We start from the raw sequence: 50,553 nt of genomic DNA, 5'->3' as shown, positions 1-50,553 counted from the left end.
CCACATCCACAGAAGCCAGTGGTGGGCCACTCAGACAAAGTGCTTAGACTTGTAACCACTGAAAATCAAGGTGTGTACTCTTCTGTCCCAGAAGCTGTCCTGCATGCATACATCCCTGTGCAGTTAATGTTTCCTCCTTACTGCCTGCCGAGTTCACAGAATACCTTAAGAGACAGGAGGAAACCTACTATTAAAACTAAGTTACTTAGTGCCTTTTAAAACATACTGTTTCTATTAGTAAGCATCAAAACCAAAATAACTGAGCCATTAATCCTTAATAAAACTTTTTTTTTGTAAATACATATCTCTGTTCCCTGGCTGCTCACAGCTACTAATACCAAAACTTTCCTAACCTTTCCTTTTCTAGTGCAGATGCTCTTGACACTTCTGGGCTGAATCCAGAACTCCTTTAAGCTGGATCAACAAGATCCATGAATATTCAGGCACTAAGGAATTTGGGCAGATATCCAAGAAGTGGCAGGACCCAGCTGATGAATCTAAGGGTCTCCCAGATTTTTAGTGCCGAAAACACAACTATCCAGATAGCTTTATGCTCTAATGTGAGCACATTAAAGCCTACGAAAGAAAGAAATTCTGTTCTGTTGATAAAAAACATGTTTTAGCCTTTTCCTCCTCATGCAGTCAGTTCCAATGCTGCTCCTCACAGAGCTGCACATGCTATCACTCAGCAGCTTTGGATGAGAACTTGCTTTTGCTCTGCCCTTCCCCTCCTCATGAGTAGTAAGGTATGGGGACAGAGCTGACACAGGGTTATTTTCTGAAGGGCTCAGGTCACAGATGGCATTTGTTCTCACTGTCACAGCTCCAAGACCAGGTATGAGAGCTGCAGATCCAGGGACTGGCGTGGGAGGGAAGCAGAAGAGGAGGGACATGAGGAAGTCGAGCTGCAGCCAAGCCACTTTGCTTCTGTTCCAAGCTCCCAGGGAAGCTTCATCCTCAGCCCTTTGGCACACACTTCTCTGACCCAAGAGCTTCTCCAGCAGCAACTGCCAAACCTGCAGTTACCCTCTTGGATAAGAAAATTCCTCAACCCTTTTTTCTGCCAGTTCCTGGAAGAGTCTGCACCAGAGACAGACACTTGGAAGAATCATCTGAAGAAAATTGCTCCCCCAAGGAAAGACACAGAGCGTTGGAAACTCAAGCACTGAGCCTTTAGCCACCACTAACAAACACGGACCTGGCCGAAAGCAGTCAGGGCTACAGCCCCTGCCTTCAAAGCAGCTTAGCCCCATGGAGGAGCAGGAAGACAATTATGTGCTTTCCCTCGGAGCCAACACCAGCAAGTGCAGCCTTGAGACTAACCAAACACAGATCCCAACATACTGGTCAGAAGCAATCAGGGGTGGCCCAAAGGTGGTGATTGTACCAGTGCTTTTTGGGTTGATTTTTCTACTGGGAATGGTGGGAAACACATTGGTTTTGGTTGTCCTGGGGCATCCCCATCCTAGTGGACGCCCATCACGCACCACTACCAACATCTTCATCCTGAACTTGAGCATTGCTGACTTCTCCTTTCTGCTCTTCTGCATCCCCTTCCAGGCCACCATCTACTCCCTGCCAGAGTGGATCTTCGGTGCCTTCTTTTGCAAGTGGGTTCACTACTTGGCCATGGCAACAGTGCTGGTCAGCATCTTTACTCTGGTGGCTATGTCTGTGGATAGATACATTTCTGTGGTCCATGCCAAGCGTTCACTCGGCATCCGCAGCAACCGCAACGCTGCTCTCAGCGTGGGCATCATTTGGCTGCTGTCTCTACTCATTGCCATCCCTGTGGCTCAGCACCAGGCCCTCATGAGTGGTTATCAGCACGCACCCAACAGCTCCTTCTGCTGGGAGCACTGGGCAGATGGTTCAACAGCCAAGCAGATGTACAAGATTACCACCCTGCTGGTGGGATACCTCCTGCCCCTGGTTCTCATCACCTGCTGCTATGCCAAGGTGGGTGAGAGGGACGCTTGTAATGTTTAAATGGAGGGAAAGATCACTCCCAGACTCTTGGTGGCTTGGATGTGTACACTCCAACTACCCAGCCAACAAATAATAGATCCAATCCTTTTGATATTCTCTCTTGGTATAGAATACTTCTCTAGGTAGGGAGAGGGAAGGAAAATAGAGAATAACAGCAGCTCACGAAAAGGATTACAACTGCCAAGTTGACACCCAAATCCCCTATAGGCTCTTGCTGTTTTTCAGTTTGTCCTTTCTTGATAATAAATGTTTGTTGCTCGCAAGAAAAACCCATGGAAGGAGAAAACATGCAGAGTGTACAGAAACAGTAAAGACATCACCTCAATTTCTTTCCTTTTTTTTTTTTAACCACAAAGCTCAGACACTGTGTCTTGCAAAGACTTGCAGGAAAAGATCTTAGGATCAGAGTTTTATTCAGCAATTAATCTCTTCCTTTCTTATGGATAGCTAGCACTTAAATTTTTGGTTTCCCCTTACTCATCTTTAGCATATTTAAGACTGATAGTATGTTTACGAGTTGCGCTAACATGCGGAATAAGTTTTTCTGTGAATTTTGAATTAATACCCTACCGTGCAGGGACTGTCAGGGACTGGGCTTCCTTGTCAGTTGTCAGTTGCAGGTCTACCCTCTTGGAAAAAAAAAAATTGTTTTCCTCGAATATAAGTTCCCTTTTAATCAAAAAATACTTTACTTTCAATACTAATCTGTTCTGCTATCATCAGTGATAAAGACAGGACAATGCACTTAGATTTAACCTAAAAATCTCTAAACCTCAGGCCTTGCTTGTCACAAGAGAAAAAACCTCTTAATTCCTGTCACTGTAGCTCCAGCTGTTTGTCCCACTCACTGCCCTAGGTGAGACAGCAGCGACTGAAAGGTGAGCTGCATTTAATAGAGGCATTTTTTTTCATTCATTAATTGCTTTAGAAAATTTAGTCTCTTCACTCCAAAGGCCTAAGTATAAATATTGCCAAGTTACTGCCATACTACAATCAGGTTTCAAAAGCTTGATCTAGATGTTGTTAACTGAGAATTTCTCTACAGTGCTCTAACATTTCTTACAACTCTTCCTCTAAAAGGAGACCCCAGTCTGACTGCCCCATTTGTTAGAGCTGCATTCAGGAGTGGCACAACAGTCACACCAGGGTACAGTACTGGCAGTCTGCTCTCTGCCTGTGTATATAATAAACCTAGAGAATAAATGCAGATAATCTAAGGCACAATCTAAAATTCAAAATCCGTGGAATGACTCCTATGGATTTCAGCACAGTGCCAGCAGAGCTCTTAATATATGCTGAACTACATCTTCTGGAAGCATAGCAGTTTTAATGCTTTTTCCAAACCTTGTTTCTTGAAGGAGGAAAAACTGTGGAGGGCTTAGAATTAAAAGTCTCAAAGCATCAAATTCAACTTTGGTTGAAGTCAAGCTAAAACAATTATTTTAATTTTTGCTGCTTGTATGAGAAGTTCAGATACTAATATAAACAATTCAGTTTCCCATTCAATATATTGTTCCTTCCCCCTCCCAAGGTTTTATGCCATCTGCATACAAAAGTAGAGAACATTTCCAAGAAGTCAGAGAGATCAAAGAAGGTAAAAATCTGTGGTTTAATGTGTACACTGACTGTAACATAACAGATATGTCAGGTTTCTAAAATAACTAATAGCCTTTTCAAGCTCCATCTGCATACTGAAGTGTCATTCACATACCAGTCTTTCAGCTCAGGTTCAGAGTTCATGTTGACAATTTGTTATATCATTACAGACACAGTACATAATGATGCTATTATTGAAATGCTATATTGATCTCTATATGGAGGCCTGCTGGACTGCCTTTCAGTTTATTGTGCTGTTATAGAATCCCACAAATACTATTTGTCTACATTGGCAGTCAGAAAGATACTTGGACTACAAAAATATCTAGGTGTTTTGAGTACACCTCAGCAAGCTGAAAAGAAAATACATAAAGAACCCTGAAGCTGAAGTACTCCAGTTTTGCTGCAGTTTGTGTTTAAGATCTTTCTTATGGTTTGCATTGAAGTAGGTGGGGGATTCAGGTCCTGGTTTGATCCCTTTGCAAGCTGTATGAAATAAGCAGAATTGCAAGTGTTTACTGAGAAAAATGTTAGGGATAGAAATTTTTTTTCTGTAACAATCTTAGAGTGAATAAGTCTCAAGTACCAAAACTCACTGAATTCAGTGATGCAATGTCAGATTTACCTGACCTGAAAGAGAAAAATGCTATTTCGGTCAGAAATATTATAATTGTTGAGTGTGCAGTGATGAGTGAAACTGCAGGCTATCTGGCTAGTCAAAGACAGGAAGTAATGCAGTACTGTCATTAGCTGCTGGCAGGACAGTCAGGTCACAGTCCGTGCCAGTAGCACAGCAACCATACAACCCAAAGGAGCAGTGTGTGCACCTCCAAGCAGATGTGATAGCCAGTGGAGATGACTAGGGAATGCTTTGGTTTGCTCTCAGCCAGTGCACTGGCCTGTTTCAGCAGCAACCTGCCACATTAGAGCAGCCCTACAAGACATTGCCATGATGCTATGACAAAAATGAGGGTCATAACAAACGTGGCCATTTGATTGAAAAGGGTGCAAGACAGAAATCAAAGCTTTGACATGACTCCAGCAAACAAAGACAGACACTGGTACCACAGCTGCAACAAGCTACAGATGTTTTGAAACGTGGAACCACTTCTGGGCATGACAAGTTGCATCCAGTGATTTATTCACTAGCATTACAGGACAGCCCTGTAAACCTAGGTCACTCACAAGATGAGTAATCCAAGATACTAGATTTTCAGCATGCCGCAATTATACCTCATAATAACCTGAACCGGTACCTCTATTGACTGCTCTTTTGACAAAGAGACTTACTGTAATGGGGACAAAAGGTAATCCCTAAATACAACATAGCCATCTGTTCCTTATCTCAGAAACAAACTAATCTTAGTAGGTTAATGTTCTGTACGCAGCTAAGGTATCATAGAAAGAGGTACAGTTGTCGTCAATGTAGATGACTTCACGATCTACCTATTCAGGAAAAAGCAGAAGTACTTTCTGAGGTTAACTGTGCACTTTAGCAGCTATAATAGCATCTCAAACAAAACTTACGGGATTTTAATACAGAAATAATATTTCAGGTGTATCCTCTGCGATATTGTGCTACAATTTCAATAGTCTGGTCTGTGCTGCTTTTAGCTGGTTTAGAGCTGTTAGAGATTTTGCCAGTCCTTTATGCCTATGAATCCTAACCAGACTTAATTACAGATTATAATTAGTTTCAACTGGTTCATTGCATTCACTAACATACAGTCAATTTTGTTGCTAACATACTTATGAATATCAACCCATAGCTGGTCTTGCACCTGCACTGCCTGTAAGGATAGTACTCGACTGGTATTTGCAATATTATCTCACAATACAAGACAACTATAGCAGTTATACCACACACAACATTTCCTTGATGGGAGCTACTTCTGCTTTCCCCTTCGAGTGTTTTTGATAATGTTTTGTGTGTTCAATTGCTGAGTCCACAGAGTGAGCATAAAGCCTCACAAATACCACTTTGTTCATCTTCTTCTTCCTGAACCTTATTGAGATTAATGTTATTAGTCCAGCTAGTCTAATTCCAAGCAGGTTCTGATAAACATTCTTTTAATCACTTTTTCTAAGGCAATAAATTATGCAAGAATTAGCTGCTATGTATTGCCTGCTGCAGGAACACCACCAGACCTAAATGAAACAGACTACATTGAAGAACACCATGTCTTATTTTGCCTGCTGACTTCCCCATGAACACTGATGCTGCCACAGATATACTGTCGATTAAAATATGAGAACCAAGAGCATCGTTTCTGGGCAGATAGTGCAGACTAGCAGAAAGCACAGTCAGAGTCTTGCATGCTTAACAACTACCAGCAGAAAAGGCAACCAAGATCTGTTGATAATTTTTCTTATGTAAAATACAGCAACTAAAGTGCTAAGAAGCACTGTCATTTTGCATAAAGTAATTTCGTGACTTTACAAGTCTGAAAAGTTGCTTTAGGTCTCAAAGTCACCAACAAATCCTGAAACAGTTTGGTTGGCTTAAATTCCCCTCCTGTCTTTCCTTACCTCTGAATGAATGGCACACTACCCATTTCTTTGCTATATTTTAAGAAAATGTTAACAACAGTTGAAAATAACTACTGTCATTACTGCAGCAATGTCTGTAAAGCAGTAAGTTACAGAATTTCATTTACAACACTCATTTTTTTCAGATGTATCCATTTGCATTGTTTTCATATTTGACCTGTAGAGCTAGATGAAAAAACAGTTCTACACTTTCTTCAACTTTGGGTTTCCTGATTAGATATGGCTGAGAGAACCAATCTTAAAAAAAATACCTTTGACATCACCTGTTCAAAAAAGTTAATGGTACAGCACTTCTTTCGCCCTCCCTCCCCTTAAGTATTTCCCTGGCCATAATTCTGGCATGCCTGGTAGCAATTCCTGTTCCATTTAGCACAGTTAGGCCTAATTAAATAGGCAGTCCTTTCAGATGAAAGAAAAAAAAAATCAAATACATTCCTCTCTACACACACACACCATCTTCCACAATTTGTCTCCTTCCAGGACTTTCTGTGTAGAAATTGGTCATCTACACTTTCTGCAGGCCAAACAGCATCTTTAGTCTACCTATTTCAATTATTTCTTGCTTCAACCTCTTCTCTTAGCAGTTTATAAGGAGTCTTTCTTGAGTAGGTTGCAGACATACTCAATTCCTGCATACAATTTCACAGTATACTTGAAACACATTGAGTATCAGTCATTTAAAGCAGATCTTCTAAAGAACACTTCACATTAGAGCCTAATAGGAAATTCATATGTGCATATCATTTCTGTTAAATTAGCTTCCTTCATATGTACTTAATTGGACAATTAATGACAAGTAGTTTTGCTTGGTTTTAATTCATAAACTTCATGAGAGACTAAGTGAACAGCTTTTTCTTATTTTGCTCAAAGATGTTTGACAAATGAATCTTGCTCCTGAAAGGTTAATTTAGCATATACAGGACATCTAGCTTGTTCTGAAATACATGTGTGACTTCAGTGGCTTAACCCCAATTGCTTTGATCTATCAAAATAAAAACAACAGCAAAGTCTTCCAATGAGGTGACAAAATTACCCGATTCACATCTGATAATTCATAGTGTGTATCTTGAGCACACTGATACGGAAAATGAAGCATCATACTGGTACAAAAGAGTACAGTTGGGAGCTATGACCACTCAGTTCCTACTTCTTTCCTATAATTTCAAGAAAGCAGGACACCTGAGCTATTATCCTCCTCTCTCCCCCAGGGGAAGAGGTTTGGTCTGTTGGGATTTTTTCGTGTGTGTGGTTGGCTTGTGGGTTTGGGGTTGTTTTGGTTTTGACAGATAAGTAGGAAATTTTGCAAACAGCTATTTGTTCAGATCTCACTACATTCATCTGGGCTACATATGTGAGTAAAGGTCTCAAAAGAATCAAGTTGCAGACTTGGAGACCTTGTTGAACAAGATTTTCCAGTGAATTGATTTTGCCATTCAGAATTCCAGAAACTTTGATATCTCTTCAGCTTTGTGCTGTACACACTCCTCAAGATAGAACACTTTGAAGACAAAACATAGTTAAGAAACAAAGCAAATGCCATCGAGCTTAGGGAAGGGACTTCTCACAAACAGCATTACACATGCTGGCTGAAAACATGTTGCTATTATTCTCCATTATAGGCTGCTTCTAAAAAAGCCAGTAATACAGAATAAGACATTTTAAAATGTCATGATTTATTTCTGGATCTTTCACTGACCTTGTTGGAGCCTTAGTATACCACCATTCCCTCCACCCCCAAATCCTGTAAAGACTGATAAAATGCAGAAGATACATCATCCTAATTCACATAGTTTGAGCCACAGAAGTGAGAAATGCATGCAGTGAGGAAGTATTACAGAGACAAATCCAAATTCAAACCACCTGAAAGGTCATACGGTAGCCAGTATTTTATCCGCTGTTAGTACATCCTGTGAATCTCCAAACAACATGTGAATCTGGATAAGGCCAACATTTACAGGACAAGTGAGAGAGGCTGCTAGATGCAGACCTAGGGCGATTTCTAAAGAAATGATGATAGCATGGCCAAGTGAACAGTCCCAGCGTTGTGCAAGTATATGCCTGACTCTCCTAGGTGCATTGCTGTAGAAAAGAATGCAAAATAATATTGGATGTAACTAAATCTGAGCATGTGAAGTGTATTACTGGAACCCACATACTTGATACTGCAGCTCAACCTCTCCCTCTAAACATTATATTTTAACAGTAACCTGTATCAATGCCTTTAAAAAAACCCAGCCAAACAAACAACAAAAACTTCATTCTGCGCATGGTATTTGCAAAGTCACCTTTCCCTTCTCTTCTGTTACTTGTGATCTTTCTGCTCTCTAGCATTGTCCCATTTGCCACAATATTGTACTGAAAGTTTATGTTATTTGAAGATATGTAAGGGCTAGAAGGACAGACAGGAGGGCCTTGTTTTCTAAGGCCAACCTCCTTGTGGGCAATGTTTAGGTATATGATTGTAAAGTTAATTACAAACACATTTTATTTGCATAGGCCAAGTTTACGAATAACCAGAGAGCTCTGACAGCCACCCCCTCCAAGTCAGTGTTCAAACACTTGCTGCAAAGAACAAGTTTGTCTTTGTCTTTAACAGAATCCTACACACGACATACAATCTTCCAGGCATATACACCAAAAAAAATATTTTATATATGGGTTGTAATTTTAAGCTTTTAAGTTACAGCACAGTTATGTTCAAACTACAGCAGTTAATTTATGCACACTTGAAACTTTGCAAAAATTTCCCTTGCACAAAGTTTGTTGCATCCTGACTTCATATTCCATTATCAAAAGAGTTTGACCTTTAATCCAGAGTCCTACTTTGCAAGGTTTTTATATATGCTTGCCATCTGCATGTCAGTGTTTGACATGCTCAGTTTAATATGCTTCTATGTTTATATGCAATATTTGTGCATTAGATCAAGGAAGCTTAAGACTTTGCAAGTTCAGGCTGAAATTCCGCATGATGAACTAAGACAGTGCTTGCAGAAGAGGTACACAACTGTCTGTTTCCACATTTAATGCCACACTAGCTGCACAAGTTTGCCAGCCTTAAAATTCAGATGGCGTGATGCTGCAGGATTCCCCTTTGCAGTTTTGGGTAATCGTTTCTTGGGGCCAGCCAAGAAGACCACATGCTAAGAAATCCTAGGCACCCCCCTGTCACAAATAAAGTATATTTCGGTCCTATTACTTCCTTTCTGCGTTATGTAGAGTACAGTAAGTCTCTAATATGGCTCCAGGGAAAGTTAACAATTCCCTGTCTGACAGTGTCAAAAAGAGTTTCGTAAGAGCCCAGCCCTAGGAACTCTGAATGTACATCTGCAGGAAACAAGATGATTTAATGACGGAAATTAATGCAAACCAAGGTCTATTCTGATCATCAAGTGGCCCTGTGGTGTTTTACTGGCCTCTGGAGCACACCAGGTTCCTCGGTGTTTACTCAGTTTTGTCCTGTACATTTTTTTTAAAGAACAAATAACAAGACTTGCAAACTGAACAATCTGAAATGTTTTTACAAGTTTAACAGTGTTTCTGGGGATATGAATTTCACAGCTATTTTGCAAGCTGCCTTGAAAGGGCAGTAGGAGATACGGAACCTTGAGGCCGAAAGGTCCAATTAACAGACCAGTTGAGCCATTTAAAGCTAATAAATTAGTACTACGCTTTTCTATTGTTTAGCTACAAAAGAAAAGTGAACCAGGCTTACCTGGTGGGAGAGCAGTGTCTCTTGTTTTGTTCTCTATTCCTTTCCTAATTATGCCTAAAATTTGATTTGCCTTATTTTATTACTTTTTTTTTAATTTCTCTTCTAGCCACTGCTCAAGAACCAAGCTATTCACAAAACTATCATACGACCAAGATCTTGCTCCAGAATTGTAATGATCAATTCAAAGCACATCTTCTCTATGAAGCCAATTGTTTTCTTCCTCAGCTCACATATTCACCACCTTACATTAACCTACATGCTCTGTTCGTTGCTCCCAGAGCTAAGTAAACACAAATACATACAGAGTTGATGTGGAACACTCCGTGGAGCACTGCATTTTGTATGTGATACAAACCATACAGAACTCCTTCAAGGTAGACGGGTATTCCTGAACAACTTGGCCAAAAGAGGCAGGCAAAAGTTGCACTGTAACTGCTTTCCTATATGCTAAACTATTTATATGGCTTACTGTTCATACAAATGGAAGGTTTTCATATAAACTTAATGAATGTGATGTTCAAGGCCTTGGCACTTGAACAACAGTAAGTGCAGCAAAGGACCATGGGAGATGCTGGAATCCCTTCAGCAAAAAAATATTAATTAGAAGTGAAATCCCGCAAGTTGTTTTGCTAACAAGAGCCTAGGGCAGTAGGAATTATTACCAATTAGTGGATAATAGGAATATCATAATGCTCATAGTCATTTATGAATACAAAGTATTAAGGGCATCAACAGAGGAGATTTGTGACTTAATGACAGAATGAGACATGCAGATGAGCCCTTAGAACACTGCAAGTAAACTGCTGCAAAACTAAGAGTCTACCTCTTCGCACACAATGCAAGTTGCCAAAATGAACTGATAACAACTGAAAACCTCTTTGCTTCAATTCCTTGTCTTCATGATAGCCGACTGCCATCTCTGATTGCAAGAAAGAAAGCACAGAACAATGGCAAAGAACACTTTCAGTGTTGTTTTCAGACCACTGAACAGTAGTATTACACTCAAGTGTAATAAAAAAAGTCAAAGGGCAGTGAGAATTTCTTCAGAAGTAATTAATAGATATGTTTGCTCTGAAGCAGAGGAAGCTGTTACCCAACATTTAAGTTTGTTAAGAATAGATAAGGCCTTTTTTGAACCAGCTGTTTGAAGTGTGCGTTTATCACTAAGCTATAAACATGTTCCTGGAAATCATATTGGGCTTTGGGACCTTTCTGTTAGAACTTTATGGGTAGAAAGGAAAAGGATTTTGTTTGCAAATACATCAGGGGGAGTTGAATTTGTGAACAATGGAGAGAATCTGGCATGAGGAGAGAAGGAACTGACAGTTTTCACTTTGCACTTTGGCCTAAAAGGGAACTTGGAGCAAAGGGATGCTCTTAGCTGGTTTCTGTCTTTAGAAAACAGATGATCCCAGAATATAAAGCCACAAAAACTGTTTTCCTCAGAAGCTGGTAAGTACCTCCAGCAGTACAGTGGTAGATTGTGCTAAGCTACATGTCCATCCTGGGCAACAGAGTGTACCTGCAGTATCTAAAAGCAAAATCTTAGGGCACCATGGGTCACTACTTTTTTGTCAAGACTCAGTACAGTAAAAGTAAAATATATAGCCAACTCTGAAACTCTGTAATTTACCCAAATTAAGTCTGGGGCAATGAAAACATGTACCAAATGTCTCTCAAACTTTAGGGGAAAGGAGATGCAAGTCAGAGACGAGCATAACAGGAAAAAGAATTTCAGTAAATCACATTATCAGATAGGCTTTGTATTAGAAGTTAAGAGAAAAGTCCTGGCCCGTACACAAATGCTAAGGAAATATGGTACAGTGTGAAGAAGCAGCACTAGCTAGAATGAGTCTGCCTTTGGAGTCACAGCAGAACATTAGTAATTGAAATTAGTTTTGAGGAGTAAGGGGAAGGAAGACCCAAAGTCCAAAACAAGCTTGCTATATCCCACATCCTCCCACAGAACAGTAATAAAGGAAGGGTCAGTTGTTATTTGCTGATAAGACAGTGTGGAAGAACAGGCATAGGCTTCTTTCTACTTCTTCCTTCAGAATCATGGAAGAAAAAAAAAGAGGAAAAAAAAAAACCACTTCTACCACATTCAGAAAAGAGCAGTTGTCTCACTAATGAAGCCCACGTTTTCTGTGGGCCAGTGAAAATATATGGTTTACTAAAAACCTCATTTAATGTTCCTGCCCATTTCTGTGTGGCTGAGGTACACTAGATGGTCTGATCAGCTCTGAAAAAAAGATGTGCAGCTAGCCGTCTCAAACTATAACTAGGTCAAGAAAGTCACAAGCTCTCTACTTTTGGACTGCTTTGTCCACTCTATATTTTAATCTCAGGAATATTTATTCACCTAATGTATCAAGTAGTTCTGCCAAAAATAGGTAAGTCCATGGAATACTTCAAGCATTTGACTCACTACAGGACAATCTTAATGTTGCCTGACAAATTCAGTCAACTTCATTAGAAACTTAAGGACAACAGCTCCAAATACAATTAAATACTAAAGACTTCATCATCCTCCAGAATGAGGCATCTCCCCTGAAAAGGGTATTTAAACACATTTCCCATTGCCTTTTGAAGGACAGAGGAAGGCTAAAAGCAAGAAATAGCTTGTCCAGGGCTGAAAAAAAAACCAAACACAAAAACCAAAGGGAAAACAGACAAAGAAAAGCAGGAAAGCATAAATGAGAGTCAGATCACCTATTAAGATGATAAAACAGTAAACGAGTAAACTCTAGACAATCTGTGCATGGCAGAAAAAATAAGGGGGGAAAATAAGTGAGAAGTGTATCTTTCACAAACAAAAATACTAGACTCTCCTAGTCTCTATTTTCCCCCATGCTATTGATTCACTGTATACTTAAGCACACTTACTTTGCCTGTACAACAAATAATGCACAAAGTTATTTTGTGGAGCTGCTTGAAAGACTTTTAGGAGTATTAACAGAGATTTAGGTAATCCAGTAGTGGCCATTGTACATGTCTTATGGACCCACTGAACCTTTGGAGATGAACAAGGCGGCTAGCATTAAGTGGGCACAGCTAGACCAACAGCAATCCATTAACTATGCAAATTATCATAGCCCACTGGACAAACACTACACCAGCTATTTGGATCATTCCTCTGCAGCTGGTCACAATCTATATTAACATTAATTTTAGCTGCAAAGTTACCAGATTAAAAGCCAAACAATGTTTTGTTTCAGTTTCCTCTATTTTAAGTAAATATTCCTTAACTTGAAAAAAGACACAAGTTCCATTTGCAAAACATGTTTCTTGAGTCATGAATTGTATGTTATTGCTCTAGCATTGTCTGTTTTCCATCTGCAAAATCCCAACTAGCTGGACCTCAAACAACATTGTGCTAATACACAGCAACTGCAAACCCATTTTTTAATACCCAGCCCTATGTTAAATGTGCTGTTTGTTATTTCACAATAAAAAGAAAAAAAGGATCTAGGTATACATCCCTTATTCAGAATAATATTTCAGTTCTTGTAGCTCCCTAATTCAAGCAGAAGGATGTTATGAAAAGCCGCCTTGGTAACAAGCCTAAGTTACTTAACATTCATAGAGGGTAAAAACATAGCACCATTATTGCTGGTGAAAGCTAAGGATGGGACTCGTTTATTAATAATTTCTTTAGCACCCATCGTACCGCATACACAAGCTAGACCCCACAAGCCCACTACATCTGTGTCTTCCACTTCTATCAGCTTCTCATCATACCAGTATATTTTTAAGGACAGCACCTTGTTCCCAGTGTGGCCAGTTCAAGGACATTTGGGAGCTGAGGTAGTTCACTCACATGGGAACATGCTTTGTTACCTCATATGTCAGACCGCATTCTAGTAGGTGAAACAAGGAAACACCTGAAGTATACCAGCTACAGGATGAACCTACAGGTAATTGCCTTTCAGAATTAACAAAAACTTACTTTAGAGACCTATTTGACAGAAATCCCTTCTTTTTTTTCCACTTATATTGTAGGCAAATGTTTTCTCTTATCTACACAGAAACCTTGATCTGATGCAGTAACATCTTCTAGAGAGGTTAACAGATTTAACAGGCTTGTTAATGTAGCTAAGAAAAGTGAAGGTGGTAATTTTGGCTCACATTGAAACACATTTTTCCACTTCAGTAATCACGTTTTTATTGCAGGAGATCATTGCTGCAGGCCCTATGCAAACAGAGCAAAGATGATGTCTGTCCAACATAGAGAAAACACCCAATTATCACGCAGTTGATTTTTCTGCAGGGTTAAACAAGCACAAGAAAAAGCAGTTGCCACGTAAAGCACCTTCTAGTCTTCCCCCACATTACTACTGTCCCAGAAAGCAGAATATACTTTAAACATTTTAGTGTGATTTGCTGAGATAAGATCACATTAAAAGTACATTATAAACGATAATTAGAATTCTAGTGTGCCCTCATGTTCTGCAGGTTTAATACTATTACTTAAGAAGGTCAGCATAAAATGAAGGTCCTGACACAATTCCAGTTGTCTAGATAAAGTAATCCCTAGCCAGATATTTAATAAAGAACTACATCTGAACACATAAGTGTTACAGCTTCTTAGAGCTGCAAGTGGCCTTTGAAGTATTTTGACATTTAAAAAATAAAAATCAAAACAAAAGGTTTTCTACGATTATTTAGAACTTTGAAAACTTCAAGAGCATTCTAGTGCAGTTACTAGAGTGAAACAGAAGATCCTGGAAGACAAATACATTTCCTGCAGTTTCACCCCATATCTCCAACCCCTTCGAACAAGCCAGCTTACCAACATAAGACTTGTTTATAAATATTTTAGTAGTGTCTCCCACTGTTCTCATGTGTGGGACCACAATCAGTTGTTACAACCCCAGGTGTTATGCACCAAGATCTAATCACCTTGTATTCCCTCTGCTATGAAGTAACATCACTCTGCTCTTCTGTGGAGCGTGCTGTCATTTGTCCATTGTGTCTTCATCGCCAGAATATGACCTTGGTAGTTAGTCTGCAATACAGAAGCCTTCTGTTAGCCAGTATACATTCATGAACACAATAGCTAACTCATTAATACAGGAAGACAGAAAAAGCTATCATGAAAGTAGATTCTAGACGAGTGAAACTTAATATTAAATACATGGATAGCCACTGACAATGGAAAGACTGCAAATGCTCCGAGAAGTATTTTGATTATACCATGACTGTCTTTTAGGGCACCAGAGAATCCATCTAAGACAATTTCTTAGGAAACCTTGCTTCATTAGTTCTGGTACTCGTAATTTCCTGATCTTCCTCACATTACATTTCCAACAAGGCCAAGCACATACCATAAAGGGGCAGACTTACTAAAACATGCTGCAGTTTCCATCTCACCCAAAGCACACAGCCACAGAGTACCAGGAGAAGAGCAAATGACCCACGAAATGCCCTCTCAGTTTAATGGGAATCCAAAAAAATCTCCTTCTGAGCCCAGCTCTACCCAGCCACCTAAGTCATCACTGAAATACTGCCTGGGAGACCGGCTTAATCTGGCAAGTCATGCCAACTGCGCAGTGCTGCAGAAAGGTCAGAGAACATACACAGGTTTTGCAGCAGCTGTTCTACTTGCTGTATTTTAGGGTGGTCTGAGAAAAAGATTTCCCTTCTCCTAAAAGATCATCCCAGTTTCAGCGTTTGATACATGTAAGCCCGAGTCTGTATAACTTCTATGTATACATTTTAGCATAACAGGTATAGACAGTGCTTTAAAACAAGATTTGAAATCCTGTAGGTCTTCTCTAGCAGACAAAACTACTAGATATAGCCATTATAACGACTCATTAAATGGGTTTTTGTTCACTAGAAGATTATCCCTCTTCTATGAAAGTAATTACACTCTATTCACTCGAAATCATGCCACAGAATTATTGACAGAGGCATGGACCTAGACTAGTAGAGGCTGTAAACCTTAAGCTGAAACGAAACCAAAGTTTTAATTTTTCTCCATTGCTTTTCTGCTACTTGTACAAAAATTCTCCTTAGGGGAAGGACATAATCTGCATATTAGAAAATTGTTATATTTATTTAAATGTCAAACTACTAATGAGAAATACTAAAGTTGAAAGCACACATTTTGCTGAGAATCAGGTGGGGGGAGAGGAAGGAAGTCCCCTGCTGTGCACCTGCTACAGTACTCCAAAAAGAAGGGATTAAACACATAAAAAAAAAACCCTCAATTTCCATTACCATTAGTATTTTTGAAAACATCCAAAGCCAGGGGGAATTAGCCCTGCAAAAACACTAGAAAAGGCTCTCAGGTCAGTAACCTCCGAGCCTTGCTAGGTATTCGCTGAGGGTGGTAGAAGTAGAAAGTGAGAGAAAAGCAACACCCTCAGCCTTCTGAAATCTGAAAAGTGCACAGGCCTCAGAGTCTTACAGAAAGGAAGCTGAAGTGACTTATAGTTTAATTTTATTTGCTATAGCTTAGAGTAAATAAAAGTCATTCTTCATCCTCTTCAAAGGCTTCCAGGAAAATAATAATAAAAAAAAAAATTAAGAAGAGTGCTTTTGTTTTAACACACATCCTTAACTATACCAGGTTAAGAAGTTTTTGTTCAAGAAGAGAAAGACCTTTTCAACAAAGACCAAGTTACTTCTTCGTACGCATCCTGCGGGTCCCCTGAATATTAACTTCACAGCAACAGTTATAGGGCAAGTGACTTTGCCCATGTCGGTGAAGATCTCAGCTTTCAGGGACAGCAGACAGCCTGGACTCACAGCCCCAGAACGCAGGCACCTCAGTCTTTGCCTTCAGTCCTCTCCCTACCCAGGTTCCTCACAGACTGAGCCCCTCTCCTCAGGCTACAATTTCCCCTCAACGAAAGGAACAAACCACAAAGAAACAGCCTGCTAAAATTCACACCAAAACAGCTCACACCACCTACCTTTGGTCAAGGCTGCCTCTCCGTGCAACCTTCCCACTCCTGGCAGCACCCACCCACCCCCTCACGCTGGCTCCTTATGCTGCTCCCCATGTTCTCCGCCCTCCCAAGGCACCACCTCAGCCCTCGTTCCTCTTCCCCAGCCGCAGCTGTGGAGCTACCACAGCTGCAGTCAGCAGCTCACCTCATGTTAACCTTCATTTTGGATGTTGACTTTGAAAAACAGTTTTCAGGAAAATTTTACCTCAGGTCAAGCTTTGGGGCTTACGAATGACAGCTTGCGACAGCAGCTGGCCAGCCTAACTGCAGAGCAAGCGTTGCAGGAGCACATCTCTACCCCAGCCAGCAGACAGGCTGCGATCCCATCAGCACAGTGAGCCTCCCTCAGGTAATCTGTGCGGGGTCCTGCACTTGGGTCACAACAAGCCCATGCAACACTGCAGGTGTGGGGAGGAGTGCCTAGAAAGCTGCCCAGTGGAAAAAGGTATTGGGGCGCTGGTTGACAGACGGCTGAACATGAACAAGCAGTGTGCCCAGGTGGCCGAGAATGCCAACGGCATCCTGGCTTGGATCAGGAATAGCGTGGCCAGCAGGAGTACGGAGGTGATCGTGCCCCTGTACTCAGCACTGGTGAGGCCGCACCTCAAGTGCAGTGTTCAGTTTTGGGCCTCTCACTACAAGAAGGACATTGAGGTGCTGGAGTGCGTCCAGAGAAAGGCAGCGAGGTTGGTGAGGGGGCTAGAACACAAGCCTTCTGAGGAGCGGCTGAGGGAACTGGGGTTGTTTTATCTGGAGAAAAGCAGGCTCAGGAGAGACCTTATTGCTCTCTACAACTGCCTGAAAGGAGGCTGTAGCCAGGTGGGTGTTGATCTCTTCTCCCAAGTAACAGTCAATAGGACAAGGGGAAATGGCCTCAAGTTGTGCCAGGGGAGGTTTAGATTGGAGATTAGCAAAAATTTCTTCACTGAAAGAGTTGTAAGGCATTGGAACTGGCTGACCAGGGAAGTGGCTGAGGCACCATCCCTGGAGGTATTTAAAAGACTTACAGATGCAGAGCTTAGGGACATGGTTTAGTGGTGGAATTGACAGTTAGGTTAATGGTTGGACTCGATAATCTTGAAGGTGTCCTCCAACCTAAACGAATCATCTAGCTAGCAATATTTCTAACCAAAGAACACTGCATATTTTACAAAAAAAAAAAAAAAAAATTCTCTATGCATTGTTTTTCTTGGTTTCTCCCATAAGAGGGAAGCTACTAGAAAAATCTTTTTCCTCAGGTCAGTCTTTGTTACTCCTCTCAGTGGCATGTTTCCTTGCAGCCAGACCATTTTCGCTTGCAGTTATTTTCAATAGCCTTCATGTTCCTCAGCCTCCAAATGTTAGGGATATTTCCACTCTTCCGTGTAACGCAGCATTACTGTTGCAGCCTCCATATTGTTTGAGGGTTTATGGGCACTACTTCCATTGCCTGTAGAGCTATTTGCTTGAGCCAAAACCAGGCAATCCTTGTTTTCCAGGGAAGGGGGTTATTTTTTAGCATCCTTTTCGGTACCATCATAACCTGCCCACCTGGCAGTTGTCAGTGTTGCCTATGTCACACTGTCGTCACTGCTTATAGAGGAAGGCAAACCCACTCATACCACAGACTCACTTATCACTGCAACCATTTAATATATGATCTTGTCTTTTCCAAACTGTGCAGACGGTGCTGCTCGTGGTCGCCGTGTTCCTGCTCTCCTGGCTGCCACACCACATCATCACAATGTGGGCAGAGTTTGGGCAGTTTCCCCTGAATAACACCTCCTTCACCTTCTGCATCATCTCTCACTGCTTAGCCTATGGGAACTCCTGCATCAATCCCATCATTTACGCTTTCCTCTCAGAAAACTTCTGCAAGGCCTGCCGGCAAGTCTTTACCTGTAAGTGCTTGCTGCGGCCAGTTCCCACTGAGAAACTGGCCAGAATACGCATGGAGAACTTCTCTACCACGCACTCGACCACTAATGTGTAAATTGGGCTCACAAATACATTTCAGGAGGAAGAGGAGGAGAAAGGGTGCTGTCTGGGGGGAATGGGTATACAAGCACCATTTCAGGGAGTGGTGCAGCCCGCGAAAGTGGGGACTTTGCCAGATTACCAGAGTGATAGGAGGCATTTTTCCATCTGGCTGTAAGGACACTTGCCACAGCTCATCCTAGTGTACCTTGCTAGGCACCGGGCTACATGCAGCAGAAGTATCTGAATGTCCTTATAGTGCCCATAAGACAGGACTCGTATGCAGTTGTAGTTACGCCCATAGAATCTAGAATAAGAGCTACGCAGAAGGTAGAATATGGACAGACAGGGGAAGAGTAGTTAATTCTGTGTGTAGACAGTCATTAGGATGTGAACAATGAGTGATGTCGCATTTAGAGAGAACTGAAAAGCAGTTTGGGAAAAGCCAAACTAAAAAGTCTTAGAATACATCTTTGTTTCTTAAACAAGTTTAACCATACACATCATGTTTTTATCTCGCTAGCTGTAATAAGGTCTCTAAATCTCCTTGAAAGCTTTGTTATAGTATTTACCTCTTGGCTAGTAAAAACTTTCACATAACATGTGTCAGTGATGTGGATGTCTGTATTTGGTGGCTCTGTATCAGCTTATAGATCCCAGGGCTTGTATGTCTGTGTGCTCCTGAATGTAATTACTGCTGTTAATCACCGGCTCTGTAACTGTCTCTTTGTGAGCAACAGTAGGAAAGTTGTATTTCTCAAATACATGCTTCAAAGAAGTGTGGTTTTGTTTGAAAGTAATGTTTACAAAAGGCTTTATTGGTAAAGGTAGTGTTCTCCTGAGTATATCTACCCAAAGCTGTTTATTGGCCACTTCAGTACATAAATGACAAAAGGTTTGGTTTGTTTTTTTTTTTATAAACTGTTTTGATTAACAGTGCCGTAGCAACAATCAGTTTAGAGCATGTGTACTGAGTTCAAGGTTACTGTTTGTAAATATATAAAGTGCGTATTACTTCAAAATTAAGAAGCATATGGCTGAAAGAACTCGATTATTTCACTGTGTTGCCTAATTTGATAATATCGTGTGCTGCAATCCAGACTGACCTGTCACAGGATTCACTGTAACACGATTCCAGATTCGTAGACTGTGTTACTGACTATTTAAAAGTGAGTTACAGAAGTTAAACTACAAATTAGACATCTAAAAACCATGACAATCATATCCAAATATAACCTTGCAGAACATCTTTAACATCTTTTCTTGTGGTCATCACACCACATACAATTAATTTCTGTAACATGTGTTACCATTCATCCATTTTTAAGGTGTATATTTTATACCTTGGTGTCAAGTCTGCCCGCATTGCCTTTTATATTCTGGACAATTTATCAGAAGTCAACCTTCATCCCATTTTCCTTCCACATATTTTAACTCAAGGAAAAAAATACTCTCATCACCAACGCCACTGAGCTACCGCTACAAATTCAGCGGATGCATTAACTATGAACAACCACTGCCACAGTTCGACCATAGATCTTGTGTCAGAAGTTATTGTTCATATGACACCATTTAACGATGGTTAACTTTGATTGTATTATTTAGCTGGAAACTGTAGGTAATACAGCAAAGTATTACAGTACACACCATCAGTGATGAAATTTTAGCCCTAATTGATTTAGTCCCATATAACAGTTATACAAGAAGACAAATACTCGAACTCGGACATCTGAGATCCCAAGCAATAATTTTCCTCAGAAACTTAAAAGGGCAACTCTGTACGCTGAACTGGGAAGTACGGTCACCATCACTAGCTGCCTCAGGAAAAAAAGATGCTCTATGAAGCAGCGAAGCGCTACAGCTTTGAAAAAGATCATATTCAAATTATGACACTTGAAATGGAGTCAGCCTGAAATTGCTTAGGCAAAGCAAGGAAGCAAATACTAAAATTTCTTACCTGGAGTTTCCTGAATACAATTTACCTCATTTAAATTAATCTGTGCTTACAGTCAAAGGAAGCTATTTCTCAGCAGTTCAGAGGACCTGATCCAACATAAGATGCATATTAACAAATGGAAATGGGATCTTCTGTAAATTGTAACACTAGATTATAATAATCAGATTTCTAATACCAGATTTCTGTTTAAGGATTTACCCTACTCCTAGACACAGACAGTAAACCTCTGCTTGTGGATGCATAAATTGCCTGATTTCCAGTTAAATGAACTACAGATGAGAGGCAAGTAGTCCACATAACAAATGGGACCAAAATATAAAGGTTTCCAGTCCCCGAGTGGATAGCTCTTCTGCTGTATTTATGTAAAGCTGAAAGCTTTCTATTATACTAAATAATTTTACCCCAGCTTGTAACTTCCCCCAAGACCCCCTTAACTGTGCAATGTGACCAGAGTACATGTGTACAATTTCTAGGATACGATTATATAGCCTTATCCTTAAGCGATCACCTGCGCAAGCTTTCTGTTTGTTTAGTTTTCACTCACAGTATACTAAGAGTGGCTCCAGTGCCTTATTCCCTCTGAAACCAATGATTTAGATACTATGCTGTGATCTTTCTGTTTAAAAACTTACTGTTTCTACATACTGAGTTTTCGCACGGGCTAAAGTGGACAGCATAGGAAAACCATCACTAAAACAAAAGGCTGTGATAAACCACTGCAACAGAAATCGGAGCTAAAATGCTGTTTGTGTGTTATTATTTACCCTGGATACAAACTAACAGCTAGGTATCAGATAACCTCAGCCTCACGTCAATCCTTTTGGTCTAAAGCAGAAAAGAACAATGGCACAATATTAAAAGGAAATCTTGTACTCACTCTGCTACCTGTGAGTCAACAAACTTCTTTCCTTTAATGAGAGACATTTTGTGGTGGGTTGGGTGTTTTTTTTCTGTTTTTACAGTCAGTTCAGAGACTGGACCTGTCACTACAGCATGCAGAAAAAATGAGAAGATGACACTTAAAAGGTTAGGGTTTTGGGTTTTTTTTTAAGATAACATGAAGCAGCAAGATCCCTTTTCTCAGTGAAAGGGAACTATAACATGACAAATTAAGGCCTTGAAAAAGTCTCAGGCTTTATTGTGCCTTCTCATTCCGACCAAACTTTAGTGGTACCTGGTCTAGATTCTCTGAACGAACTGCTACATCACAAAAAAATCAAATATAATTTGTCCTTTAGTCTTTCTCCATGTATCTATAATTGGTCAAAGCTGTATCAAAGTTAGGTTTTTTTCTCCTGTCACAGTAGCAATTTTTAAGTAATGAATGTTTAGCTGCTGGTGGTGGGAAGCAATGAAATACAACAGAACTGCACATCATACAGGCATACTTCCATTATGATTTGAATTTAAGTTAAAAGTCTCAACAAAGTTAAACAAAAATCAACTCATAAGATCACTTGCCAGCCTCCTCCAAAGGCATTTTGTTACCTGCTTACTAGTTTCCTTTCAGGAACCTGTGAGCTTGTGATGCCTACGGAAATGACTATTGCAGTTTCCAGAACAACGCACACAGTCAACCGCATCACCTGGCTCTGAAACACAATTCTCTGGTCTTTCAGTCTAGCTTACAGAAGGCCACTCGCTCTGCTGTAACAACTTCAAGCTTAGTCCCTACCATGCCATTTATTACCGCTCGGCAACCCGATTCAACCTCCTTTAGATGGATGGTTATTAATGGAGGAGTCCATGCCTGGCAGACCTGTCCTTTTCCGGGCCGCCGTCTCTATTTTACGCACCAGGTCCACATCCCACCGGTGGGTAACAAAACTAACCACGGCTCCGGGCGCCTTGCTTCCGACCCGTCCGACTCGCCCCACGCGGTGCAGGTAGTCCGGCAGGGTGTCTGGGAAGTCATAGTTGACCACCAGCTGCACACCGCTGGTGTCCAGCCCCCGCGAGGCAAGGTCAGTGCAGACCAGGACAGACACGTCGCCCTTCTGGAAGGAGGCAAAGATGCCAGCTCTCGCAACTGCCGACATCTGTCCCTGCAACCTCAGGTGCTTGATTTTGTGGTCATCTAGGATATAGCCCAGCCAGTTGACAGTGCTGGCACTGTTGCAGAAGATGAGGATGGCCCCTTGCGACGCCGGGCGCTCCTTGAGTAGCTGCAGCAGCTCGGGTAGCTTGTCCCGGCCTTTGAGGCGGACAAACTTCTGCTGGACGTGGGGTGGCAGGCGGTGCAGGCTGCGGGTGGTGAGCGTGACAAACCGGCCAACGTTGGTGAACTTCCCCAGCATCTCGCTCAGCCCCGCGGGGAAAGTGGCTCCGACCACCACCACCTGGGTCCTCGCCTCCGCGGGGCCGACCAGCCCAGGCGCGCCAGCGGCCAAGGGCGCGTGTGCCAGCACCTCCTCCAGCGGCCCCGCGAAGGACTCGTCCATCAGGGCGTCCGCCTCGTCCAGCACCAGCCAGCGCAGCCGCTCCAGCACCAGGAAGCGCCGCCGCAGCGCCTCCCGCAGCGCCCCGGGCGTGCCCAGCAGCAAGGCGGCTCCCGGCGGCGGCGCCCGCAGCTGCCTCCGCAGCCCGCCCGCCGCGCCGCCGCCGGTCAGCCCGCGCACCTGCAGCCCCGCCGGCCGGCACAGCGCCGCCGCCACCGCGCCCACCTGCGCCGCCAGCTCCCGCGACGGCAGCACCACCAACCCGCGGGGCGACGCCGGCCCCGCTGCCGCCTCCGCCGGCCCCTCGGGGCGGGAGAGCAGCCGGTCCAGCAGCGGCAGCAGGTAGGCCAGCGTCTTGCCGCTGCCGGTCTCGGCGGCGCAGAGGGCGCTGCGGCCGCGCCGCAGGGCGGGGATGGCGAGGCGCTGCACCGCCGTGGGCCGGCCGACGGCGAGGCCCTCCAGGCCGACCAGCAGCGCCGGCTGCAGCCCCATGTCGGCGAAGCGCGGGCCCTGCCCCGCGTCAGGCGGCGGCGCCTGCAGGGCTGGAGCCGCCTCCTGCGAGGGCTCCAGCTGGAAGTAGTCCCCGCAGGCCTTCCTGTGCTTCCAGCCCGCCGACACCAGCTGCGGCCGCTCCCACCGCCCCACCGTCTGCCAGCGGGGCTGGCTCAGCTCCGGCCGCCGGCTCCGCAGCAGCAGCTTCCCATGCGGCGGCGCCGCCGCCGCCTCCTCCCCTTGCCCGCGCCGCCGCCGCTCCGCGCCCCGCTGCAGGCGCAGCCGCAGGGCCCAGGGGACGCGCACCACGGTCTCGGGGGGCTGCGCGCCCACCGCCGCCCAGGCGGCCGCCACCCCTCCGCGGCTCAGCGCCATGGCGGCTTCTCACGTGGCGGCGGCGCTGCCCGATGACGCGGCGAAGGGGCGGTTCTCCCCGCCCCGCCCCCGCAGTGCCACGCGAGGAGGGTGAGTGCTGCGGGGGCCGGTGGCAGCGGCCCCTTCACGTTCGCCTCTTGAGGTGGCGGCTGAGCTGCCCGCCGTGCCGTGCCCCGTGGGAGCGAACGCGGTCCTGGCCCGGCGCCCCCCGCTCCCTGAGCTCCCTCACGGGGGAAGGCGCGCGGGCGGCGGGGAGCTCCCCCCGGCCCTGAGCTCCCTCACGGCTCCACGCCGCCGGCGCCGGGGGAGTCAGCGGTGCGGCAGCCGGCCTGCCAGCTGCAAGGAGCCCCGTCAGGTTTGACAGGGGCACACGCTCCCCACCGCCCCCCCACCCTTCCCGCCGAAGTAAGGTTCTGGGCGTTGACGGGTAGGAAAGGGTATTCTGCAGCTGTCCCCCTCGATTTTCTCTTTCAGGTGGTGTCGCGACAGGAATGACGGTGAACACGCCGCTGTGCTTTGGAGGAAAGACGATCCTGGCTCCAATGGTGCGAGTGGGAACGTTGCCCATGCGTCTTCTTGCGCTGGACTATGGTGCTGATATCGTGTACTGTGAGGTACGACGGCTGAGCAGATGAGGCGGTCTTATCTGATAATTTTATTACTAATAAAAGTACAAATAGACTTTGTTTATTGTAGGATTTTTTTCGTTTTACATGTATTTTTCATTAGAAAAATGGGGAAAGGAAAATCTTTATGGCTTAAGACATTTCCCTTTGAGCAGTCCTCAAGTTATGGCAAACCCATATTTTAAGACTGGTCAATAATTTGAATTCATTTAGCCAAACCACTCACTATAACTATTTCCTCACCTTCTACTGTGTTTTGGTTTTTGTTGGGTTTTGGGAGTATTTTTTTTTTGTTTTTTTGAGTAGAGTCATAATATTGAGGGAAGTCTTAGACTGACCTGCCCTCTCACCTGGCTAGCTCTGCTGTGCTAACCCAGAGCATCTATATGTATGTGTATATATATATATATATATACACATACATACACACACTCACAGCACTGCTGTCCTCCTTGCTTAACCACTTTTCTGAAAGCTGCCTGAAGCAGAGGCTCCAGTTTGCTGCCGATATTATTGGTGGGACTGCTCTGTAACTTAAGGTAGTTAGTCTGTCCAGTAACTGTCCTTGCTGTTACATTACATCAGTACTCCCACTTTCCCCTTCAGTGCTATTATCAACTCGTCTCAAATGTAGGCACTGGTACAAGTTACATGACTCAGCCAAGATTTAATAAAAAAAATCAGTAGGAAGTTTAACATAATGTAGACATCGCTTAAATACTGGCTTTCCTGGAGAATGTTTGATCTGTACCAGTAGAACAGACTGAAACAAACTGTCAGATTGGTTGTTGATGATGTTCTCCAGGAATCCTCACAGCACTCCTCTTGTGAGCAAGCTCACTGCCCTTTTTGAGGGTAGATAAAGATTTGTTTTCAGAGAGACAATATGTGGTTTTTACCTTGGCCTCATCTTTTGTCTCTAGTTGTGTCAGTTACATGTGAAACAATAATTATTGCTGCATCATGCAGAAAAAAATCTTAGAATTCAGTAGAATAGTTACTGCTGTCTGTTAGAAAATTGGGAGTAACGAGGTGGTTTTGTTCTTTGACAAACAATAATTAACAGTTTCCCAGTTTATGAATCATGACCTCTCTGGTTTACATGAGATTAAGTGAGAATATGTAATTTTTTCGTTCTCTGAGGGGCTGACTGTACATGGTATTTAGAGAAGAGTCGCAAGCATGGAGTTACAGATTCAAAAAATCTTAAACACTGAAAGAGTGTCAGACTTCAGATAGCCTTTGTACTTTACAGGTGTGTCTTATACTTCTTAGTAGTAGCAAAGAACCTTGTTACTGAGCAGCTACTGGATTTCGCTACATAGAGATTTGACAGGACCATTGTACAAGAAGTTAGTAACATAGAAATTGGTGGGTTTAAAAAAAAAACCAACAAAAAACAAAACCACATCCAAAACACAGAACAAACCACACACATAAAGGTATTGCTTTGCTTAAAGCTGAAGTCACAAGGTGTGAAAAGTTATTTAATCCAGCACTGTAAACTGTGCAGCTAAAGCAGTTTTTCCTTTGCACACACTTTTTGTCACAATTCTAGAGAAACAGTTACCTCAAAACAAGAGGCCCTCAAAGTTGCTTAACAAGTTTTGTTACATAAACAACCAAAACTTGTAGTGTGAAATTTATTCCCGTAGTCAAAAACCTGTTGTATTTTTGAGGTGACATGAGGAAAACTAAGGTCTCCTACATTGTGTTCCCCCCAGGCCCAACACTGCTGTTGAGAGACAAGAGAGTTAAGATGCCTTTGACACAGACTAGAGTTTGCAGTTAAGTATCTGTCTTAATAGGTTTTGTCAGAGAAACGATTGTTTTCTTAAGAACTGTCAAGATAGTATAAAATAGAACAGTTGTTTTAGGCGATTATACTGCAGTTGTTCAGCAACAGCACAAATAACTGCATTTTTGTAATTTTATTTCTGTATAGTAAAGCTTCATTTTCTGATTTATCCGTTTTCCAATCCTTCCCCCCCCAAGCAATTCCCTCAACATTTTAGAACTCAAAGCTGTTACAGAACTTAAAGTGAACAGTACCTAATGAGTAACATTAGTTAAAAGCTTAGATTAAAAGCACTACTCATAAAACCTATGATAAATACAAGAAGACTGAGATTAGCCTAATCCCTTACCTCTAAATCAGTAGATTTTTAATTTATTTACTAAAAGAGTTTATAATAGACTAAACTTCTTCAGGTAACTAACACTATAGCGTGGTGGGTTTTTGTCTTAATTTATATAGCAGTTCAATTAACACCTGCTTATTTATTTCAGCAGCTAACAAGTTATATTGACTCAAGCTGTAGCCCTTTGTCAATTAAAGGCAGTCAGTTTGTCCGGAAGCTCAGCTATAATCAAGTTGATGGGATACATGTGAGAAAATGGCTTATATGGTGTCCTTAATAGATTGAATTGTGTTGGTCTGTAGTGAAGTTCTATGTCTAGTATGTAGATTAAAGTTTTGGATTTCTTCTTAAAGGTAAGCTACAAATTCTAGACAAACGATGACTGTATATTAGGTTCTCCAGTAAAGGTCAACACCAAGCTTTGTTTTGTCTTTTAACGAATGTAGAAAACTGTTAAAGCTCAGGATTAAGGTAAAGAAGCTTTAAAGCCTAATACTGCTGGTTTATTCTATATGCTTGGCTAGTACAAATCTACATTGATTCTTGAGGTGGTCTGTTGTTATAGCATCAAGTTATCTTCCCCTTCCGCTCTAGGGAGTTCATTCTGCTTTGTTTCCGGCTTGCTAGATAGGTATTTGAACAAAATGGTTTTTCTAGAACTATGTAAACATATTCTTATGTTCATATGTTCTATTCATGTTTTGTAATGTAAGTTGAGCATGTTGTATTGTTAAACTAGTTCGTATTTTTTTCTATATTTGGTATCTTTTGTTGTTTAATAAACAGGGCAACTGTTTAGAGCTGGGTGGCTTAACCAGTTCAACTCACTGAGATATTTTTATTTCTTCTTCTCAGGAGCTGATTGACATAAAGATGCTGCAGTGTAAGAGGGTTATAAATGGCAAGTATAGTGTTTCTTTTGTTAATATTTGTAAGCATTCTTTTTTCTGGGTAAGAGAAAAAATAATTATTTCTCTTAAGTAATTTAATAGTGATTACAAGATATTGGTACATGTACTTTCTCTAAACCGTGTGTAGGGACTTGTGAAATGCTACCTTACAACTGCCTGCTGCTCTACAGTTTCAGACTTTCAGTTTCCCTTCTTAAGAAATTTCAATAGTTCAGTTAGTGTCCCTCAGGAAAAACATAAATATTTTTGGAGGATAAGGGGGCTACTGTATTAGTAACTGACACTTTGTTACTTTTTAGGGCCTGGACACAAGTTCTTTCTCCATCAATGACTTAGTTTATTACAAAGATTTGAGGAGTTTTCTGTTAAACTTTGATAGAGACCAAGTCGCTGGGTGTGCAGGTATAGGCCTTCTAAAGTGAAAGATTTTATGATTTTAGCTCCTGGAATTATGTCTTTCTCTGCTAATGTTTCAGCATTATGCTTCCTAGCGGCAGGTGAAAGAAACTAGTAGCTGGAATAGACACTGCAGTAAAGTTCCAGTGCCTTGCTTAAAATTTTAAAGCTTTTAGTTTTATGTGCGTTAAAAAGACAAGTAATAAAACCGTAATTAACAGATAAACTCCTCAATTCTGTATCTACATACTGGCTTCAGCCTCTCTACTGCCTTCATATGTTATTATAATAAAGAATAAATAGTAAAAAACTCTCACTTTGTCTTGGGTTTTTTGGTGTTGGGTTTTTTTTCAGAAATTTTAAGTGTGTATGTCCTAATATAAAATATAATTTCCTAAGCAAAACTACTAATATTAGTTACAAAGCCTTTTAATTTTTGAAGAAAAGTTTGATAGTGTCCAAGAAAACAAATTCATTTGGACTGCAGTAGAGACAGTTTCCAATCAGGAGTTTTTATAAATGTTAACTGTTTGTGACGTTATAATACAGATGCCTTTTAGTCTACTGCAATAAGGAAGCAAGACATACAAGATCTCACCATTTCTATCATTTTTTTATTTACTTGAGGTCCATGGGCTAGATTTGGCCTAACATAATTTTCAGAGACAAGTTCTTAAGAAGATATCTTTGAGACCTCCCCAGCTGAGTGGCATGAGAAGCAGTAATTTGTAGTGTCCCTGTTGGGGAACAGAAGTCCCCTACAAATCTACTTTCCACTCCTGTCCCTTCCCAAAATGGTAGCGTTATGTTCATTGTGACTGATTCATCATTAGACTTGTTCTGATGCTGATGCTTGCCCAAGAAACAGGCAGGGTGGGGGTGATTAGGGAGTGCTATGGGAGGGAAACAGCAATGTGCAAGAAATGTACTGCAAGGATATACAGGAGGTAGGGTGCTACTAGTTCTGCTGTTCATGAAAGACTTACCTGGTAGCATTTAATTTGTATACAAGTTATATAGTCTCATGATTTCCTTTATGATTACATTTGTATATCATTTTTGTCTGTTTTATCTGTTCCATTTGATATAGAAGTACTTGAAACGGTGGACTTCGTTGCACCTAATGAAAGAGTTGTTTTCAGAACTTGTGAAAGGGAGAGGCACAATGTTGTCTTCCAAATGGTAAGAAACCAGCTGCAGGTACTCTTCTGATAACAAAACGGCCACACAAGGTAGCGTAAGTAACGTTAATCTAAGTCTAAAGCAGCTCTCCGTATTGCAGACTTACCAATTTCTTGACGCTTTGGATGGATGTAAAATTTCACACCCAAATGTGTTACAGAATTTCTAATCTGTTGATACACATGCAGTCAAGATGCTACATTATAAGCTCTCCATACGGCTGTCTTCAGAAGAGGAGATTAAGATTAATTCCATGCTCTGTGACAGCAGCTTGTTTTTGTAGTAGATATCTTTGATATATTTCCAAACGTATAGGTACCAAAAATTAAATTATGCTGATGTTTGATCACGTGTCGAAGTTTTGTACTGTTCAGTAAGCAGTCTCTCTGGAAGGACTGAAAGAAATGGCATTGTTTAGTGTAGGTAAGAGGATTAGTGTGTGCATTAACATTGTACAAATGGATTAAAGGCTTCTGGAGAGAAAAACATAGTGATTTCTTCTTTGAGACTACTCTGTGTAGGACAAGATATGGTGGGGGTTGGAGGGAGGGAGAAATGTGGACTGTATTAGATATTGGAAAAGACATTTTTCAGTGGTAATGATAGCCCTGGAATAGGTTGTTATTAGTGGAGTTTAAGAGCATAATAAATAAATATCCAATGGTGGTGGGCTAAGAACATTTGATACCACTGTAGGTGAAGAGGGTGGACAGACCTCTCCAGACCCCTTTTTGCATCACCTTTTGTCATTCAATGACTGAGTACATGCTTTAGCTAAATGTTTTAGCTATTTGTTGTGCCGTGAATAGGTCGCTCTCAGTTCGTACTAAATGTTTAGAGCAAATGTAGTTATACACATATGCAAGTGAGTACATTTTTTTAAAATTAATTTTATGATATTTTATAATTACAAATACTTTTGTTTTACTAACAGGGTTCAGCAGATGCTGAAAGAGCCCTGGCAGTAGCTAAGCTTGTGTAAGTAGTCTTCTCTCACACACTTCCCACTTTGGGTTTGTTCAGGGTTTTTTGTTCAGAGGAATTATCATGGAAGACAACTTTTTATGATTGAGGGGATCAAGGTAGGCCTTGATAGGACCAAGAAAAGTTCTGTAGGAGCTGCACAGTAAAGTATAGCATCTCAAAAGGCCTGTGGTATAATGGTGCAACTACAAATTCTGTTTAAAATAACTCTTGCTCAAAACAGCAGCTGCCTTAGTTCTATACTAGGATTCATGGCTTTTTGCTAGTGCAGTAAGTGTGTCCTTGATCTCTCCAATATGAAATTTTCCAAGGTATTCCACAGCTGCAAGTAAGAACAATATGCCTGAAAATATCTCCTACTGTTTGTGGTTTGAAGCCCCCAACAAAGTATTAGGCACTGTCTCAAACCTTTTCAAAAAGTGTTTTTAAGTCTCCATTTTAAATAGATGGAAATTTCAATAGCACTTGCTTCAGTTACAATGGTGAATTTAGTGGTGGATATACTTATATATACTTACTCTTTTATAAACATATTTAGAGTGAGTATTTTCAGCTTTTGTACAGCACTAGTCATTGAAACCTGTGGCCAGACTGATCTTCAGATGGCCATTAAAATAAGTACGCAACTTACGTAAGTGAGAAACTAAAAATTCAGAATTTCAAATAAAAACTTAACCTTAAATTCTCATTTGAGCCCTAATGACGATGTTACAGGTTTCCTGGAAAGATGTCTATTTCCTGAATCATGTTGTAATATGCTGACAGACATTTTGGTTGTTTCTGTCCTCTCTTTCAGAGAGAGTGATGTAGCTGGCATTGATGTCAACATGGGATGCCCAAAAGAATATTCTACTAAGGCAAGTGGATTTTGATTACTCTTATATAAGCGTTTTCTTTCTTAGAGGGGTGAAGTGCAGAATATATGTTCTAATTTTCTGGGTTGAATAAATGCAAACAGTAAAGTTTTTATGAAGATAAACCTGAGTTTATTGTTTTGCAATAAACAAAAGAGCCTCGAAGGTGTCATAGACCTAATACAGTAAAATAACCTAGTTGTTAGCACTGTTAAGCCAGTTAAAGTATCAACGAATTAGACCATGGAGCTCCGTTTTGTTATCAGATGTTCATGCAGAATAGATAAGAGAAATTTTGCACTTTCTGTTGAAGAAAAAGAACTTTGACTTAGAACACTTAAACCTTCATTCCAGGGAAGAAGCCTGGCTGTTGCATATAAACTTTCACTCCTCTGGTCTTTGTGTTATTGGCATTTTTAGAATTTGGAGCAAGTTCTCTGTAATGTGAAACCGTAATGCTTCATCCTTTAAACAGAAAAAGCAATATATCCACATAGGCAGTACTTTCACTTCCTAATTCTGTGTTACCTGTCTTTACATCTGTAAGATATTTACTGGCCTTTTACTAAAGCAAGAGCACAAAAGTAAATGGTAACTTGATCTGCCCTAATTCCTAGTATCCTCCTAGCTTTTGTAGAGCTTATGTATTTTTCTGTTGTCAAACTAAGTTGCTTGTGGACCAAATGAAATTATTTTTTTTTTCCCTCTCCCCTTAGAAAAAAAAAATAGAATTCTGTGGCAGCTTGTGTCTGGTGCATGAATACGTGGCTGGTTGAGATATCTGGTGCCTGAAAGCAGCGTTGTTAGGACAGGGCATAGTAAAGGCCAAAGCTGACAATGCTGAACATGCCCGTACCTTGCATGATACCATGACATTGTACAGACTGTACTCCACATGAGTATATCATCCTCCTTTCTCAGTTCTTCAGCCAAGAGAAAATAATGCTTTGTCTAAGTGGATTTATTTTGGATTTATCTGACAATGGTCGATGTACCAGGTGATGGTGCAAGAAAGGCAAAGGATGGATCGATCTATAGGGGGATTTTGTGATTCCATGGTTCTTAGTTTTGTAGGTTGGCTTGCACTCTGTGAATAATTGCTTAAATCCTTCTAATATATTGCATCTAACTTGTGAATAATTTTACCCGCATACATTTCTAGGTTTTTTTCTGGTTTAATCCCACTAACTTTTCTTGTTTCAATGTTAACTTATGAAAATGACAAGGTAAGTGAGGTATGGTGACAATAAATATTTCACATTATTTTAAATGCAGATTTTAATTTCCCCTGTTCTGGATACTTTTGGTTTACGTATTTAGGCAATTCCACTGTTTTTCTGCCACATGGCTTTTGAGATAAAGTCTTATTATCAAGGAACTGTAGTCATGTTGAGGACTTGTCATTAAATTCATAATGGTCTGATGATATTTCCAGTAATGTTTTCTTTAGCCTTTATTACTTTCTTCTGTATTGTAAGTAGTTACATGGAATACTAATTCATCCTTCCACAGAATCATAATTAAGAATAAAACACCCTGTACTAGGATGAAAGATCAAAAATTCAAATGCTGGTGATAGTTATTCTCTGTCACTAGTTCTGAGTCAAAAAAGTTCATAGACTTTTGAACTTATTTATGTTTGCCTGTTGGCCTCTAGATCTATGTATGCAGATGAGATAGTGCAGAAACAACAGCTAAACTATTAAATTGTTAAAGTGTTCATGACTTGTGTTCAGTAGAACCACCTGATTTGACTTAGCCTGTTTTTCTAAAGGTAGTGTGTAGACAGGAACTATTGACATCAAGACCTCTCAAACATGGTGTGTAATGAGTAGAAACCAGATGATTACGGTTGCTAAAAATGGCTTTTTGAAACCCTGTCTGCTCCACAAAGTAATGGGAGCACGTTGGTGCCCTGAATTACTGCTTAATTATTCTGACACAGTTCTAGGAAATGTTTCACCAAAGTGTTCACTAATGCTTCTGCATTTTAGATTTTTGCCATTTTCTCTTTTTTTTTTTTTTTTTTTTCTTAATATAGCATTGTACTTTTGCTGTGGTCTGCTATTAGGAAGAATAATTGAGTTGAAAAATGTGTTTGCCTATTGTGTAACAGTTTCTGTATTTTTCCCAGGGAGGTATGGGAGCAGCACTGCTGTCTGATCCTGACAAAATAGAGTCTGTAAGTATCACCTTGTGAGTTTTGAACTGCCCCGAGAGGTACTATGTAGTGTGCTCTACTGGGAGCAGAGATTAATGCACATAAGACAAATTTCTGAAAGCTAGAGTGGAATTATCAGTTTTTAATACTGAAATGAAGGTTATGGATAAATATTCCTGGTATAGTTCTCCTTGTCTTTGGACTATAAAACTGCTACCTTCTTCCTTTTCAGTGTTAAAACTTTCACAGTTCGGCACTGTATTTGCGGAGGGAGGAGTTTTATGTGCATATGCATGTAAATCTATACAAAAACCTAATTGATCCAGTATGAAAAAGGTTGATATGTATGTGTGCATTTATGTGTGTATATATATTTTTTATATATAAAACCCTGTATGAACCTATATGAAAAAGGTAATATATACATCTATCTATATGTAGTACAGATGGATAGGCAATATGTTTGTGTTTTTTTATATATATTTGTATTCTTAAGGACTTCTAAGCTTCCTGAGATTAAACAGAGTCCAGACATTGCTCTGGGTTGCCAGGAATGTTCTTAGCATGTGGGCTTTTTCTTTCTGTTTAAAGACCTGCTTCTTCATAGTTCAGATGAGTTGACTGTGAACTTTGTCTTTCTTCCCCTGAGCTTTTAGTTGCTCATTGTCTATTCCTTCAGAGTTCTTGAGGGCAATTCTAGTTTACAGTTCACCCCTCAGTAATGACTGAATCACAGTACATAGTGGCAAATGTTTCAAGGTAGTTATTGTTTATTTCTTGTACTATCAAAAGTACGCAGATCTGGACAAAATAAAAATACCGAAAACATTGCTCTGCCTTTTTCCATGTGGCTTTTGAGTGGTTTTGTTCTCAGGGTTCTTTGATGTAGGTCAGGCTTTTGAAGAGACCAGATTCTCTTCGCTCATCTGCATGGCTCTATTTCTGAATGATAGCCACTCTCTTTCTGATACCTGTGGTTAATGCCTTTTCCTTCTGTCTAAAATGGAGTCATTTCATGAGAGATTTCTTTTGTAAATCCTTCCTCTTACTGTGATAACACCGTTCAGCTTTGTAGGCTAGTAGGACTTCTACAGTTTCAACAAGCTGATTGTTTGCTTAGTTACTATTCTTTGTAAGCTCAGACATGAAAACAGGTTGTTCTGCGTCATTTATTTCATTCTCTGGGGAGGTGCCATTAGGAGGGCATGTTGTCAAAGCTATAACCATGATGGGGCGTTAGCCTTTTGCAAAGTGTAAGAATCTCTTTGTAAGTAGAGCCAGTGTTCACCAAGCTGTACAAACTGACCATTCAGCAACTGGAAGCATTGTTAATTGTGCCAAAGCAAGAGTTTAAATGGAATAGACTGGACCTGTTACTCCTTCTTTCATTACCTGATGGGAAAAGCAAAAGTACAAGTGATCCAGTCTTGATCTCAGAAGGTTTTTAGAGAAGCTTAATATCAGTCTCAATTTCTTAAAAGAATCGGCTAAGTGTTGTTATCTGCAGAAAGTCAGCTAACAATAGAGGCAACAGAACTGGAACCAGAACCATGTTTTTTGAGGCCTATGTGGTGTTCCATGAACTATGTAAGGTGGGTGATACAATGCAGAATTAAATAGTAATTTATGAAGCATGAGGTGATGAAGGCTGAAAGAAAAAATTTTAGGAGTGGAAATTGAGAGGAAAATATTTAGCCGGCTAGAAGTAAACCTGGCAAAAACTGTTCTCCTAGGAGAGACAGTTGTAAACATGATTACTACCAGCTGCCCTTCACCTCTACAACCATTTCATTTCATTTTGATCTTCAGAAGCGTGGGAAACTTGATGTTCAAAAATTTGAAATTGTTCTTTTCAATTTAGGATGTTAATAGGCAGAAAAATCTTAGGCATGAAAGTTGCTCTTAGCCCTTAAAGGGATACCTAAACTTATAGCCTGAAAAAGACATCTGAAATTAGAGTTCAAATCAAGCTTTCCATATGATTAAAAACTTAAGACTTGCTTATTGGTGCTATTGTAAGAAAAATATTATAGTGATGATGTTTTGAAAATTATGTCATTTCGGTTGGATTTAGATGCAAAAAATAATACAAATTAAAAATACTGAAGAGGCGGGGTTTTTTTGATAATTTCCTTGGATCTTACTGTTTGAGACAACATTGCTGAGGAAAAATTTGAATAGACAGTGCAGGATAGCACTAATTACTTGCCAGCTGTTCTAAGTATAAGAACTTGTGAGTTCTAGCTGTAACAACTCATTTCTGTATTGGGAACCTAATAAGTGCAATAACAGTAAACAAAATTCAGGTTTCATAGTATGCACAACTCTGAAAGAAATAATTTCCCTGCAATTCCATCCATTTTATACAAGGGAAGCGTACTCAGAATAACATGCATGATAGTATGTCAAAAAACAATTGAAAACAAAGTATTTTTCTAATAATAGTCAGGATCAGCTGGTTTCCACTCTAGAGAGCTATTGTATTTCTTGTACCACTTATTCTATAGTCATACAGTGATTTCAATATGTATAGGTCATTACGTGTCCCTTTTAAGTATGGTCTGTTGGACTTAAATTCAGCTTGTGAAAAGCAGATTCTTTCCATAGCTCAGTTTTTAAATGGTTAAACTAACAACTGCTTGTTTGTCTGCTTATTCTGAGTTTGTTGAAATGAATGAAATGTGCTTTGCTTAACAGTGTGGAATTCAGTTTACAATTTTTGTTTTCTTTTAGAAAATTCAATGATGTTGTCACTTGATATTTTCCTCTAATTTTTTTCCAATTTGTAAGGCTTTCTTCTCTTTAAAAAAAAAAAAAGGTCTCTTTTTAGGGAGCACCGACATTTAGTTTTCATAAGAAACTCACAACTTGAGTATAAGAAGACTGTGAAAACAGTTGCATGAAAACGAAAAACTTTTGTGCTTTATTTTGAAATGATCAGAGTTTACTGGTCACCTCGTATGAAGAGCGATGTTAAAACTCCAGCAACAGTTAATTGCTCTGTAAAAATCTGTTTAAAATCAAAAAAGAAGTGGAAATAAAAATCGCTTATACTAGAAATAGGTTTGCATATCTATCGGATAAAATTATATACTCAATTACAGACTGTGTGTGTCTGTCTAGCGTGTAAGATCCTTTATGGAGGAACAGTAAATAGTGTTATGGTGTTCTAATATCTTTGTGTCTTTAAGAGAGAAGGGAGGAGAGCTTTATTACTGTCACAGTTGTGATCATGTTTTTTTCTCTTACTTTTTTTTTTTCCAGATACTGACGACTCTCGTTAAAGGAATTTGCAAACCAGTAACCTGCAAAATCCGCATTTTGCCATCAGTAAGAACATAAATCATTATGCTAAAGTGTTTAATTGTTGTTTAATTCTGTGATTTAAAATCAACTGGAATATATGGCATTCTAATATATTAGCATTTTAGACCTATTATTGTGAAATAACACTTGGAATTACTGTTTCTGTAATTTCTGTTTGGGATGCTGTCATGACTGAAAGGATTATCTGACCTGTGGGTGTATAGAGATCATGACTGTGGATTCGTCAGATTCCATAATACACAAGGACACAGAGGCTTTTATCCTCTAAATTCCTGAACTTTTCTTACAGATTACCACAAATACCACAAAAATCACCATACCAAATATACCTATGATTAATAAAGCAAGATATAGGTATATGTGTCTCAAGCTATTACAAATTATTAGTATTAACAATCAGTAGTGTAACAGCAATGATTAATATGGCAGCAATCAATTGTAGCAGCAATCAATAGCAGCAAAGTAGGTATATGCTAATACAGGTTACTACAAACTTATCATTGGTGAAGCAAACTCGTAAATAATACAACAGCAGATATACTTATGATAGATTACTTATATGCGTATATATATGTGTGTGTGTTCATAGTAACCATACCGGTATCATGTGCATTAGATCCCAGAAGGGGACCAAACCATCCCAGCAGTAGGAAGACAAACTGAACCAACCCCTAAAGTAGGTCCAGAGGGGGACTGATAAAATAACAGACAGAGACTCACTCCAAAGATGATCCATGTCGTGGAGTTTGGAGTCAGCCAGGCATCTCTGGTAAGGGTCCCAGATCTTGTAGAAAGTTCATGCGGAGAGTTCAACCTGTTCAGGAAAAGGAAAAGTATGTGCAGCGTGAGAAGCTCTCGGAGAGAGAGAAGCTGCATTTTGGATAAAAATAGTCATTTATGTCATGGAGACACAAGAGGGTGTAGGACATCACTGCTTGAGCAGCCAATAGATGCTGTTAATTCATTTTTTCACCTGGGGCAGCCAATAGATGATTGTTTTCTGTTCTTTCAGATGATTTTTTATTTTTTCCAGACTGTTTTTATGTTCTTGCAGTTAGAACAGCCAATGGCAGTTACAGATTCCTTCTTTCTCAGGATGTTTTTCCTTTTTCCAGACCATTTTTTACCTTTTCATGTCATAAGCTGCTGATACGGTTCTTGGTTTTGCACTGATTGATGGTATCTCAGGATGTTGCTGGTTTCTAGGTACCCAGTTGCAACTATCAGGGGTACTTCTGGTTCACAGGCCTGTTTCCCAGGCTAGCTGTTTTCAGGCTGACAGGCATTTTCTCTTTCAGTATTTTTCAGGAGACATTTTCCTCTGTTCAGTATTTTTCGCCTTTCTGGCTGCTCACATCTGATGCCAAACTATGTTTCTCTTCTCTGATATAAAAAGTCAAGAAAATATAAAGATTAGATGTCTACACATGGTCTTATTCCGTTGAACTCCAAATGTGGATACTTCTATTGAAAAAGTATTTTAGTCCTGTTTCTTGTAACCCACTGAGTTAATCTCAGAGCTTTTGCGGGTGGATAAGTACTAAATGAAAACAAAAAGGGAAAATGCACTCTTATTTTAGAAGACAACTGTCAAGTGTGGAATTGATGGAGAGTAATATCATGTGTATATAAGCACAGCACGATGAACTTTGAATTTCTTGACAGGCTGCTTGAAGTTTAAACATCAGGAGGGGAAGACCAAGTCCTAATGTTACTTCTCCAACTTCCAGCATTCATATTAATAATGAAGATTTCACTAATGAAATTGTGTTTATAAAGGAAACTGCATGTGCTCTATAAGCTACTCATATTCTGTACTGCAGGGAAATTTTGCATTACTTGACTCCTGTACATGCAATGGCCGAAATAAATACTACAAATAAGTGAATTAAAAAACAACTTCTGCAGCCTTTTTAGAAACTCTTTGGTAGACTGAAGTGGTGAAATTGCTAGCTTATATGAAAAGGTTCACAATCTTCCCTCTCAGAAGCAACATCTTCATTGCAATTGGAATGACTTTTTTCTGGATAGGTTCTTGGGTACAATCATTCGTGTCAAAGAAATTGTGGTAAGACAGTTACATTGCTAAAGCTGTTGCATTTTGTTTTGTCAGTGTTCTTCTAAAATTTAACTGTTAAGAATGTAGTGAAAATACATAGGTCGTTCTTGTTTTACAGCTGGTGTAGTTTCTTACTGGAATTTTTTTTTTTAATTGAATTCCCTACATATTTTCAAACTTCCGGGAGATTAGATGCCTTCTCTTTTAATGACTGATTATTTTGCAGATGTGTATTTAATTACCCACCTAGATACTGTGATTGCATATGACCTGGATAGATATTTCTGTAGATGGGCGAGCTGTAACTGAGCTAGCTATTATTCAAAAGTCATTTATGTGTGCACTTGAAATGATTAGATGAACAAATGAAGCCTGTGTGAAAAGAATTGGTAACTCTTTGTAAGATCATCTTGGTTTCGAAGTACTGAAATGTTAAATCAGAGAACTGGCACCTCTCCTTTTCATTTTCTACAAGTATCCTAGAGCGTCTTCCTTTTTGTTTCAAGTTGCTTTTATAACATGTCATCCATGAGAACAGCAGATTAACTTCTGTCTCTGTCTGCCAGCTGGTATATGTTGCATTTTTCAAAGACTGGATGTGCTATTTTTGTGATGAGCCACAGATCGTTTTCCAGCTTTTGAAAAGAAAATTTGGCCATATCTTTTTTCATTTTCCTTTTCCCCAAAGCTGTATAAGACAGGCTAATCCAGCAGTGTGCCAAACTACTTTCTGCCATTTAGCAGCATCTTACCTCTTGGAAGATATACTGGGATCTTCCCCTTTTTCCCCTATATCTTTTGATTCACTGGTCACATACATATAACATTAGAATTTTTTAGATACTAGTTGACTTTTTTTTAAGACACTTCTGAAAGGGATATTTGTAGATGTGTGATTGGATGTTACATTGATTTCAGAATGCACCCTCTTATTAAGATGTTTTTTATTTACTGTTTTGAGAGTAGCTGTTAGAGAGGACTTGCTCATCAAGTGTTTTGTATCATTTTCAAACGACAGTCTAAAAAGCTGTTAGAGAATGTTCTATTACAGAGTATTGTGTTACCTGGTTTGAGAAAGCATGTGATCTGTAGTTTCAAGGAAGTGTTGAAAATGGATTCGTATTTTTGCCATAATATGTAGTTCTTTAATTGAAGTATGCATTAAATAGTTATGCATGTTGGGAGTTACTGTTGAAATACAGGAATCATATCCTTCTTGATGAAAGAAAATACTTTCAATATTTGTTTGTACAATGATCACCTGATAGTTATTCCTTTTTCTTTGAACTAATATCATGTCATTCTCTCTTATCCTTCAGGTTGAGGATACAGTGAATCTGGTAAAGAGAATAGAAAAAACTGGTATTGCTGCCATTGCAGTCCATGGGAGGTAAATCGATTTTAGGCAAGAGACTTAGATTTGTTAGTTTGCTGGTGAGTGTAGTACAGTAAGATTTGACTAGAGCATACGCGACATGTGATACGTGGTTCTGATTTCAGCTGTTAACTAAACTGATGTTGTAGAAAACTGGGCCAGTAATTAGAGAATTGAACCATTTGCTGCTGTTCTTCTAAAATGTTTATCTCAATGACCAAATAAAACTAAAATTATCTTGTGTACTCTGTAAGAAATACTGCTTATCTGGATATGGAATTACAGTAACAATGTTTTAAAATGTATTTGATATAAAATAGTTCTCTTGCGTTTAAAAAAAAAGGAAAATTACATCAAATATATAAAGTAAATAAACAGAAATAAGAATGTCCCAATAATCCTTGAGTCGCATCTGGTGTGATTCAGATATCTACAAATTCCATAGGAAATCTTTGGTCTTGTCTTTTGTTTGTTGGAAAGGAAGAAGGAGGAGAGGCCTCAACACCCTGTCCATTGTGATGTGATCAAAGCCATATCTGAAGCAGTCTCCATTCCGGTAATAGCGAAGTAAGTTGGACTAATTAGCTCGTTATTGCAAGATACCTGTGCCTAACTTTAGATTTGTAAATGCAGGGAGGAGAGCCATATAGGGCGAATACAATGTTACCTGTTACCAAAGATCAGATCTGAATAGAGGTGGCAGTGACAGAAGTTGGCCGTATGAAATATCACCATAAACTAAAAACCTGAAAAAATCCATATATTTTTCAAAAAGTACTGCTTTTGTGTGTCACAATCTATCCTATGCAAGTTGTTTCTGATTGTTTCTAGCAGTTGAATTTTCCGTGCTTTGAAGCCGTGTGCAGTGACTGGTTATAGCCCTGCCACTGCATACCTTACATGTCACCTGTCCCACCACTCAAAAAGTGTTTTATTCTGTGGCCTCACATTTTCCCTGAGACCTCCTTAGTCTCCAGACATACGGACACGATTGCACTGGATCTGTCTGTTTATATTGGTAGATCCTTCAGTAACTCTCTGATAGCAAAACCAGGAACTTAGTCTTAGAAAAGTTTAACTACGAACCAGTAAGTTTTAAGAGCAATTTTGGAAGCAGAGATAATGAAAACTATCAAACTGTCCTGAATTGTATCTCATCTGCCTGACCAATGTCTTCAGATGTTTCACCTCTTTAGAAGTGGCAGTAGAATATTCTTGGCCAGAGAAGCAGTGTCCTTAAAATGAATTTCTTTCTTTACTGATCTTGAGGTTTTCACGAAAAAGCTGCGTCTCTGGAAAGCATGTACTTGGATCAGGAATTTGAGAACTGTTTGCCTGTTCACCTTTCTATTAGAAAATATATTGAAGATCTCAGTTTGTGCTGTTGGAAAACCTGTTTCTGTATTGGACAAAAGAAATATTGTGTGTTGATAATCTTTGCTTATCCACTTTTCAGTGGTTCACCCGCTTTCTAGTTTTCAGAGTAATTTTTTAAACAGTACGTAATTAAAAAATAAAAGCAAAATTCACATTGTGCATTGCTATGAATCCTTTGTTTGCCTAGGTAAAAGATGAGGCTAACAATTTTTCTTGGATTTTATGCGTGTCACAAATGTCAGCTCTGTATGAGTACTTTCTATGATGTAGAAGTGTGCAATTAAGATATAAAAATATCAGCGGTTTATTATTGATAAATTGCTTCTAATTAATCCCTATATCAATTTACTTCTTTGTAAGTGTCCCAATGTGCTGAACCAACCTTAACAATCCTTTTTTATTTTTTTTTTAATAGTTTCTCTGAAAATGGTATGATCTTTGTTTTAAATCCACTTAGTGAAACTTTTCCCTCTCTAAAGAAATGTAAATGTGCAACTTGGAATCCTGCTTATTAAATATATTTGATCTGTGATACTTGGTCCCTGCTGTGCCTTATTCTGGCTAGTATTTTGAGAATTTTAACCACTAGTACCTAAATCTTGGTCAGGAAATATACAGAAATAAATAAAAGCAAGAGTAGACTGGTGCTAAAAAAAAAAAAAGGGGGTGGGCAAGCAAACTTGAATTGATACTATGATTTCTAGAATGGTATTGCGTTTACGGAATAATCTTTCCTAAGTGCAGGAAGCTTGCTTGTGCTGTCTTCACGATGGAAATGTCTGGTTTTAAAGTAATTTGTCGTTCTCTAGTTTTTATTTTAATTTGACAGTATTTTTACTGTTGAAGGTATACAGATCCTATTCTTTATGGGTCAGAAGTGGAACTTTTGTTTTACATATGAAAGATGTTGTGAAGGGAAACTTCGAGGGAAATAAGTGTTTTAAGTGTTCTTTTTGCTTACTAACATGTCTGACTGGCTGACTTGAAAGCAGAGGCAGTACAACAGAGACAGTGCAACCTTCTTTTAAGTGCTTCGTGACTGATCCAGAAGTTCTACTTGTAGTTACTCTCCGTATGTTAGTGCTAGAGAGAAAGTGGATTGATGCTGTCCATACTTAAGTTGTTTTTAGTACCACTGGTGCCTGTGCAGTTGAGGTTACAGAACTGGTGATAGCAAGGTACCATTTTTCAAACATGGAAGTGATTCTTTGAGCCTTATCCATTAAAAACCATGTGAAAGCACACAGTTTGTGTAAAATACAAACTATATTTTTTGTTCATAAAAGCAGTCTTCTATTTTTAAGAGCAGTATGCAGATAATGAAAAAGATTATATATAATGAGTGGTTTAATGAGCCATTGCTAATTAGACTCAGACCTATTCATTCTCTTAGGTTTGAGATAATATCTTAAATAGGCTCTGCCACCATTAATAATGTAATATCACATTGAAAATACAAGGCTATGTTAAAGAACTTGTAACAGCAAATAGCACTTTCATGATTATAACAGTGATGTTAATTTTTAGTGGAGGATCTCATGACTTCATCAAAGAATATACGGACATTGAGACCTTCAGGAAAGCAACAGCTGCCTCATCAGTAATGATAGCTCGTGCTGCCATGTGGAACCCATCTGTCTTCAGAAAAGAGGGCCTTTTCCCCTTGAAGGAAGTCATGCAAGATTACATCAAATATGTATGTTTTTTGGAAGATCTTACTTATAGTTAAGATTGTTTAGAATTGTTAATCCAACTTTTACTACTACTTAACTCCTGTGAATTTCAAAGACTTAGGCTCTGACGATATTTTAACATACTGCATATGATATGAGTCTTGCAAATCAGCCACTGCTTCCTGTTTTATTTTGTTCAGAAAAAATTTATCAGAAATCTGTATTCAGAAAAGTTTTTCCCAGTCATTCTTTCCTTACGTGCCATGCCTTTTAGCCCTAGTTTCTTGGGAACGTTAGTGAGTCTTATAATGCTATCCAAAAATGTCTAGGAATTTCAGAAGCTAATGATATGTAGGCCAACTCTCTTGATGTTGTGCAAATAGCATTGAACAGAAAAGTGAAGGAATATTAAATACTCAGTTGTTGGTAGATTCAGTTTTTCACAAATACTGTCAAGAATTGTTAACAGCAGGGAAGCAAAGGGAATGATTTGCCAATAAAATAATGCTTTATTGTAGTACCATGGCTCCATTAGCTGAGTCATTTATTATATGAAGTTTTATCTATTACTCAAAATACACAATTTTAATGACATAATAAGAAATTAATGGGAAATCTGTGGTTTTTTCTCATGTCGTCAATTCAAATTTTTTTGAGTTTTGGAAATTTGAATTGCTGTTAACTGGTTACTTAAAATATCCCTGCATCGCTAGTCAGTTATGTAAACTGGTCAACTCTTCGTAAGTTTATGAGTAAGTTTAACTTCTGTTCATGAAAGCATGCCAAAATAATCAGATTATACTAGTATTCATGAGTAGTTTTGAATATGTTGTTGAAGACACTGTACATTGTGGTTTGCCTTTCAAAAATTATTTTGAAATTCATCAGGAGATGTGAGCATTGTATAAGATAAATTTGTTTGGTATGTTTTCATATACTTTGTCTGTCTCCTTCAGGCAGTGAGATATGACAATCACTATACCAACACAAAATACTGTTTGTGTCAGATGTTAAGAGAACAGCTGGAAACTGCTCAGGGTAAGAAGCTGCATGCTGCACAGTCCACACAGGAGATCTGGTAAGCATATAGTTCAGAAATAGGAATTGTACTCTCTGTCAGACTTGCAAACAACTTCCCTGTCTGTAGCACTGCCTGGCGTTTCATACCTTCAGAAAAGGCTTAAAAAAAAAAAAAATTCAGTTGAGATGTGGAATAATACACACTGAAATTTGTATTAGAAAGAGTACACATAAACACTGGATGATAGGGGTCTAGTGTAAAACGATTTGGGTTTATGTGCAATGCCTAACAATTCTTTAAGGGCTTACAAAAACTGGTTATGTTCAATTTTGGATGTGTGATGCAATACCAATTTCAAAATTGGCTTAAGCAGTGTGTGTGCATGAGACAGAGGGAGTGCCACTTGAAAATTTAGAAAACCACTTTCTATCAGCAGATTCAAAGTCTGTTAACCCCTGTTCTAAACAGCCTGTTTGATGTCAGGTCACTGAAGAACATTCAATTATTTAAAATGCACTGATGTGTCTTCAGGTAGACATATTACTTAATACTGATGCCTCCTGGTGGTGATGGCATACTGCAGCCGTTCGAGGTTTTTACCTCAGTACCAAAAGCAAGAGAACAGGCTGCTGCATTTCAGACAAAAAAAATGTGCATAGTAATACATAATAAGTTGTCTTCCCGTAGAAGCATCAATTAGCATTATTCAGCTCCATTGCTTTTCTACTTAGAGCATTGGAGATGGCTTTGTGGTGAGAATTCATTTTGTCATTGAACAGCCTTATACCAATGAGCATTCTAACAGTCAGAAAGTAGAAGTTTTCTTATGCTGCAAGTTTTATTGTTATCATCCACAGCAAATGAATAGTCTCAGTTTTTCAGAGTAGATGCAGCCTGTTGTGGACCTAAAATTTGAAAGGATTTGAGGCTCTTGCCTTTGATCCAAATCCTAATTGCTTTCTCCCTTGTATTGGGGCTTGTGCATAATACTCTAAAGTCAGAACATCTGAGATTTTGAGGTATTTGGATGTTAGTGTTCATTGCTTATAGTATTTTTAAATACAAAAATTGGAAGAAGAATCCTACTTTTTGCTTATATTGCCCTTGTGGAGCTGATACACCAGAGTTATTCAGTGACCTTCTTTGCTGATTCATCCACCTGCAAGTTATTAATTGAGCTAATAGCTTGAACATTGCAGTACCTGTATTTGTGATTGATTATGCCTGGACTTCCAGGTTGCAAATTGAATATATAGTGCTGTGAATGAGAACATTCTTTTTCTACTTGTAGCTCAACAGTGTCTGATAAGAATTGAAGAAGAGAGAATATAATGTCACTGTGCAGAATATAGCCACACTTCCATGTGGTTCTCTGTATATATGTAGTCTTTTGAACAATTGATTTCTGTACTTACTTTTCTCTATTATAACATGATAAAAAAATTATAAACTGATCTCTAATACAAAGGAATTCTGTTTGAATAGTGAAGTCTTTGAAATGGCCGACTTCTATGAAGAAACAACAGCTATTTTCAAAGCAAAGAAAACATCTTTAGAAGCTGAGACACAAGATGAAGATGACCAAATGGAAGATCCAGATGTAATAAAAATGGCTGTTAGGTTTGACAAGTAAGCATACAAATTAAGTTTTGCACTATCTTGCATCTGTAAATAAAAACTGTGAATTTAACAATGCCTTAACATTTTTTTGAAAATAACAGTTTGCATAACAGTGCTTACTGAGTTAATTTTCGTGAAGCAATTAGTGTACATCATTGCGTAATCACTAGCATCACCACTCTTCCTGTGCTATTTGGATGTTGTAAGATGTTCTCTACTTCCAGGCTTCATGAGACTGCTTAATTCTCTCACTTAACTCCTTAAAAGTTCTGAATTATTTTAAAAAAAATTCAAGCATCTGTACGCAGAAGAATATGAGTATACAAAGATACAGAGTTCAGTTATTTATAGTGAAATTTAACTAAAACACAGTATTTTTTTCTATAAAAAGTCCTACATGAATCTCAGAATACTGTTCAGCAGATAATGCGTTCATCTGCAGTCCTCTAAATGTGTTGCACTTGTAAGGTATTCCTTGAAAAACTAATGCATGGAGTTATGTACAATATTATTTTAAGTAAGTTTTGAGTATAATTTGTGAAGCCTATAGGATTGTTGCTACTTTCCACATTATGCCCATGTTTGCTACTTTTGCTATGTTTGCTATTAAGTCTATCAAACAGATGAAGAAGTGTGTGATATAAAATGATCCTCAAATCCAGTCATAATGCTTTAATATTTACAGGGTATAAATATTATATAATATATTACCTTACTCCCCAGAGACTCAATACAGTGGTTTTACAGTATGTATTTTTTCTGCCAGGTACAAGGGGCTGTAATTCCATGTTAGTAACTGAATCAATGTCTATCTTTCCTACCCTTGTTTATTTGATCATTCTACTGTCTCATAACAGAAGCAGCTTATTTTCTTTCTTCTAGTGTTTAATCGTACATTGTTGCTTATAATAAGCAGTGTCAAACTGTATCTCTGTTCTGTGTCATATATTTAGTTAGAATCTCCTTTCTAGTGTCTTTTCTCAGTTGTGTCACTACAGAATGTGAATGTTTGGGAAGAATTAATAGAAAAGTTTAGATTTTATTTTAGATGTTATGTCAGAGGTATAACTTGAATTTTCTAATAAGGAAGCAGCATTTTTCCTATAATTTGAGCTGTAAAATTAAACTACAAAGAATAATTGATAGAAGTAATATAATAAGCAGTACTAGCTATTTTAAATTAGAACTCTGTACGCAGTTGTTGACCACAAATTTTTCTGTCTAGGCGAGAATATGCACCACAGATTACTCCAAAAATGTATCTTCTGGAATGGTGTAGGAAAGAAAAGCATCCTCAGCCTGTTTATGAAACGGTGAGTCAATGAAAAAAACCTGTTCAAAGCTCTTCCCCTGCCTTGTCTATGAAATTAGCTGTTTTAGGACTCCAGGTAGTGAGAAACTTTGCTTCCCAGTCTGCCATAGCTCTTGAGTAAACAGCTTCAGAAATGGTAACACACACATGTATGAAAATAGTAGCTTATTTTATTAGAAAATAAAAATTTAAGTCAGACCTTCAGTCTGGTTTTGATTCATATATGAAATAGGTTGCTGTAACTACAGGTCATTACACAGGAGTCCATGACTGACGCTTTTCGTGCTTCTCTGAAATAAAGAATTTGGATTCAGAATGTTGTCTTTGTTGTTGCACACTGTTACAGGTAGGAGCTATATTGGACAGGAGCAACTGTTTGGTTAGATGGTGGTGTTATCTGTGGTGGTGTTGGTTTTGTTTTTTTTTTTGTAAAGCAAAAACATTTGCGGTTTGGACCACTTCCTCTTATTTTAAAATCTTAAATATGCACGGTTAAATTTGTGGTGCGATTACAGTGTTTTTAAAGGTGTTACTTGACTGTGGTGTAAAGACAAGAGTAACAAGGAACTTTGACAATGTTGTTCTGTAAATGACATGACTGTTTTTGACACACACCCCCCCCCCCCCCCTTTTAATTCTTTTTTTCTCCAGGTTCAAAGACCGCTGGATAGATTATTCTGTTCAGTAGTTACAGTAGCTGAGCAAAAATACAGATCAACTCTGTGGTAAGCTATCCAGTTTTTTTTGTGCCTGTATCGTAATTGCTACTGAAATGTTGCTTAAAACTTGCAGTGAAAGGGTACTCCAGTTTATTCCAGTTGACTTTTATCAAAGTCAACTAAAAGCTACCTGCTAAAGCTACCACTGGGAGGAAGAAAGGATTAAAAATGTCTGAGAATTGAATATGACAAGATGAAGTAAGATTTAGCATAAGCAAGTAAACCATTCCAGATTTTAATTTACTGAGTACAATAGTCCACAAATTCTATTGGAAGGGGAGCAAATAGGGGACCTGGTTCAAATGCGTCTGTGAAGAGTTCAGAAACCAAGCAAGGGAGGCAGAGGGGAGCATTGGAGGAGGTAGTGTCTTCAGCTGCTACAGCAGATCCATTCTCAGTAACAAGTCAGGATTAAGTGTCTGTATACAGTGAAGCAGAGGATGGTTTAGTGGCTTCTCAGAGATCACAGTTCGTCAACAGTTACATCCAGGGTTGCTCTAAAGTTTCATAATGGCATTTTATACAGTCGTCTATTAATACTGGTGTTGACTTCGGGCATTTGCACCGAAGTTGAACTTGATTTAACTGCAAAGCTAGAGGTCAGTATTGAACATTTTAAAGAGGACAAATGCACACAACAATTACTGAATGTTTGCAGCATTCCTGTCCAGAGACTTCAGGAAGTTAAGCTCAGCTGATACAAAACTTTGAGAAGAAAATGTTTTCAAATATTGAATTTCATTAATGTGTAATCTGCAGTCCTTCTTGGAAATGACAGAATTTGTGTTATTATGGAATAGCTCCTGCTTTTATCAGCATCAATGGACTTGTACACCTACCAGAGTTTCTATTTGGGCCTGAGTGTCTTTCAAGAAAGTGATCCTTCAAAACTCAATTAGTTTTGTTCAGTGATCATATTTGTAAAAGTTAACTTTCTGAGGATTGCAGCCACTTGGGCCAAACGCATGTTGACTTCATACGTTTGAAATGAAGAGTGTTGAGACACAAGACCTGATAGAAACAGATTTTATAGGAATATTACATCAGTAGTCATGCATCAACATTGACACTTAGCAAGATTCAGATAATTTCTGGAACTGACTTATTTTGCTCTTCTGCTGTGAGATGACTACAAATGGTGTTTATTTCATGATGTTGCATCAGAGACAGGAAATTGATTGTCTTTTGTCAGTGTAGATACTTCAGTTTCTACTTTTACCTGTGCTCTGTCTGCTTGCTCTTCAGGGACAAGTCAAAGAAACTAGCAGAACAGGCTGCAGCTATTGTGTGTCTGAGAACATTGGGTGTCCCAGAGGGAAAGCTGTGTGAGGGAGAAAATCAGCTGATTAACAAACGCAAGAGGGAAGACCAAGAGCGCTTGAATAACAGAGACCACGGAGATCTTGCCGAGCCTTCCCATAAAAAAGCTAATTTTATTGAAGGAACTTCTGACTTGAATGTGCCTAAGATGCCACGATAGCGTGGAAATTAGAGGTTTCAGGCCTATGCAGCTACAAATTAGCTGCTATTTGTATATCTTGCTGTTCATGTTTCATTTGGATTCTCTTGGAGACAGATAAACTCCCCAGTTGTGAAAAAAGCCAATGAGATGTTTACTGTTCAGCACTCACTGTCCCTATGGTGCCTTTCAGACAGGATCAATTAGCAACTTGATTTTAAAGAACGTTGAGAAGATCATCCCAAATAATAAATTTTTTTAAAATATCAGATATTTTCGAGGCAATTTTGTCATTGGATTTATTACTTGTTTTTTATTTTTAAGAAGTCTGTGGTGTGCTGGTAAGAGATGTATGAATACGTCCTCCATAAGCAGATGGATTCATTATGGAGCTATGTAGTTAATCAGAGAAATTAGTGTAGGAAAATATTAGTAGCCAAGTAGACATGGTTATCAAGTGAATTTTATGCATGTCTTGCAAGCTTTATTTACACCCATCTTATATCAAGAAAAAGTTTTTTGCAGAGAGAAGGACTTAGAAATTATAATGATAAGCATGTAAATAATATTATTCTTATATAATTTCCACTATAATTTACTCTCCAGAAATATGACAATAGAATTAACCGTCCTTTCCTGGTCTTGGGTATTACAATTGTGCCTTTCCAGTAAGGAACTGGAGCGAAGCCTGGTAGCCATGAATTTGTTGAATGAAGGCACTTTGAGCTGTTTTGTTTGTTTGAATTCGGAAGTTCTAGTAAATGTCTACATGTGTATTACTTGCAATAATGGGCATCCAAATATGGTCTTGCGTGTTGGTTCTTGAACTGTGACCTAGTTTGCCTCAGTATTTAGCTGTTAGTGATACTGGTGGCCTTACAAAGGCACGTGTTCTCTTCTTAATTTGCCATCATCGTAACTTCTTAGTAAAGTAAACTATAAGGACATGCTATATGCCAAGAGTGGGTACAGATGCAGTCTGACTTCATGGCAATCCGGCTGAACTTGTCTGATTTAAATTTGAGTTTTGAATCTCCAGTAGAATTGTCCTCATGGATTAAGAGAATTTGGGGACTTCAGTTATTAATGGTTCCTTGAAATGCTGGTTTAGTTTCCCTCAGTAGGGTGAAGGATCTTCAGATAAGCAGTTCTGGTCTGAAAACAAAATGAGAGGGATATCATACCATGATTTCTAAAGGATTTTGTATAAAAAACATACAAAATATAATTAATTTGGATGTAGTTCATAAATAGTCTTCCTGTTTACAACTTTGAATCTTCTTCCTCAGGTGACAGTGCCAGCGCCAGCATTAAACCATTCTTTTACAATAG

General features: G+C 39.4%; 3 protein-coding genes across 6 annotated transcripts; 2 read left to right on the top strand and 1 right to left on the bottom strand.

The window, feature by feature from the left end:
• Positions 1-1,251: 1,251 nt before the first annotated feature.
• Positions 1,252-18,778, top strand: LOC104333964 (galanin receptor type 1). Its single transcript, XM_075433926.1, has 4 exons — positions 1,252-1,959; positions 3,521-3,583; positions 17,293-17,304; positions 18,470-18,778. The coding sequence occupies exons 1-4, from the start codon at positions 1,252-1,254 to the stop codon at positions 18,776-18,778; spliced, it is 1,092 nt and encodes a 363-aa protein (XP_075290041.1).
• Positions 18,779-19,559: 781 nt separating this feature from the next.
• DDX28 (DEAD-box helicase 28) lies at positions 19,560-24,024 on the bottom strand. Its single transcript, XM_075433576.1, has one exon. The coding sequence runs from the start codon at positions 24,022-24,024 to the stop codon at positions 22,426-22,428; it is 1,599 nt and encodes a 532-aa protein (XP_075289691.1). The 3' UTR covers positions 19,560-22,425.
• DUS2 (dihydrouridine synthase 2) lies at positions 23,404-49,492 on the top strand. Of its 4 annotated transcripts, none has more exons than XM_075433580.1 (16): positions 23,404-23,499; positions 24,499-24,638; positions 27,647-27,692; positions 29,189-29,280; positions 30,215-30,258; positions 31,061-31,121; positions 33,253-33,300; positions 36,544-36,609; positions 39,985-40,055; positions 40,521-40,607; positions 42,945-43,113; positions 44,047-44,168; positions 45,597-45,740; positions 46,957-47,044; positions 47,695-47,768; positions 49,008-49,492. In XM_075433580.1, the coding sequence occupies exons 2-16, from the start codon at positions 24,516-24,518 to the stop codon at positions 49,240-49,242; spliced, it is 1,470 nt and encodes a 489-aa protein (XP_075289695.1). In that variant the 5' UTR covers positions 23,404-23,499; positions 24,499-24,515; the 3' UTR covers positions 49,243-49,492. The 4 variants fall into 4 exon arrangements, with proteins under 4 accessions (XP_075289695.1, XP_075289692.1, XP_075289693.1 ...); XM_075433577.1 differs by lacking the exon at positions 23,404-23,499 and adding an exon at positions 24,048-24,114; XM_075433578.1 differs by lacking the exon at positions 23,404-23,499 and adding an exon at positions 24,125-24,379.
• The last annotated feature ends 1,061 nt before the right edge of the window (positions 49,493-50,553 follow it).

This window comes from Opisthocomus hoazin, chromosome 12 (assembly GCF_030867145.1).
Source record: "Opisthocomus hoazin isolate bOpiHoa1 chromosome 12, bOpiHoa1.hap1, whole genome shotgun sequence".
NCBI classification, from domain to species: Eukaryota; Metazoa; Chordata; class Aves; order Opisthocomiformes; family Opisthocomidae; genus Opisthocomus; species Opisthocomus hoazin.
Note: the sequence above shows the minus strand (reverse complement) of the source record. Positions and strands in the feature narration are given on the sequence as shown.

Bases quoted from the DNA above. Each gene is read 5' to 3' on its own strand.
- DDX28 (XM_075433576.1), bottom strand. From the start codon at position 24,024: ATGGCGCTGAGCCGCGGAGGGGTGGCGGCCGCCTGGGCGGCGGTGGGC.
- DUS2 (XM_075433577.1), top strand. From the start codon at position 24,057: ATGACGCGGCGAAGGGGCGGTTCTCCCCGCCCCGCCCCCGCAGTGCCA. The intron at 27,693-29,188 runs GCAAGTATAGTG...CATTTGATATAG, and splicing joins GTGTAAGAGGGTTATAAATG to AAGTACTTGAAACGGTGGAC. The intron at 45,741-46,956 runs GTAAGCATACAA...TTTTCTGTCTAG, and splicing joins ATGGCTGTTAGGTTTGACAA to GCGAGAATATGCACCACAGA.
- LOC104333964 (XM_075433926.1), top strand. From the start codon at position 1,252: ATGGAGGAGCAGGAAGACAATTATGTGCTTTCCCTCGGAGCCAACACC. The intron at 1,960-3,520 runs GTGGGTGAGAGG...CCCCCTCCCAAG, and splicing joins TCACCTGCTGCTATGCCAAG to GTTTTATGCCATCTGCATAC.